Source organism: Hypomesus transpacificus, chromosome 11 (assembly GCF_021917145.1).
Source record: "Hypomesus transpacificus isolate Combined female chromosome 11, fHypTra1, whole genome shotgun sequence".
NCBI classification, from domain to species: Eukaryota; Metazoa; Chordata; class Actinopteri; order Osmeriformes; family Osmeridae; genus Hypomesus; species Hypomesus transpacificus.
In genome coordinates, this window is record NC_061070.1 from 2,874,601 (window position 1) to 2,944,331 (window position 69,731).

A 69,731-nucleotide genomic window follows, 5' to 3' on the forward strand; every position below is an offset into this window, starting at 1 on the left:
CTCTACTTTTCATAGACAGTACATGTAATTGTATATAGCGGGACATCCCTTCTCAGTATGAGAATTATTTTGGAAATGCTTGAGAAATACAAGGTGTTGCGTGACAAATGGTTGACCTGCATGAGTCTCAGGCAGAATGCCCTGCCACTGTATCCAAAATAAACGTATTGGTGCACAAACTGTAACTGTTGACGCAAGTAGGAGTGCCGCCGCGGTGAGCACAGAAGCCTAGGCCACAGGTCCGGGTGGAACCGGGTAGTAGCAAATATACGTCACCACTAGGCCCAGTAGGAGATATTCTGAGGCCAGTTGTAGCTGAATTGAACTCTGAGTGAATTTGAGGAGCCAGCCTATGTCACAAATATTCAAACGATTAACTTAAGGCCAAAGTGGAGAAGGGTTCCTTGTGAACAGCAGCTGAGCATGGGTCAGTTGGTCCCAAGAGATGGGCGAACGGTGTTCTGAAGGGAGGGACGAAGGCCTCCGTTGTAAGTTCACCTACTCACATACTTATCCTGGGGTCATTTAAAATAGTTTTTTTCAAAAGGATTTATTCACAATATCACACAAAAAAAAAGAACACAAAATCAGGCCAACTATTAAGATAAGTGTACATGTGACCTTTTAAATTGAATTTGCCAAAAGGATTTATGCAGAACATATATTTCTTTCTTAAACTAATTTGTAAGAGTAAAAAAAAACATTTACATAAGTGTACATGTATTGTTAGTCCAAGCAGGTACCCCAGTACTGGGATACACACTGGGCCTGTTGATGTTGTAACAACAAGATGTTATGTCCTCTCATCCACATGAGTATTCTACTCATCCAGCCATTTCAAGTCCAGGCCCTCTCCTCGGAAGAACTTCCTCTTGGCACCGTGGTCAAAAGAAAGTTCAGTGTTTGTGTCAATGTCCTTCACAGCCCTGAAGAGGATGGCTTGCTTGTCACCTTCTCCTGTGTTGAAGACGCAGTGAAGTGGCTTCAAGTTGCTCTTTTTTGAAGAATGCTTGATCCTTCTTCCAAAAGTGTCTGCTCCGTGACACTCACATGGACTGTGGCCATCAATGCAGAGTTCCGTCTGCCCAGCTCTGAAGAAAAACAGGCCACGCATGTCTTCTTCTGAGTTGTGGCTCATCATTTCTCTCCCCTCAGCAGCTGTGGTGATGATTCCATGGTAATCGCAGACAATTGCACCTTCAGCAAAAGGCTTGGTTGTAACCACTCCTGTAATAAAAAGAACATGACATTTTGAATTAGATGAAAATAAACAAATAGACATTACATGTTGGCAAACATTTCAATGTTTTTCTTATGGATGGAACGCAACGTGATAAAATGATTTTCAATGTTCATATTTATCCCCTTACAAGAAAAATGAAAGGTTTTCTTACTTAGCCCTTTCTCTCCACCAAAGTCTTGGATGACCAGGCCTTTCCAATTCTGCTTAATTGTTTTCTTGTAGGTGTGAGCATCACCCTCAATGGACAGTTTGGAGGCTGGTTTCCACGCCTGCCGGAACTGTTCTGGAGTTGGATGGTTGGCTGTCCACCCTTGCATCTTAATCTGTCTATCCAATTTACTGGCTGATGGTTTCTGATGGATGTATTTTGCTGAAAAAAATGATCAAATAACCTCAGTCATGTTAGTAATTTATCACACTAAATAAATTGCCATGTGTAAGTGATTTATTGATTTGGTCAATGTTGTATTTGTGGATTATGGATTGGAGTACTTACACAGCAGATGTTCCTGTCTCTGGAGATACTGGGAGAATCGCCACTTGTCATAAAATTGACGGCATTCTGGGAACCCTGCAGTGACCCTCTTCCTTTTGCCTGGTGGCTGGCCTTCTATGGAAACTGGGAATGTGGTGATGAAGGTAGAAAAGTCTTTTTCGGCAGGCTCGGAAGGCTGATTGTCCTTACTTTTCGGAGGGCAGGTCTCTAAAGTGCTTTAAAGATTAAGGAAAATAAGGATTAAAATAGGACAAATGAGGACAACTTGGTAAACAATTGTGATATCGAATTAACATGTTGTTTTGTGTAAAATAAGATGCTTACTCATTCAACGATTCCAGCATTATACCTCTGGCCAATATAACCTCCGGCAATCGCATTTGATAACGCTTGAAGGCCAGAGAACTGTTGTGGGCTATATAATGTGCCATATCTTCCTCCTTTTGGCGCTCCATAAATTTTGCTGATGCCTGTGCCTCAGCAGCCCTTCGGACCTCAATACTACTGGCAGGTTGGAGTTTGTAGCTGCAATATGAACATTTGACATGAAAAGTTAAGTGTGCTGTGTCTGATAATAGGAGAAAATACAAGAAAGTGTTAACATTTACTCATCAGCAAATTGATGTAGGTAGGAACATACCTTTCATGGAGTCGAGAGACGTCGTTTGTGACACTGTGAACAGGTTTGCCATTGGATGAAATGAAAAACTTGTCGCAACTATCCTTGAGGTATCCAGGGCGAATTTCCTCGTAGTACGCCTGTAACCACTGTGGGAACAAGAGAGACAATTAGTTGACTGCAAAACATTGTGAGTAATATATAATTTGTATCATACTAAAATAGCCAAAGGGACTTACAGCTTCCTCCTCCAGTGCCAAGGCAAGTGTAACGATTGGTTGAGTTGTTGTTCTGTTGTGACAGATGCCAATCACAGCCCTGCTACCAACATGCTTTCTACTCTTCCAATCTGTCACCTGGAAAACATTGAAAAAAATATTTGAATGCATGCATTTCTAAATAACCATGCCAGCATATTCTGGGGAAAAACTCCTTCAAGCTGTTACAATAGATGCACTTACAGTCATACCCCCCACAACTCCTGGAAGCTGAAAGTGACGCAACACCATGACCGCTTCACAGTAGTAGCGGAATGACGTCTTTTCACCTTCAGAGACATCGGATTCATCCATTAACTTCTTGAAGATGTTCAGAAAGTCTGCCTTTGCAACCTTCAAAATGTCCTGGCAATCTGCAACGCTGCGCATGCCATCGGATAATCGATTGTTTCTAAATTAAACAAGAAAATAATAGAGAAAACGGGAGACGGGTTATAACACACCACACTCAGGATTGCAGTAGTAAACAACAAAGACATTAGTGGTTATAAGACAATACAGAATGAATAGTACTTACTTCATGGTGACCACTGCATGTGAATGAACCTTGGCAACTGGCTTTCTCAGCGTCTGCAGCAGCTCCTTGTACGCTTGGCACATGGAGTGGAGCTTTGTGCCTTCCTTTCCCAGATCCTGCTTTGTCTTCAGGAATTCTACGAACCGTATCATGTTCTTGATGTAGTTCAGAATGGTGGCTGTGCTCATGTCTGTCAGTCGTAGTCTTTTCAAGTAATCTTGTGTCTCTATGCTCTTCTTGAGGAAGTCCAGATTTGGCTCATCTCCGCAAGGCTGCAAATAGCGCAGGAATCTTGACACGTTGTCAACCTTTGAGAGAGACAATGAGAAATAAATGTTAGCGTTAACATCGTAAGAAGAAAGTATACATATGGAACACTGTTGAAATTGGCTGATAATTAATGTGTAAAGAGATCTTACCTCCTGTTGGCAGTTGGAGACACTGAGACTGTCCGTGAGGTACCTTTTGAAGTCCAAAATGAGACTGGCATCCTCTGGAAACTTTGAATATAGACCCGCCTTTTGCATTTTCACCCGCACGCTGGTGGTGGTGGGGGGAATAATTAAATGATTGGAGAATTAAAAAAACAAAGTCCAGATCCTAAATTCGAATTCAACATAACACACGTAAGTTACTTTACTTACTTTTGCCAGGAAGGGTCTCCTGTCCTCTCATCCGACGTGCCAACGCATTTGTTGGCAGTTACTGAGGTGCCAACACATCTAGTGGCAGTTGCTGAGGTGCCGTCACCTGCAGAGTCTACGACCATGGTCTCAGGGGATAAATTTCTGATGAAGTACTTCCTCACAAGAAGCTCCTTCACCAGGGCTGAACGACATTCCAGGTGGGGCAGCATCTCACAGATACGGTTGTAATCCCAATTCCTGCTCCGGGTCCAATCCTTGGTGGAATCCTTGGCCTTCTGCACCTCAGACGCTCTTTCTTTTGGTGTACTGTTTTTCATACAGACCCTGGCCAGGTGTATAGTCAACTTGTCCTGTGGCTTTTGGCACCGCAGACAGTACACAAATCTGCGATCAATAGACCTTCAAGATGAACACAAAAAGGTACAAAAAATACATTCATAACAGTGAAATAAGAAACTCTTACAATCAAAATGCAGAAAATGCCATTGAAGGAAACACACAGTTTTGATGTAATAAAATCAGTCTTACCTCTTCTCAGTTTGTTCAGCCATAGTGAAAGTAGAGTTGTGAATGATTCTTCAGGTAAGCAGGTAGAAGTTCAGGTCAGAAGGTCAAGATAACTAGATAAGCAGAACTGTACAGTGCTTGACATCTCTTCTATTTATACATAAATATCTGCCAAGCTCACCTATTGTGATGTAATGATAGCTGTACTTAAACTGAACCAATCAGATTCATTAAATATATTCTGGGGGCGGGGCTTACAGCCTATAGTTTAGCGCCTTTTCTAAAGGACTAACCAAGACAAGGACAATGAAAAGTGTGGCAAATAATTTACTTTGTAGAGTAGGCTACATTTTAAACACAAAGAGATGTCCTTCAAATCTCGGCTACTAAAATTGGAATAAAATAACGAAGTAACAAATGTATTCGGTTAAGAGACTTCTGGTCTTTTTTCTAGTCAACTCGATTACTTTTGGGGGGCAGGGTTCACAGCCAAGTTTTTTTTTTAAACAGAGGAGAGCACTGAGCACACCACTGTTTTGAAGAGGCATAACTGAGAAGAGAATTCCAGTGAAATCAGCATGACATGTGAACCTTCGGCTCTGGTTTTTGGGGGAGTGTTCAACGAACAAACACTCTTCAACTTCATCAATGGCATCCTGACACAGGGGCTGGGGTAGATTGTTCACCGGCTTGGAGCGGGTTCTTCTTAGCGTCAGGCTAACCTACACAAAACAGAGCGGTCCTCATTCGCTTTTTAAACTTTCAGGATAAGCTTGTCCAAGGTGAACATGGTTGCCAGGTCCAGCAAAAATCTTCAGACTAACGGTGCACAAAACCAGCCCCAAATTCCTAAACACAGCCCAATGTGTTTGGGAGTAGGCCTACAACAGAGGAGTTCATGCATTTATCCAATAGATGCCTCCACACTTAAAATAGAAAAATATATTTCATTATCATTTTGATAAAATTAAATGTATTATAAATCCTGGAATCTAGTAGTTTTGCTTCTAGTGTTAACCTGAAAGGATATTGTAAACAAGATAGGGAAATATTGTAAGCAATTGTATTTGTATTCTTTCCAATTTCGATGCAAGTTGGTTGTAGGCTATGTGGATGTCTGTGTAGTGTACATGTTTCTGGTTCCACACTGTAAGGCTGGGTGTCACCCTGCCCCCCACCTCTCATATGCTAAAATATTGAGTTGCTGGACAGAGTTGTTCTACTTGATGGGTCTCACACGTCCTATAGGGCTGTATTGGAAGAGACCCGAATGATCAAACCCCTTTGTCACTGGTCACTAGGACATTCATCTGGGACAATCGTTCATTTGCACCAGAGGGACTGTAATGCTAAATAACAATCACACCTTCCTGCACACACCACTGGAGGAGTAGCCTAGTCTCAACAGTTGAAGAGGAAGGTGAACTGAGGATGACTGAAATTATCATTAATAGATTTGTTCATGTAAACACAGTTCTGAACAGCTTTTAATGTCATGTTAGATTTGGTATTGTGTCTTATTTTATGCATCACATTCTAGTAATATGTTTAGTGTTGTGAAACATATTTACAGAGTTTGCGCATGTGTAACGGGGGTGTAAGATACGTGGTCTTGCTCTGCCAGGGCCGTCGTTCGCTGCCATGGGGAGTCAAACCTGCCACCTCTGGACTGCCAAGTGCAACCACTACCAACTACGTCAAAGAAAAGCTAGCTCTTTGTTGACGCGGGTGGCCTGTTACATACCTGAGGAGTGAGTTTCACCGATTCACACCGGTTACACATGTAGAAGTCAAAAATTGTGTTTCCATATTCGTCTTGCAAAAGCGTCACATTTGGTCTACTGCGCCACTGAGTAAACCGTCGATGGTCCAATTTGAATGTGTATGCGTGAGGCAATCTTTCTTTCATATAGTCGGTGTCCCTATTTTAATATGCAGGTTGGGTGTAGGCTTATAGCCCTACAAGACAAAGCTATAGCCTACAAGTCACTTCAACGAGCTCCGGTGCGTTAGGTGCCTAGTCATTGTGATTACCTCTGTTAATGATGTAGTAATCATGTAGTAATGATCTTACTAATAAACTTTAATTTAGCATTTAAAATGATACTGGTTCACCTTAGCCTATCTCTCACACTAACGAGTCCATCTGAGTCAGAGTCCACCATCTACCTAGCCTGGCTGCCAGCCCAACTTCTCCCAGCCCACAAAAAAATTTGGTCGGGAAGTTGGGTCTGGAGGGTCTCGTATAGACCAATTATTTGTTTGTAAACAATCGGGATGCGCGCGCAATGTGGCTGCAGAAAACCGGGAAAGGATATCATTTTAAATGGCAAAAGGACCACACGGATAACACAAATAGTTAAGATTTAAAAAGACCAAAAGCGTCGAGGAGGACATGCCTTTAGGAGAGAAAGCGATTACCCAATGATCTGTCGCATCAGAATTTTGATTTGGGTCACGAAAGTCTTGAAATTTGAGTGAGAATGTCGGCCGGTACAGACCGCATAGTCAAGCGGCAACCATGTCTTCACGTTATGTCACAAAGTTCATAATTTTACACTTTTACAGTCAATTCTACATTTAAAAAGTCGAGCAGGGCAGCTTTCAAGAGATATGGGAATTCTGCTTTTAGTCAGCTGGTCCGATTATTTTTCTGATTTGTTTAAACTGGCAATCTGAGTGAGACTACATCCCAGTTACACTGTTTTGACGTTAGCCTCAGTCAGACTTGCTCACTGGCAGTGTGCACAATGTTGTATTTCACTCCATTCTACACCAGAAACGTCAGTGAGGACTGCCTAAAGTAGATACGAGTCTGGTGAAGATAGCCAGAATCTCGGATTTCTTTAACCTGTCTGTTTCATTCGTCATTTGCCTGAGAAAGCGACCTCCGTTAGCCAGGCTAGTTTTGCCCGATCACTTAGACAGGCTATATAAGGGTATCGGGGTCAAGTGACTTTTGTGCATAGACAAGTGAACGTAAATGTATTTGTCCAAAGGCCAAGAGCCTCAAAAAGTTAATATCAAGCCCTGCAATCCAGTGGCCAGAGATGTATGATGACCTGAACGACACTCCAAGAGTAATAGAACGGGGAGAAGTCTTTTGCAACCCACATGCGCAGTTGAGCCTGCTTGACAGTTGTGTGACGTAGGGTGATAATTGGTCTATTGGCGAACAACTACAGAAAACCTGAATCTGGGCGTACCAATGAAATTGCCAGGGCAGGCTTTATATGATGATGGCCAGATGATCAACAGTAACGTAATCAACAACGTCATGAAAGAGCGCTTGGGTTGAATTCATTTTCAACAAACAACATATTACGTTGCTCTGATTGGTTGTAGGTCTATCCAATTGAGCGAAGAGGCATTTGTTTAACGAGTTCGGTTGAAACACGCCCCGTAGTCTCAGCCCAACGGAGAGTTTTCAGACTCATATTCTGACTAGAAACATGAGTATGACAACGTCAGGCTACCATCTACCGGTAGTTTTCTGTTATTTCATGACAGAACTTGGACACGACGATCCTGCAGTGGGAAGATACGGGGCCCAGGACGGAAAATGAATGATACAAATAAAAAACACTAATCATGGATTATTGTTTTAATAAATCCACAAATTAACAGCGCCCGCACAGATTCTTCAAGTTGCCATTAAAACAAACTGGTAATGGCATTTTCTTTGTTGGCTCCCTATATAGGATAATATATTGATCCATGCTTCTTCGATCTCAGTAGACTTTTTGTTATTATAGTAATCAGGTATTGTTTCAGTTACAGTTTGACTTTTTGGCTTTGTGAGTTTGATAATGCAGATCCCACATTTGTATTGTTCAGATGTTTGATTGCTGTAGCAGGGACCCTGATGTCATCACTGGTCTCCTCTCTATTTGATGCCATCGCCGAAACTCATGTCTGTCTCATTCAGTCCTTGCCTGTGTTCTTCTCCACTAAGACATATTGTCAAAAAAACACGATGTAATAGATTTTCCATATGAGTTTTTCCATATTAATAATATTAAGAAATTAATCTGTTGGTATCAAGTGGCTCCACCTAACCTTCCATCTAATGTTAGACCTACTTGTTGCCCTCCCCTGTCTTTCCTGATCCACCATCCTCACACATAAATGAAATGAACTCACTGTTAAATATAGCAGCCTAAATTCAATTCTTGAATCAGCCTAGTGATGGCATCAGATAAGAGAACTATTATGCAGTAAGGTTGTGCTGCTGTTGAAATTACATTCACATTTTGGATTTTAAAAAGTACAAATACAGAGAGCCACTTAGCACAGACCTTAACAGAGAGACAGAGATATATGACCGTGTAATTACTTCCATGTCACCCAAAATATGTAACTAGCCTATAGCTTGTATGGCTGACAGCACAGCGGTAAATCCGCTTTCTCTGTAAGAGTTTCCCATGTCCCAATCAGATTTGTGAATATAATCCCTAGCTGTGTATTGTCACCTTCCATGTTGTCTGTTGCTTGTGAGGTGTGGAAACACTTTGTTGCTTTAATAGATTATGTCCTTTTGCTTTTTGTTCTATCTGTCTGCTATTTCTTGGTTGTCCTATGTTGCCCTAAGTGTGCTCACTGCTCAATGATTGTCTGTATTGTAATTGTTTTGAATAACCTGCCCAAGGACTGCGGTTGAAAATCAGCCGGCACTCTTACTAAATGTTGATTAATGTGCACTGTTCCTGTAAAAATAAATAAACTCAAACCAAACCATTGATTAGAAATTTCACTGAAAGAAATGCTAGAAAGATCCCATCATGCTGTCCATCTGCAGGTGCACAGGGAGATCTCCCCCCCCCCCCCTGCCACCATCACCACCACCCTGTCTGTAAATTACCCGCTTGTATAAACCATAAACGTAGTATGGAGAACATGGTTTGAAAACGAGTGTAAACTGAAGTCTCTCTCTCCCCCACACAAACCTTTTAGAAGGGTTCTCTTTCAGGGCTCCAGTCCCAGACACCCTTTATCCCAGCTGATAGAGCTGCAGGTAACACACACATACAACATTTTCCATATAGCTAGAACCAAATTACATTAGATTAATAGTAAAGTGTGAAGTAGTAAAATGGAGTTGGAGTCAGAAAGTGTCTCCATCTGTAAGGCTTTATTATATCCGTCTGCATTTCACATGTGCTCTGCGTGAATAAAACATAAGATAAATGCTGAGTCCCATATGGTGTACCATACCAAGGTCAGATATCAATGTGATGACATATCTGTATATAATTTGGCCTACTTCTTATCTCAAAATATATAGACCAATTCTTTGTTTGTAAACATTCGGGATGCACGCGCAAAGTGGTGCAGAAAACCGGTAAAGGATAGCATTTATAACGGTAAAATGACCACATGGATCATAGTTAGATAAAAAAATATTTTAAAAAAAGGTCGAGGAGGACAGACTTTAAGAGAGAAAGCGATTCCCCGTTGATTTGTCACATCAGAAGTCTTGAAATTTGAGTGAGAATGTCGCCCGGTAGACCGCATTGTCGGGCGGCAGCCATGTCTTAAGGTCATGTCACAAAGTTAATAATTTTACAGTTTTACAGTCAATTCTACATGTAAAAAGTCAGAGCAGGCCAGCTTTCAAGGGATATGGGAATTCTGCTTTTAGCCAGCTGATTATTTTTGTGATTTGTTTAAAACTGGCAATCTTAGTGAGACTGCACGTCCCCGTTACACTGTTTTGACGTTAGCCTCAGTCAGAGGGTCGCTCCCTGGCAGTGTGCACAATGTTGTATTCCACTCCATTCTACACCAGAAACGTCAGAGAACTGCCTAATGCATATAGGAGCCTACTGAAGATATCCAAAATCTCCTAAACTCCTCCTAAAACAAGCTCTTCTCCTGTATGGCCCCCCTAATGGTGGAATTGTAACCAATAAACAGAATTTACTCGGGTTGTGATAGCAGTTTACTATCGATCCAGTTTTATTTAACATTTGCTGGACTGAAATGCGTCTTACTTGATCACAATGTAGGTCAGGAACAACATAAAACAGTAAACCTTAAATCACATGGAAATGTGATTATATCAATTCGAATAAAAAAAATATATATATATATATATATTTCCCCTTTTTAGGCAGTTAATCAAATACTTAAATGTCTGAACAACACCCTGTTATTCAGTACAAAAATACCTGAAATAATGTTACTCGTCCTCTTTAATTAAATGTCTCTTTCTCAGTCCATGAAAACAAAGTGGATACCGAACGGTCTTCTTATAGAACAAATCTTGAAGTGTCCTTATATTGTCTTTAGCAACAAAGAAAATAACAAAATAAAGTAACGTGCTGGCCAGCAATAATATTATAGAGCTCTATGTGTGTGTGGTGGTTTAGTAGTTTTGCCTGCAATCCTCAGGATATTCAGAAGATGACGACGGCTCTTCACGAGCTCACAAGCCACAGGTAAGCACTCAGGAAACAGCGGCAGCGTCACGTCAATGTTCATTCACTCGGCGGAGTTCCTTGCAAACGATCTTCTTGTGGATAAACGTTGCCGACAGACTTCCAGATATTATCCAAAGAAAACCGAATACTTTGTACGGTAAATATTTCACTTAAAAAATACTTTTAACAAGTTAAACTCCAAAATTAAACAGCAAGAGAATCACAGCTGAACCACAAGCTGCTTGCAGGCATAGATATATTATATAAACACTAGATGTCTTACGGTGGAGTCTAGAACGTCCGCACATGGCGGCCATCTTGCTTCAGGGAACTCGCTCACCCATAACATTGGGTCGGTGCTACATGTACTTTTTAAATAACCATAACTTGCTCAATTTTTCAACCGATTTTTTTTCAACGGTTTGGTTTGTTATCAACGTCAGAGATGTAGCTATGCCATTGCAAACTTATGAAAAATTATGTAATAAAAAAAATGAATAGAATAGAAGTATGCAGTGGCATAGTGTTTATATATATCTATGCTTGCAGGCATTGAAGAAGAGAGCTACCGGCGAAAACTTCGTCTCCAAGGTAACAATAACACACCGTAAAACAGCAGTCGTAAAGCTGCCGCAACATAAAGTGGTCGTAACCCTTAAAGAGACACACACCAAAAACAGTGATAATACAGAAAAGCATTAGCTGACTGAAAATATATCTGGGTTACAGAATCACCTCCCCATCTCCATCAGGGACATTGAGTGTCTCCCCACCTTCAAGGAAAGGCTCAAGATGCACTTGTTCCGGGAGTACAACGGCACTTAGGAACGATTGGCTGGACCTGATGTTAGTTTCCTCCGGGAACACAATGACTCTTATTGAGAGACTTGTTGCTGTTGTTGGTTGTTGTAAACTGTCTTAAGATTATTGTACCCGCTGTGAAATACATTATTGTTGCTTGCTTTTTCCACAGGTACATTCTTTGGGACTTATTTGGTTTTGACAATGTATGCTTCATGTTTTGGCTACCTGCAATGTTTAGGGCTATCTCGTTGTTATGATCAGTGACCTATGCACTTTTGTAAAACTCTCTCTTGGAAGTCGCTTTGGATAAAAGTGTCTGCTAAATGCATACAAGTAAATGTAATGATGATACTGATTGTAAGTATCCCCCCTAACGGCTGGTGTCTCCCCTAGGATACCCTTGTGGTGATGACAATGATGAGGAAGAGTCTTTTTTCCATGTCTATCTCCAGGGCCTGGACCAATTTTTGCTATTTCTTCATTTCTCTCTGGTACTTTTATAAACCTCCCATAATTGAATCCATGATTGAAATCAGTGTGTATGTAGTGTTAATGTCAAAAGATACCCAAAAGAATGCAACAACTGAATTGCAAGCCAACTCTTGTCTCAAGTGCTGAGGAGGTTAAAACAGCCATTGTATTATATTAATACATTTCAATTCTCTCATTTACTTTACGTGTACTTTAAACTAAGCAAAATTATTTAGTTTCAATTTAGCTTATCTTGGGAATATCACCAAACTTCTGAACAAATCAAGCCTAATGGTATTTCAGAGTTTGTCAAACTTGAAAAAGGGTATTTTGAACTTACATTTAGTCATTTAGCAGACGCTCTTATCCAGAGCGACTTACAGTAAGTACAGGGACATTCCCCCCAAGGCAAGTAGGGTGAAGTGCCTTGCCCAAGGACACAACATCATTAGGCACAGCGGGGATTAGATCCAACAACCTTCTGATTACTACACCGCCTCCCTCACCTCTCAGCCATCTGACTCCAACTAAACAGAAGGGTTAATACTCCAAACATCTGGTTTTACAATAATCAAGTCCTATCACAAACCGATGAAACATATACATGTACTTTATTTGTCATTCTGTATTCTGTACCAAAGGCTTTGAAGGCTACTTTCCACAAGAAAATTCTGAGCTGTTGTCTCTCCCATCCACCCAAATCACAGTGGACTGCAGCGTATGATCCGCACTGCTGAGAAGGTGATCGGCTTCAATCTGCCTACCCTCGAAGACCCTGAGCAGTCGCGGAGCCAGAGGGGTGGCCGGGGTGTCATTCGCCAAAATGTCATTCGATATCCCTGGCAATTGGATGCTGCTTGACATTTAATTTATCTGGTTAAAAGACGCGTTTATTTTAGCACTTGGCAGCATTTTTTTTCAACCGAGGATATTTCCACAATTTACCAGTCAGTCACAAATCACTTCGCCAGCGTCTGATACAGCGCTAGCGACGGAAGACAAGAGCATCATATTACAGTTATCGTTTTTACATTTACATTTTAAATGTATTCATTTTTCATTTAGCAGACGCTTTGATACAAAGCCACTTCCAAGGGAGAGCTTTACAAAGTGCATAAGTCACTGATAATAACAACGAGATAGCCCCAAAGCATTGCGGGTAGCCAAAACAAGAAGCACACATTGTGAACAACCAAAAAATAAGTGCCAAAGGGAAAACCATAAGAGCATGTAGTTAAGCAAGTTACAATTAAACAACATGAATCTATAAGTGCAAGTGTACCTGCATGCAACAGTAAAATAGAATAAAAAAAAGGTTAAATAAAATGGAGTATTTGGCAACGAATAGCCTACAACAGTTTAAATCAGCTACCACTATCCAACACGAGCAACGAGTCTCTAAGCAAGAGTCACTTTGATCCTTGAGGAAACTAGCATTGGGTTCAGCAAACCATGCCTAAGTACCCTTATACTCCCGGAACAAGTGCGTCTTGAGCCTTCCCTTGAAGGTGGAGAGACAGTCTGTGTCTCTGATGGAGGTGGGGAGTTGATTCCACCACTGGGGGGCCAGGCAGGAGAATAGCTTGTGTTGGGACCGGGCGGTCTTGAGCGGTGGGACCACCAGGCGGTTGTCTGAAGAAGACCGTAGGTGGCGGGTGGGGGTGTAAGGCTGCAGGAGAGACTTGATGTAGTCGGGTGCAGTCCCGTTCACTGCTCGGAAGGTCAGTACCAGGGTCTTGAATCTGATGCGGGCCGTGATGGGTAGCCAGTGGAGGGAGATGAGGAGCGGGGTAACGTGGGAGCGTCTGGGTAGATTGTAGACTAGGCGGGCTGTTTTAAGGTTTAACATTGGGGTTGAGGCTTCCTGAACAAAATGTTATGAACGTTGAGCTGCTGGGATGGAGAGCCATAGAAAAAGATGCATATTGGCAATGCATATTGGTTACATAAGATTCAGATAATTAACAGCCTACTGTGGTGTAGTTGATTCAATTTCGTTTTTTTCCTTTTAATTTATATAGCACACTTTTGAAACAACAACAGTATCCTTTAGCTATTCGAAATCTATTGAGATGACCATGACCTGACTAGCTAGGTCAGAAAGGAACAATCGTCCAGGCATAAGATGAAGTTTCCAAATTGACGTTTATTAACCACACGGTACACAGGCTACATTTACATTTAGTCATTTAGCAGACGCTCTTATCCAGAGCGACTTACAGTAAGTGAGGCAAGTAGAGTGAAGTGCCTTGCCCAAGGACACAATGTCATTTGGCACGGCGGGGAATCGATCTGGCGACCTTCTGATTACTAGCCCGACTCCCTCACCGACTCCTCACCGCTCTGCAATCTGACTCCCCAGGCTACCAGTAAGCCAAACAGCTGTTTGGCCATAGCCCATGTTAAATAAAAGAAAGGTAGCCCACCAAACGACAGTGACCGTCTCTTGTGAAACCCAGATGAAACAGAAAGAACAGACGCTAAACCTGGTCTTAACTTCGAATGCTCCATTCCCCCTGCCCAACCCTCCTCCATGCCCCTTCGCCAACCACCAGGATGCCCGGCATCCGAACATTCTCGGCAGGGGCGTCATTAGACCCTTTTTACTGGCGCACGTGCCCCAGTATAAATCTGCTGTGCCCCAGTAAAATCTAAATTTGATATTCCCGGAAAAAAATCTACGCAGTATCACAATCAACGCTTGTAAAAACACAAAACGATGAAGGCAAAATTCCATGTTAGCGCGCTCTTCTGACATTGCAAAATAGCCAATGCAGCACGCACACAGAAGTCCAGGTGTCGAACTCGGTACACAAGTCAGTATTGAAGTAGGCTAAGAAAACATTACACAACTAAAGAACGTTTCTAAATGATAGGCCTACCGATCATCCTATTTTGACTAAAGCATAAAAACATTATTAAATGAAGTTCATGAAAATGGTATTTCCGCTCAAATGAATGCGAAAAAAACGTGTGCGCTCGCAATAACTATTGATGTCCCTGCCAAAGCTGATATCAAACTTGCGCCCCTGAACTGTTGTACAGTGGGTTAAGCAATGGGAGTTTCTATAGCCTAGTAGTGCATTGTGCGCAGCACAAAATATATTAATAGGGGCCTGTGCCCCAGTAGAGTTTCATGTCAAACAACGCCCCTGATTCTCGGCATTCCCGTGATTAGCAGACAGCAGGGTGATTGGCATGTCGGACCGCGCGAAGAGTACTGGTAAACAACCAACTAACAGCCTAACATATGACACCTAGTGATGGGCATTCCGGCTCTTTTGGCCCCCGAACGGCTCTTTAAAAATGTTTTAACTATAAATTTGACTATGATAGGTGTGAAAACAATTTGAATTAAATTATGAAATTAAATCATACTCGACCTTAACCACATATCTTTAAAAATGCATTGATTTGTCATGGCTCTCCCCCGAGTTTGACTACTCGTCTGACTGTGTGTGAGTTGGCTCGGCCCTCCCTCTTGCAGGATTGACAGGAACAGAATGTGAGGATGATCGTGTGCGCCCTTAAGCCTACAATTATTTTTTAGTTGTTCTTTGAATTTGTCAATTATTTTAAATACAATTCAAATTCATTATTTCATAATCATTTAGTTTGTATAGGCTTTATTAATCTATAAAAAATACAGTCGGCTCTTCAGATATGCGATCCAGCTCCCGACGTCCACCTTCAAAAGCCGGCTCTTAGAGCCGGATCGTTTGCGAACGACACATCACTAATAACACCAACCATAGACCCTAGTCCTTGCACCACCCCAAGACCTCAGAGCAGCTCCCTCCCCAAGGCTAGAGGCACCAGGTCAGAGCATACTAGGCAGTAGAGAATTTATAATACATTACAGTACAATTCATGAACTGTCATCACCAGCTGCATCACGGGCACTATCCATAATTCCAGTTATTAATATTTGTGACATCTTAATCACCAAGTGCATCACGGGCACTGTGCATTAGTGAATAAAGTAACGTGAATAATGCTTGTACGACTTTATAAAGGAAGCATGTATTAAAGTTATGTATTGTGCTTATTAAATGTATGTGTTATGAACTTAGACGTGTGCTCAGGCTTAAACATTGTGTCTCACACAGGGTGTGGGAAACAGTCTGTATTTTGTGTCGTTATCTCTCCATTTCAGAAGCAACCTTAAAACCGGGCTGAGACAGCAACCGAGCAGGTGGGACGTGTAGGCAAGAACAACTCCCTACTGCTCAGGAGAACAAGCTCAACCCTCTTTTATCTTTTTTTGTTTTTTGTGAACTTTGTGAACCAGCCCAAACTCACATGCCATGTTAAGCTTGTGTTTGTGGGCAACACGTCATTTACACTGCTTAGACGCCAGGCTAAGGTTACACACATTACACACACATTTTCAGTCTTGGTCTGTGGACCCCCTGAAGTAGCCCTGGCCACCCCATATATAAAAGTCAGGTTCCGCCACTGACCCCGAGGCCAGCGGGAAGATTGTGGCTGACTCCTCCCACCCTGGACACGGTTCCATCTACACCCCTCTGGCAGAGGGCTGCGGCCCATCAGGACCAAAACGCCACGCCAAAAGAACAGTTTCTCCCCGTCCGCTGCTGGCCTCTTCAAAAAGGCCAAGGACTCACACTGACATAACACTTGTATCTATACAAGTTTATCCACCACCTATTTCCATGTCATAATGTACTATTTTATATTTTTTGTAACATTTACATACATTTTGTTTTAAATATTAGCTCTTTATTATACTTCACTTACAAAGTCGACATTTTAAATTAAGATCTCTATGGTCATTGTATGCAACATCCTGCTAGAGAAATTCCCTGTTCGAGTTAACTTACACAGCCAATTTGATTGAAAAACGAGCATTTTACATGTACCCTTTTTTTATTCTGCAATGACGGTAGTTTGCTTTCCGAGTGCCAGTAGTTAATGTTTTGACCTAAGAACATGTCAACACGCATGACCAAGAAGTTTGACAGAGAAGGCGTTTGTCTTTTGGTTTACAGTGAGGTGGCTCTTAAAAGAGCCTTTGTGGGTTGAGGCCAATTGATCTCGGGCAGAGACTAGGCGCGCTCTCCGCGGATGCGGCGGGCCAGCTGGATGTCCTTGGGCATGATGGTGACCCTCTTGGCGTGGATGGCGCACAGGTTGGTGTCCTCGAACAGACCGACCAGGTAAGCCTCGCTAGCCTCCTGCAGAGCCATCACGGCGGAGCTCTGGAAACGCAGGTCTGTCTTGAAGTCCTGAGCGATTTCCCTGACCAGGCGCTGAAAAGGCAGCTTGCGAATAAGCAGCTCGGTGGACTTCTGGTAACGACGGATCTCTCTCAGAGCCACGGTCCCGGGCCTGTAACGATGAGGTTTCTTCACGCCACCAGTGGCTGGTGCACTCTTGCGAGCGGCTTTGGTGGCGAGTTGCTTCCTCGGGGCTTTGCCACCGGTGGATTTACGAGCGGTCTGCTTGGTTCTGGCCATGATGCTTGTCTTCTCGTTTCCGAGTGGATGTTAAATCCTAGAGCATAAGTAAAAGTTTATATGGTCGGTTTGTCGTCCGCTGATTGGACTGCTCTCCCGAGCAGACTGATTGGCAGACCGTCGACGCTTTCTCCTTTGGCAATTGGACGCGGGGACCTAGCGTCCGTTCCCGCCCACACTTGAAACCTTCTGGCTCCGCCCTGATCCTTCGCACCGCTGCCCCAGTGGCGGGCACGTAGTCGATTAGAAAATGTGTACAGAACATGCGGCCTAAATGCATACTTGCATTTCTGATCGACCTAGTTCACACCAGTGACAAGCTAAACAAATGCAGCATTAAATGATGTCAAATGACTTGGCATATTGACCAAAGGTAAACGTTTCCTGACCATTCCTAAGGGATGAGCACCGGCTTCTACAATGTTGGCATGCAGGCTACTTGACATGAAGAATGACCAGCGCTGCAACCCATGTAGGTTTACTGAATGGTGGAACTTAAAGGTGTGATTGAAGTGTAGCGATAGCATTTCCTTTATTTACTATGTCTATAATTGAATAGAGTCCAGTGCAACGCTATCTAGTCAAAAGTTCGAGACAATGCGCTTTTGAAGAGTTAAGTGGGTGGCTCTTAAAAGAGCCTTTGGGGAAAGTGAGACCGAGGTTTAATTTTTACTTGGCTTTAACGGCCTTCTCGGTCTTCTTGGGGAGAAGTACCGCCTGGATGTTGGGCAACACTCCACCCTGAGCGATGGTAACGCCACCGAGCAGTTTGTTGAGCTCCTCGTCGTTGCGGACGGCCAGCTGCAGGTGACGGGGGATGATACGAGTCTTCTTGTTGTCACGAGCCGCGTTGCCGGCCAACTCCAGGATCTCAGCGGTGAGGTACTCGAGCACGGCTGCCAGGTAGACGGGTGCGCCAGCTCCCACACGCTGAGCGTAGTTACCCTTGCGAAGCAGCCTGTGAACACGACCCACGGGGAACTGCAGCCCGGCGCGGGATGACCTGGTCTTGGCCTTAGCCCTTGCTTTGCCTCCGGTTTTGCCTCTTCCGCTCATCTTATTGCTATTTCTGTTTAAACGAGAAGTGAAAAGCCTACGTCGGAGTACAGACTTTATAGTCTAGCTGATGGTAAACGGCTTCCATTGGTCACAATGTCAGTTGGGTTTTGATCCAATCGTAGGTGGCGACAAACTCGGGGGTGGAGCCATGCTCTCTCTCCCGCAGAAGGCGCGTTTAGTCGTCTCGTCTACCCACCCTCCTCAACTCTCTATGTTCATCCAGTCGCTCCTCGTTTAAGGCGCCAATCACATACAGTAATGTGGCATGGATGGATGGATGCAAAGTCCATTATACAATCGTCAATCGTGTAGTGAGAACAGTTTCATACATCCACATACATATTTACCAGAGATATAGGCCTACAATTATGCAGTTGGTGATAGTGGTTTTAAATGGGATTTGCACCCTTCCAAGCAACTACTTGCAAGTTGCTAATAGCAGAAGCACCATTTACATACAGTTCCACGAAGCACTTTCACCAATGAAATTCTCATGCAAGTCTTTTTTCTCAAATTATCTAGCTGTGTCATTGTATGTTCTTCATTTGTCACATGGTTTTCTGGCTAGATTATCCCAAATGGGAAGTGCCATTGCAACTAGTCCATTTGTTTTTTTGTATCTTATTTATCATCGTTTTGTGGCGGGTGCATAACAAGTATCACTTCTACCCCTGGTACTGGCTGGCTACTTGTTTTCATATTGGCCGTCCCGGGGATTTAGCACATGGACATGCACTTTTCAGGACAGGTGGGTGGCTCTTAAAAGAGCCTTTTTTGTAATACGGACACAGACGCGGACCAAGGTTTACTTCTTCTTGGGCGCAGCTTTCTTTGCCTTGGCCGCCTTGGGCTTGGCGGCTTTGGGCTTGGCTGCCTTAACTGTCTTCTTGGGGCTCTTGGCGACTGTTTTCTTGGGTGTTGCGGGCTTCTTCGCCTTCTTGGGGCTCTTGGTTGCCTTCTTGGCTGCCGCAGGCTTCTTAGCCTTCTTGGGTGACTTCTTGGCAGCCGCGGGCTTCTTCGCAGCGACCTTCTTGGGCTTCTTGGCAGTCACGGGTTTCTTGGCGACTGGCTTTTTGACTTTCGGAGTGACGACCTTCTTAACAGGCTTCTTTGCCTTGGCCTCAGCCCCCTTGTTGATCTTAAAAGACCCAGAAGCGCCAGTCCCTTTGGTCTGGACCAAGGTTCCCTTGGTGACAAGGCTCTTCACTGCGACCTTGACGCGCGAGTTGTTCTTCTCGACGTCGTAGCCGCCGGCCGCCAGGGCTTTCTTGACTGCTGCCAGGGACACGCCGCTTCTCTCTTTGGAAGCGGACACGGCCTTGACGATCAACTCGCCGACGCTGGGTCCAGCCTTCTTGGGCTTGGCTGCCGCCTTCTTCTTGGGTGCCTTTGCAGGAGCGGGAGCTGGAGCGACTTCTGCCATGTCTAATCACTCGTGGGACGTGTGCGATTTGAACGTGCGAGGCTGCTGTGGAGCGCTGCGGCGATCAGAGCCCTGGGTTTAAATACGACATGAGAACTGTGTAGACTCAACCGCCGGCCCGGTTTCTCTCAGTTGCTGCCATCCGTTCGCACTTGTGTTTTCTCCCGGTGAACAACGGGATAACAATCCCTGCTGGAATTGCACTACGTTCTAAAAGTAAATCGGGCCGCAAGCAGCCTTTTCAATGTTCAAAATAAGACGTTATGTGGACCGGAGGCACTCTGTGTTTTGTTGCGGTAGGCTCAAATCATCGCCGTTGGCCTCGCTGAGGGAGCAATGCGCACCTTGTTGTCGGTGCCATTTGCCCCCAAAAGTGTCTGAAATGGCAGTCGTTTAAAACGGGAAAACGTTTTCCAGTGAGCCACACAATCTGTCTAGAAAGGTAACTGCTTTAGAATACACAGCTGGGGTGCCATGGGGCTTAAAGCTGGTCAATTTGGGGGGACACAAAACACAGTGCGGGGCCGTGGACCGGGTGGAGGTCGGGGAAATCGTGGTCTCCCTATTGCTCTCCCTTCCCTAGTTTTTCATCTCCAAGGACACAATCCTTACTGTAAGTCTAACAGTTAACCTACTGTAAGACTTGTTACTTGTTGGTGTGAGACATACTGTAGGCTAGCGTGACCGTATTCCATGGTGTGTCATGGTGTTCCTGCTCAGAGTCGGACTCGTCCGATCCAGTATATGTTATTATCCATGTTGTTGGTAATGGGGAATGTTTGGGTCTTAAGGAATTTTCATTTATTTCATGAGGTTGGACTAGTGGTTGTCTTTCGTTCCTAATAGCCTGTTTGTATGAGGGGTCGTTTAGGAAATGATTCAGACTGTCCTCACACAGACACATATGAAATACATACGCGTATGTTCACACACACACACACACATCCATACGACGGAAAACTCACATCCACATTATGTGATTGCATGGGGAAAACACATTTACACACATGAAATGGTCAAGTATTATGGATGAGAAAGAAGCTTAGAGAATGTAAGAGTTCAGTATATCCAGAAGTCATTTCAGTCGTTTTTCAGAATTTTTACAGAAACAGGAGCAAGATAGCTTTGAACTAGAACAAACCTTTCAAAACACTGGGTGACCAAACACACAGGTCAAGAAAGGTAAAGCAAGCAGGATTCTGGAATATGATCTAGGTCAAAGATTTTTTGCTGTTGCTTCATTTCTTGGCAAGACATATAACAGCCCTGCCCTGAAATGCACCCCCAATGTAATTTCTGTTCCGTATATCCCGGTATCAAATTGTTCAAATTATTCTGACTGTACATTGAGGGGACTAGTATGAGTAACCAGCATGTGACACTTTCATAGTCAGCAGAGATGGGAAATAACAACGGACAAATACTTTCTCACTGTACTGAAATAGTTCCAGTTCAAGTCTTTTATTTACAGATGTACAGAACAACAAGGTCACACAGGGCCCTGAAATTCTTAGGACAAGACAACGCAAAGCAACCTGGCATAACATGACATATAATTACTCAGAACATAGATTGCATCGATAATAAGCTAAACATATAATAAACCTCACAAAAATACAACATAATATAGGTACAAAATACTAAACCTTTAATACACATAATAACCTACACTGACCTTATGAAACCTATAGTAACCTAAAGACAAGTGGGGTACAATTAGTGCAATATTGCAAATAGTGCAATCAGTAGCTGAACGTGACAGTGTGTTATAGATTTTTCTTGCATCAGTACTTTAGGTCATTATTTATCCTTAATTTTTTTACACAAATATCTATACTTTCTACTTCTTAAATTTCCAAGCCAGGCATGTTCCTTTAGTTTCAATCTGTATTTGGTTGCATGATCAATATTATTTATGGTTATTGATTCTTTGTGCTGAAAAAAAAAGTTCGCATCTTAGATGCGTACTTGTTGAGGACGCTACCATACTCTACTGTACAATATTGTTCTCTGCTTTCATCTACTCTGTTTTAGGCTTCGCCTCTCCTTTCACTGTGTTTCCACAGTGTTAACTCAGTTCCATTCAACTCAAATCCTAAACTTCATTGTAGTCCTACTTGTTTATAGATATTTCCTTCTCTCTCAATTTTCGCCTTTCAACAGGACGCTGAAGTCGCTCGCCCGATAACATTGCAGCCACGAGATAAACTACAGAGCTGCAACAGTGGTGCCAACGGCTCATGGTTACTAATGAAAATAACAGCCAATGTATGCACTTATTGAATATTGAAAGAATGATATATGATAAGCAAATGTATCGATAATGTATATCTAATTCACTTAGGCTTGTTGTAACCTGGGCTACATCCGTTGTTGGTACACTCTTGCACTTTTTGAGGTTCATGTTGTTTAACTTGTGCAACTACATGCTCTTATGGTTCTTCCCATTGGCACTTATTTGCGGTAATCTCGTTATGATCAGTGACCTATGCAATTTTGTAAAGCTCTCCATTGGAAGCCGCTGTTTAGGGATTGATATGTTAGTATTGCACTGATAGTAGCCGATTTGTGTTCATCATACATTGCTATCGAGATGTTGCACCGCAATCGGTTCCTATTTAGGCGTGGTCCACCATCATGCATCATACAGGGAGAAACGAATAATATCATCCGAGCAATTCAATGGCGTTTAATGAGGTGATGTTAGGGAAGAATATAAACTTTCGTCTGTATAGAAGAGTAGAATAACCTCTCCTTGTTCACGAAGGTTAGTATATAATACAGGAAGACAATCAAGCAAATGTGATGGACTTTCCTCAATTTTAGAGACCAGTGGGTGGCTCTTAAAAGAGCCTTTGGGGTGAATTTGAAAGAGGCAGTTTACTTGGAGCTGGTGTACTTAGTCACGGCCTTGGTTCCCTCGGACACGGCGTGCTTGGCCAGCTCACCGGGGAGTAGCAGGCGGACGGCGGTCTGGATCTCCCTGGAGGTGATGGTTGATCGCTTGTTGTAGTGAGCCAGGCGAGACGACTCTCCGGCGATACGCTCGAAAATATCGTTGACGAAGGAATTCATGATTCCCATAGCCTTGGATGAGATGCCGGTGTCGGGGTGGACCTGTTTCAGTACCTTGTACACGTAGATGGCGTAGCTCTCCTTCCTAGACTTTCTGCGCTTCTTCCCGCCCTTTACGGCGGTCTTAGAAACGGCTTTCTTGGAGCCCTTCTTGGGCGCGGGCTTTGCTGGTTCAGGCATTGTCAGTTGTCGTTGCTTCTCAGAAACGAATGATGAGGGCTGGTTGGCTACCCGGTTTATGTACCGGGAGACATGCACATTTTAAGGCACGCCTCCTGCTAGTCGCAGCACACAGCTGGGAAGTGAATTTTGCAAGATATTCTGAAATCTACTGCGCGTGCGTGGGATTTACCGACCCCTCTTATCCTTCAGTAATCATAAACTGACAGTCAGGATTACTCAAAGGATATATTTGAAACCATTTTACACTTCGAAGTACCTTTTACACTTCAAGGGATCAAGCTCGGAAGTTACGACGAAATCTCTGGGCAGTTTACCGCCTAGTTGAACCCGAAACACGTGGTTATTGACGTCAGAAGCTTTGTTAAGTTGCAGTACAATGCAAACCCCCATGCATCCAGGCTTGAGTCAATGTTTTCTACAACTGTTTTAATAAAGCATTCATTGAGCAGATGCTACTATCTAAAGTGACGGACAGTACCGGGTGATTTGAACCCATTGCATCTCGGTAAAACCTGTCCGGCTAAGATAACCCATTTATAAATTGTATAGCCCAAGTAGCCTCAGTTGAAGCGTGAGTAATGATCCCTTTACAATACCCTTTGCTCAAATGCTTCAGATCCGCAATGACCACCGAAATACAAATCGAACGTTTCAATATAGTTGGTGCTTTATTAGCCTTAGATGGATTCCTAGCCTAGACTGGTATTGCATTGAAGTTAAAAGTGCGCCAAAAACTGGGGGACGAAACCAGGCCAGTCAACTCAGTTGTTCATTTTGAATTATTCACCTCGGATGCGTTCTAGATACACAACTCACTTTAAAAGGGTTGTTCAATTTAGACACCGAACACCTGCATTATGGAAGCATGTCTAATACGTAACATGTGGGTGGCTCTTAAAAGAGCCTTTGTATTGATCCTCGGTGCTTGTACTTGATGTTTTAGCCGCCGAAGCCGTACAGAGTACGTCCCTGGCGCTTCAGAGCGTAGACCACGTCCATGGCGGTCACGGTCTTTCTTTTAGCGTGTTCGGTGTAAGTCACGGCATCACGGATGACATTCTCCAGGAACACCTTCAGTACACCACGGGTCTCTTCGTAGATCAAGCCTGAAATACGCTTCACGCCACCGCGGCGTGCCAGACGGCGGATGGCGGGCTTAGTAATACCCTGGATGTTATCACGGAGAACCTTGCGATGGCGCTTGGCGCCTCCTTTACCGAGTCCCTTACCTCCTTTGCCTCTTCCTGACATGGTACAATACGTTTGACGTTTCCACAGATGAGAATGGTTCAACTTAACGAGAGCCAGGATATTTATATTCTGTAAGCGGACGTGAAGGAGGCCCCAGTCCCTTATTTGGAGGGCGTTGCAAAGGGAGGGAACTTGAGTCAGAGAGGGAAAATATGTATATTTTACGTTTCATTCCTTTAGCAGATTCAAGTTGACATATTTGTACATATAATTATATATTTTACATTCGTTAAAGGGGTGGTTGACTGTTTTTTTGGTGTACTTCACACTGTTCCTTACCAATGTAACGTTGGTTGGGCTGAAAATGGCCCGGGTGCTGTTGTATGCCCCCTGATACATCCAGTGAAAGTTTCCTCGGAAAACAATGCTCTGTTTTCCAATTTGATCGCATGGTCATGACTATACAGATGAGCTGCGCGCTGATTGGTTGGTTTACAACTCAATATATGCGTACATGTCATTGTAGTTTGCTGTTGAGTGTTACTTGTTTCTATTTGTCTGTGATAGGCAGTTAAGTGTTGAAGAAAAAAAATCCCAATGCCTGAAAGCCTTGAAATGTATTGTTTTTCTTGCAGTTTAGTAAACTCATTGTTAAAAAAATAATAAATAAGTAAATAAATAAATACATGTAAAAACTGAATTTTGCCACTTGTGAATCGATATGAATCGGTAGAAAACGGAATCGCGATTTATATGTGAATCGATTTCCCCCCCCACACCTACTAAATAGACATTACATATTGGCAAACATTTCAATGTTTTTCTTATGGGTGGAGCTCAAAGTGATAAAAGGATCATTTAAATATGTTCATATTCATCCAGGCCCGTAACGGAAACACATGAGGCCCTCCGCAGAATGAGTCTGAGAGACCCCCCCCCCCCCCCCCCCCCCCCCCCCCCCCCCTCCCCCCACATATGTAAGGGATAATGTAATACAAATACCGACGGGCCGAACAGGACCCAGACGCGATCAACGGAACAAAACTTTTTGGAACATTCTGAGAGCCTTATAATAAATGCACGATATCAAAACTCAAGCTTGTCTTTCAATGTCTTGTGAGGGAAATTTATTCAATGAGAAAAAAACGCTTGGCGCACGCCTGGCTCTCGCTTATACTCTTTCACAGAATATGATTAAGTGTAAACGGTGAATGGGACTTTTACTTTGACGCCCATTGAGATCGGGAAAGCAAAGGAAGTTTGGAACGCACACAAACTGGGCATCGTTCACATAGCAACTGTCAAATAGCTGTGAAGTTTAATGTATTATCGATCTGTCGTGTGAAACTTGTAGAAAGTACGTTTATGACTGTACGTTTTACACAATCATAATATGTATATAACTGAAATACAATGAGTTATTGTAACTTTGATTATGTTTTTTGTATGTTTACTGTAAATAGTCAAACACAATCGCTGCCACTGCACGATACTGTCAAAGTATAACGTTAGCTAGCTATTTTCCTGATTTGAGCAGTTAGCCAGGGGGTCCCATTATCATCCACCCAACCACTTTAAATGGAGAAATGTCAGTTTGACGCTGCGCAAGGCAGATGCTACATACGGTTTGAGAGCGTATTTAAGACACTCAAATCTCAAAGTAAGAAGATGTAATTTGGTGTGCAGCAAAATAAGATGTGTACATATCGATAAGTTACTTTCTTTCGTTGCTGCTGCATATCTTCTTTAAGAAATTAACGGAAGAAACGGTTGTGGACGATAATGGGGCCCCGAACGTTGGAGATTTAGACTAGAGTGGACGATAATGGGGCCCCTTACATTACGTGGTACAGTAATGCATTCTTGTAGGTGTGAGCATCACCCTCAATGGACAGTTTGGAGGCTGGTTTCCACATGTGCCGGATCTCTTCTGGAGTTGGATGGTTGGCTGTCCACCCCTGCTTCTTAATCTGCCTATTCAATTTCCTGGCTGATGGTTTCTGATGGATGTATTTTGCTGAAGAAAAAAAAGAATTAAATAACCTCTGTCATGCTAGTCATTTATCACACTAAATAAATTGCCATGTGTAAGTAATGTATTGATTTGGTAATCAATGTTATGGATTATGGATTGGAGTACTTACACGGCAGATGTTCCTGTCTCTGGAGATACTGGGAGGATCACAGTGTGGTGACGGGAGCTGCACAGACAGGGACCGCAAGGTCCTACGTAGTGTGGTCAGGTTTGCCGAGTTCATCCTCGACAGGAAGCTCCCAGCCCTACAGGACACCTACCACACACGATGCCTCAGGAAAGCTGGCAGGATTCAAAGAGACTGTTACCACCAGTCCTTCAGTCATTTTACCCCGCTGCTTTCTGGCAGGCAATAGTGAAGCATTCGGTCTTGCACACGCAGACAGGAGAATAGTTTCTTTCCATGGGCCATCAGGCTTCTGAATGGACACTGATACATTCTCATCACTTTCTCACCAACCACTTTACACACTGTCACTTTCAGCTACTGGTTGTACTATCAGCAATATTGCACTAATTGTTACTCCACTTTCTTTAGGTTATTATAGGTTTATACGGTTAGTACAGGTTAATATGTGTATTATTACAGGTTTAGTATACTGTATTGTATATTATTTTGTATATTTAGGAGTTGTTATTTAATGTTCTTAACATAGATGTAATCTATGTTCAGAATACTTATATGTTATGTTATGCCAGGTTGCTTTGCTTTGTCGTGTCCTAAGAATTTCAGCGCCCAGTCTGACCGTGTGTTGTTCTGTGGATCTGACAATAAAATACTGGAACTGGAACTCAACTAACAATCAGACTAAATGGTAGGACAGTGGTGAAAACCAATCCTCCTGTGGACACAAAACAACTTAAAATACATGAAATAGTATTACATTTTCAAACTAGCACATACAACTCATATTCACCTCTTGTTTGTCAGGGACACATAAAAAGTCTCTATCTTGCTAGTGACTTAGGACTCCAGCAAATTATATTGTCCAAACATTGAAAGCAGCCACAAAGAAAAGTGACTTTAAATGCAAAAACATTGTTCATTATCAAAATAGTAAGATAATCAATACATTATGACAATGTAACAAAACCAATATAGGAAAACTGAAAACTGATGCATGTACAGGTAAGACATATTTGGAAAGCATAGGTTAAGCAAGACAACTACAATTTAAACACAAACAAATATGAATTAAAAGTCAACCATAAAACAATGACTAGACAGGCAGGGACATAATTATGATGGAGAATACCATTTTACAAACAAAAGGATTGTGTTCAAAGGTTATCACCAGAACTGCATGTGTGATCTATGTCTGTCCAAAGATGGGGATATTGCATAGTGTTGTTTGTGGTTTATTCACTGCACTGAAGAGCAACCACTGTTTGATAACATGTTGCATTGATGTTATGGTAAGAACATGCAGTTAAATTGCTCAGCTAAGGTGTAATTCATATCCTTGATCCAGTGTCCACGTGCAGTAGGCCATTAAAATCTGTTTTGGTGAGATATTATTATTAAGTTTAGATATAAACTGATAACACATTTAGAATTTAAGTTAAATACATGAAGTATTGTTCGTAACTATATTGCGATACAGTGTTGTTTAAGCTTCCCTTGTGAATGTAAAGATATAACTTTTTTATAGTAGCTTCCACAACACTACCTTTTCGGCGAAAGTTATGGATTTGTAAAATGTATTTACAGTCATGTTTTTAAATGTGTATTTATAAGGACATATGATTAAAATACACTTTGTGATGTGATAGATGGGTATTTGCCAAAGGTTGTAACATTCGGTTTTTACCTTCATCATCATCATAATCATCATCATCATCATTATCGCCTATCATCATTTGAAACTCATCTGTACGATAAATTATGTTTTGATCAAACTGTGGTTAAACTGCCTCACTGTGTTTCCTGTAAGTAACTTGACAGCATTTATTAGAAATCATAAACACTTTCACCACATTTTCCATCTTTAGGGTTTCAAACAACAGTAGTGTGAGCAGCACCTGTGTTTCATCTAATTGTGTGCCAGAGAGAAAAACTTTAAATTTGATCATGCAATTATAATGAGATTATAGATTAGAAATTAGTTTGCCTGTTTTATTTTAGATTGGATTTTGTCATTCCAAAGCCTTTACAACACTGCGAAAACTGACAGGTCTCATAGATAGTAATCTGATAGGCTACAAAAAAAGCTACGTTCTCGTTTTACTCAATACCCGGTGGTGTCTACTGAGGCCTAATGCCTAAGACTCGGACACCCTCTCCCATCTCTTGAAGAACTGTAAAGTTCCCACTGCTTCAAAAAAGGAATAAAAAAATTACAGGACTCATCACACCTTACAGCAAGCAATGGTGTCTTCAAGGGCTGTGTATCCTCAACTATGTGCACTGTTGTCTCTTCTGGCTGCTTTTGTGCCTGGTCTAACCAGCCCCTATTACTGGTCCGGTGTCTACCATAGCCCCCACTACTAGGCTGGTGACTACCACAGCCCCCACTACTGGTCCAGTGACTACCACAGCCCCCAATACCGGTCCTGTGACTACCATAGCCCCCACTACTGATCTGGTGACTACCACAGCCCCCAATACTGGTCATGTGACTACCATAGCCCCCAGTACTGGTCCAGTGACTACCACAGCCACCACTGCTGGTCCGGTGACTACAAAAGCCACCACTGCTGGTCCGGTGACTACAAAAGCCACCACTGCTGCTCCGGTGACTACAAAATCCACCAATATTCGTCCTGTGACTACAAAAGCCACCACTATTTTTCCTGTGAATAACGCCATGCCCTCTACTGGTGCAGTTAGTGTAGTCCTCATGTCAATGTGGGTTACTCTGTTCGTAAAACTTACCTACTAAATAAACATAAAGACACATGCATGCACAATCTCTGACTTTCTTAAGTAACAGAAACATATGGACTTTTGTGATATGACTGACAGAATCATCAGTATGATGTATGTTTTACAGAATGCACTTGTTTACTCCTATTTTATTTTTTTATATTTCTTTCTTTGATTGTACAACATGTTATTTCAATAGTTTACAATTTTTTTTACTAATGATAGCATGAGGATTTAAGAGGAAAACTTTTTAAGAAAGATTCAGTAAAAACAGTATGTTTTTTTTCCGATTGGATGTTTGTTGGGGTTTTGTATCACATATTAATGAATGATGTTAAATATTTTGTGTGCGGCTTGTAGGGGCACAGACAATCGTAGGTGACAGGGCCTCAGTCATCCTTGGGGATTCCAGAGGAACATATCATCCTCTTCCAAAGCCCTCTGAAGAATGCACGGATTCCCTTCTCCTTTTTCTCCTTCTTCTTCTTCACCTGTTTGTCTTCATGTGCTGAATAATAACAGCATCCATCACTGAATTAATTTCAAGCATTTCAAACTAAGGTAATGGAGGCCAAATTATCGTGGAGCTTTGAATAACTCACCAGCACACTTTGCATCCTCTCCACTGCACTGCTCAGGAACAAGATCGGTGAGCTGAACACAGAGACACAGAAATGAACATGTGTCTAAAAACATCGAAAGGTGAAGATGGTGTTTGGTAAAAAAGAGCAAGGTGCACAAACCTTAGAAAATCTTAACCCATAATGTATCTTACCTGAGGAAGCTGAGTGGCCAAGAGGGGGCAGTCAGAGACAGAGATCAGGGCCAGGGATCTCCTCTTCTCAGACTCTTTCACAACCTTCTCCATGAGTTCATTAAGAACATCCTCTGCAGCAATCTCAGACTTCCCATTGATGAGGGCGACCTTCCGTGTCTGAGAGATCTGTAAACAGCAAATCAGTGTGAAGACTTAAATAAGTTATATGTACTGTTGTCTGAACAGCAAAGTAAGCTTTGATAAATGATGCCAGACCTGGGTATCCAGGGGAGTGGTCATGTGAACCTTCTCTACTGCAGCTGCTATAAGGTCCTCCACAACTTTGGAAGCTGCAGTCTTCAGGCTGTCCATCACCAGCCCCTTGGCTTCAGCCTTCATAAAGGCTTTTTCAGCACGGACATCAGCGATGTGTCCAGTTGCCACAAGCTGTATGGCTTCAGGAGGCAGTAAGGCCAGGGAAAGACTTTCAGAGACAGCAGCCTTCTCCTCAGACTTTTTCTCTGTCTTCTCCAGGAGGTCATCAGGAACATTTTCAGTTGTAACCTGAGACTTAGCCTTGCCAGTGATGAGGGCAATCTTCTCGGTCTGAGAGATCTGTAAAAAGTTGAAGGAAACCAGTTAAATATATCTGTTCTTCAAAAAAACACTACAAACCCAACATAAAATGGGAAGGTTGACTGTGCCATGTTGAGGTAATTATTACTCACCTCAGTATCCAGGGGAGCATCCATGCCAACCATCTCATTGGCTGCTGCTATGAGATCCTCCACAACTTTGCAAGCTGCAGTTTTCAGGCCGTCCATAACCAACTCCTTGGCTTCAGCCTTCACCAGAGCTTTTTCGGCACGGACATCAGTGATGTGTCCAGTTGACACAAGCTGTATGGCTTCAGGAGGCAGTAAGGCCAGGGAAAGATGTTCAGAGACAGCAGCCAGGGATCCCTTTTCCACCAACCTCTTCTCTGTCTTCTCCAGGAGTTCATCAGGAACATCATAATAAATGATGTATTCAGCTGCAGCAAGCTCTTCTTTCTTAAAAAAACAACGTAAACATAGAACATGTTGCAATATGAACATTGAACATGACAAGGACGGTAAAATAACTTTAGATATGTCTAGGTGCATACCAGCTGTTTGGCCAGGATAGGCCTGTGACAGTAAGAGAGGTCAGACAGAATTGTTTTCTGCTCTGAGTCCACCACCTTCCCCAGGAGCTCACTGGGGACCTCCTCAACAATGATGGGTGCCTCGATCTTCCCACAAAACTCTTCCTCCTCACGAAGCTCAGAGGAATAATCATCAGCCAGGGGTAGCTGGCACTTGAAGGCAGCAGCCATTTTGCTTTGGTAAATCTTTCCCAGATAGGTCACCACCGCCTGGACCACAGGCTTCAACTGGAAGAAGGTGCTGTTGAAGCCCAGTTGGTTGAAGGTCTTGGTTGTTTCTGTGAAGCACCGAAGCACAGCGGCCATTTTGTCCCGTGCAATTATAACTGTAACTGAGGACAAGATGTGCCAGGAGCAGTTGCCACAATGGGATAGGAAGATGGAAACCACTCTCATGACAAGATTATACATTTCACATGTGGCTGCCACAGCCTTCTTTCCCACAACAGAGACAAGGCCAAGGTTACTGAATTGTATGGTTAGCTTAGCCAGAGACTGCTGGACCATCTCTCCGGGTTTCTCCAGCAGGTGCTTCAGGGAACAGGTCATCATGCCTGGGACCAGGACCTCAGCTCCCATGGTGAAGTCAGGCACGGTCAGGGCTAAAGACTCTGGTTCAGTTCGTCCAGACGATGATAAGATCTGTAAAAAGTTGTAGGAAACCAGTGAAATATATCTGTTGTACAAAAAAACACTACAGACACAACATAAAATGGGAAGGTTGACTGTGCCATGTTGAGGTAATTATTACTCACCTCAGTATCCAGGGGAGCATCCATGCCAACCATTTCATTGGCTGCTGCTATGAGGTCCTCCACAACTTTGCAAGCTGCAGTTTTCAGGCCGTCCATAACCAACTCCTTGGCTTCAGCCTTCACCAGAGCTTTTTCAGCACGGACATCAGCGACGTGTCCAGTTGCCACAAGCTGTATGGCTTCAGGAGGCAGTAAGGCCAGGGAAAGATGTTCAGAGACAGCAGCCTTCTCCTCAGACTTTTTCTCTGTCTTCTCCAGGAGGTCATCAGGAACATTTTTAGTTGTAACCTGAGACTTAGCCTTGCCAGTGATGAGGGCAACCTTCTCGGTCTGAGAGATCTGTAAAAAGTTGAAAGAAACCAGTTAAATATATCTGTTCTTCAAAAAAACACTACAAACCCAACATAAAATGGGAAGGTTGACTGTGTCATGTTGAGGTAATTATTACTCACCTCAGTATCCAGGGGAGCAACCAGGGATTTCTCCCGCAGGTGCTTCAGGGAACAGGTCATCATGCCTGGGACCAGGACCTCAGCTCCCATGGTAAAGTCAGGCATGGTCAGGACTAAAGACTCTGGTTCAGTTTGTCCAGACGATGATGTGGAAGTGCTCTTCATGCTCCCTGTTGCCATAATAGGAAGGCCTTTCAAGGCCGGAGAGAGGCATTTCCTCACATCCTGAGCTGCCGCAGACCGGATCTTTTGGAGGAACGTGTCCAGACCCTCCACTGTGATCTTCACGGAGAGACAAAAAGAGATAAGGAGATCTAATTGAGATATTTTAGTCACCAAACTAAATCTTCTCAGTGTCATGAGAGAGGCTGAAGACAGAAACAAATGCTGTTGTCATTCATACCTTTCCGTCAAACAGCTCCGACAAACGACGTTCGTATGCTTGCATTTCACTGAGAATGTTCTCCAGCTCACAAACTAGCTTGCGCATTTTGGTGTTCTCCTCCTGAATCCAACATTTGAAACTCTTAACACTGAATAATCATCTCCAAATTGTCACTCAAATAATGACTTCTGAGCCTTTTGCTTTTCTTTACACACACACATTACATTTTGAATAAGTATTGGTTACTTAATCTTTAACATATTAAGTATTCAGCAATAGCAGGATTAAATTAATTGCTATTGTGTAATATTACCTCAAACTCATCATATTCATCTTCTCTGTCCATTTTGGTGAAACAGTCATTTACCTAAAGAATGACATAGGCAATCAAATCGTCTATAAAAATATTTAAGCAATAAGCCCCAAAAGGCCGTGGTTTATGCTGATTTTAGAACAGGTAAGGGGAGTTGTTAGGCACCACGCGAAGCGGGAACAGTTCTAAAACTGTTACTACAAATATTTGATATGGTTTCATCAATAAAACCAATTAGAAACAAAATAGTTTAATAATAAACCGTCATTCTTCCACTACTACAAAGTATAGTTCCTACATAAATCGTTGCCACGCAACAGCCAGACGGACTTCTTTGCCGTCTTTTTCAATTTGAAATATTCGATGCGCAGTAATATGTAATATTAAAGAATGTTATGAGGACAACCTGTGAGGTTATGCTGGATTTTACAACGGCATGGAATGCGATATAGCCAATCACAATCAAGGACGGGAACAACCAGTTTTAGAATTAAGCAATAAGCCCCAAGAGGCCGTGGTTTACGCTGATTTTAGAACAGGTAAGGGGAGTAGTTAGGCACGACGCGAAGCGGAGTGCCGAAAACCCCCTTACCTGTTCTAAAATCAGCGTAAACCATGGACTCGCGGGGCTTATTGCTTTTCTAAAACTGTTACTACAAATATTTGATATGGTTTCATCAATAAAAACAATTAGAAACAAAATAGTTTAATAATAAACCGTCATTCTTCCGCTACTACAAAGTATAGTTCCTATATAAATCGTTGCCACGCAACAGCCAGATGGACATCTTTGCCGTCTTTTTCCATTTGAAATATTCGATGCGCAGTAATATGGAGTGTTAAAGAATGTTATGAGGACAACCTGTGAGGTTATGCTGAATTTTACAACGGCATGGAACGCGATATAGCCAATCACAATCAAGGATGGGAACAACCAGTTTTAGAAATCTAAATAACGTCCATTACAGTTTACTGATACTTATTGCAGATACGATTTACTACAATTCTGGTGCTGTTGTGAAGAGGACACAAATAAGCTTTTACTTTAGTACTTCAGAATGTAATGACATAATGGAATATTAAGACATTGTGACATCACAGTTATTGATGCATCATAGTTCTTGTCAAAACCTTAACAACTGTACACAGAAACTGAATATTGATTAGGGTAGCCTACTGTTAATGACATACATTTAGATGTGGAAGTCAATGATAATGCCAACTAAAGAAATATTATGATGCACAGTATGGGTCATTTATATAAGCCATAGCTTATACTGTACATTCATATAAGCTGTATACATGTTTGAAAATTGTAATCATGGGAAACTACCAGCGCCATCAGTCCATCAAACATTTAAACTGCCTCTACCACAAATTGACTTAAATTGATATGGCATACGTTCAAAAGGTGACAGTCACTTCCAGATATCGGCACAGGCCTGTCCGAGATTGCTTTCGAACCACATGAACCCAAATCAACATTTATGGACTGACATAGAAAAGAAGACTTAATCTTTTTAAGCAATAAATAAAATACCACATACCGTAAGCCTTAGCTGAGAATTTGGTTATTTAAATAGGCGAATTCGTTGTGTTTTTCTTCTTCTCTTGCAGTAAATTATTCAACTGAACGCGACATTGGTCGTAACGTGATCGATGTCAAATAACTTCTGGTGACTCAAAGTGTTGTCTTTTCATTTATAATATTAACCTTTGACGTACCCATTATGACGTATTTATTCCAATAACTCAATGTTAACAGATCCGTGCGGTTCTATTGTCAATCACTGATGGTGAAACATAACATAACAGTTCAACAAACAAAACAATAACAACGAAAATAAATACATAGTTTAATCAAAACGATAAGGATACCAATAACTGTAAATATAAACGAGTCAAAAGAAGAATCTAGTGCATTTAGAAAGGAAGTAAGTCAAAACTGGAGAAAAAGTATATGAAAATGATGTTGACAAAGTACATAGTTGTCAATCACTGATGGTGAAAAATAACATTACAGTTCAATAAACAAAACAATAACAACGAAAATAAATAAATAAATTAATCAAAACGATAAGGATACCAATAACTTTAAATATAAATGAGTCAAAAGAAGAATCTAGTGCATTTAGAAAGGAAGTAACTCAAAACTGGGGAAAAAATATGTGAAGATGATGTTGACAAAGTACATAGTTGTTTTCTTTTTACCTGTATGATTAAAATCTCCAGTCAAACCATATAATCACAAACAAAATGACTGTGGATCACAATGGTTTACAAAATGCTAGTTTATCCCTGATAAATTAAATGGATAAATGAAAAGAAGCAGTACTCTTGGGTTTTATTTCCATAGGGAGGCGCCTTTGATCATATCAAAATCAAATCACACCCTTTTATTTTCACTCAACCATACAGGACTGCAACAGAGATGGGAAAGTATTTGGTACAGTTTCTGGCAAATAAGCTTTATATAACAATTATAACAATTGACATGAACTTCTTATTTACACATCCGTTACACAACACAATGTACAATATACACCTAACAAATAAAAATATGTATAGACAATACACAGGTACAATAAAATACACAACACAATACATGCAGTTGAGGGCAGTGTTGTTGCCGTACCAGGCAGCGATGCAGCCAGTCAGGAGGTTCTCCACAGTGTTGCTGTAGAACATCGTGAGGATGTGGTGGTTCATTCTGAATTTCCTCTGCCGTCTCAAGAAGAAGAGGCGCTGCTGTCTCTTCTTCACAACAGGCTCAGTGTGGACAGACCATGTGACCTTCAAGTTCATGTTCAAGTCTTTTATTTGTCAGGTACACAGAACAACACAAGGTTAGACTGGGCACTGAAATTCGTAAGACAAGACAACGCAAGCACCTGGCATAACATATAAGTACAAGGAACATAATTTACATCTTGACAGTGATGTGGACAGACCATGTGACCTTCTCAGTGATGTGGACAGCAAGGGACTTGGAGCTGTTGGCTCTCTCCACCGGTGTGCCATTGATGGTGATGGGTCTGTGTTCTCTGTCTTTTCTCCGGAAGTCCACCGCAAACTCTTTGGCATTACTAGTTTGGCATTACTAGTTTGGCATTATTAGTTTTTTTTATTTATTCAGAAAATATTCCTCATGTAGTATAACCTGTGGTTTACCTCCTTCTCACATTCCACACCACCCATGGGTCCCTTCCAACTTTCAAGCAAAACCTGCACCTTAAAAGCACACACAAACACATGCACACTCAGCCTAGTTTCTGTTCTCTTAGTTATAAAGTAAAAAGATTTCACACTTTGTTTTGCAGTAAATTAATGTCTGTCTACGCAACCACAGAGGCAAAGTAATCAGTAGAATGTGTTCACTTCACACACAGACATGCACTCACAAACACACAGAAGCTGTAACAGGAGCACACAATCATCTTAGAGATGGATGGTTTCTGAATAGTTTACAATGACATGTTAATTGGACATTAGTACTGAAAGCACTGAAAGGTGTTGGCTTCATCTAGAAATAGATCTGTAGCACTGTGTTCGAAACACAGCACAGTATTATATTTATTTGTATTAGTACACTGTACTATGAATATAGTTATGTAACATGGTCATAGGGTTTGTTATGTTTGCTCTCTGGTTCACATGCACACCATTCCTTGGCACTAACCACTCAAACATTGTTAGAACAGCATCTTCTATATGGATCAAATGTAAAGGGGATGTAAATATTGAAGATCTATTATTTATAAGAATAGTGAGAGTCAGAACCTTCCCCTTATCTATCCATTATTCCTCGCAAACACATTCAGTATATGAAAAGTAGCATAATGGAGAGGAGGGACTTGGACGCCATCGTTCAGCCAGACAGGGTAAGGAGCTATGGTAAGGTCTGTAGGGTAAAGTTTGTAAGCCAGCAGCAGATGTACTTGAGGTGTTCTGATAGCTACAGTTTTGAAACTACCAATTTGTCAGACCAAGTTGAACTAACCTTTACAAAACCTTGTTCCAGACAACACTAAAGCTTTGAATCAAAAAGTGAATGTTTGAGTTTGTGTAGGGTGTGATGTCTAGGAGTGTAAAACAGTTTCCTGACTCAGGCCAAGACACCAAGAGATTCAAACTGAAATGTATCTTTTTTAGTGATGAATTTAAACTAGTGATAACTAAAAGCAGTTAGTGTTTTGTCTCTTTCATGTGGTAACAGGCCACCACCTTCACTGGTCAGTCGGAAGCTTGTTATAAAAGCAATCAAAAGGTCATTCAGGAACATCATATTCCAATCAAGCATCTTGTTAAAAAAGAAAAACTATTTTAAAAAGTCAGACAATTATTTTTTAGGAACATTGAGAACGTTGACAACATCGCAGCATTATTTGTCATCTCACATTCTTTTGTCTTGGTCCACATTCCTATAGTGAGTATAGTGTACTTTTTAAAGAGCTGCTCCAAATTTAATGTTCAGATGATCACCTGCAGATCCAAGGTAAAGCTGATCCTGACTCTCTGCTTTACCTGGGCTCTTCTCCTCACAGGTAACGCAACATACTCTACTTAGCTGACCCACAACCAAGGAGGCTCTCAAAAATGTACATGAATGATGGTGGGATGCAGGTGAAAGGAGGTGTTAAGTATGGATTTGATTGAGTCCTTACTATACTGTATATTCTATAGACTTTTTATAATCAGTTTTTTTTTAACAATTGTTCTAAATGTTTATTTGTCTTATTCTGTTTTTCCAGTGGAACCATTGCAGTGTTTTTCATGTGATCCACCATGCACAAATCCAGGATTAACTTCTTGTATATCAGGCTCAGTATGCATGACGACGACCAGGTTAGGTAAAGTTATTTATTTGTCACTGTTTGAGGCCTTGTTTTTCTTTCACTGTTTTCCACCATCCAAACGGTTTACTTATATACGTTTCATTTAGCATTCATTGGATTTAGTATTTTGTTTAGTATCAAAAATGAGAACATTTTAATAAATGCTCTGATTTGATCTGTGTTGGAATTTTCTTTTTGCCAGATGGAAACACAGGTGCAGTAATGAAGAGCTGCAGACCATCCTTGGATTGAACGTTGTTCATCCTTGAACTTTGAACGTTCGGTTTTCTTATTCCTTCAACACTGGTTTCTTCCAGCAGTCTGGATCTGAGCTCTGCTGTGACTCAGACAGATGCAACCAGCAGTCTCAACCTGGTAAGAACTACTTTTAAAATTCATAGTTTATATGTATAAAGTTATATTTTTAGCTCAACCCTGTCAGCAAAAAAATCTGTAAGATTTATATGTATAAATATATCATGTATGTATTTATTGAAATGAAAAGTATTTTTCTCTGAACAATAAATACTGTGGGAGAATGGGAGTTGGACAGGAACAATTTGGAATCTGAAATACAGTAAGTACATAAACAAATTGACTGGGTAGTAAAAACTGCAAAACAACTTTCCTAAAGATGAGGAGACAATAATGAATATAACTGAAACAGGACAGTCTAGTAGATTTGATGTGTTCTGTTTTTCTCTGCAGTCACTAGTTCCTCCAGTGTGATTCCTGCAGTAGCTCCTCAGACACTGTGTGTAACACCCCTGCACTGTGTGTCAGACTGGAGGATACATGTGCTGTGGCCAATGGTGAGTGTCTCAATGATGAAATTATCATTAACATGTGTTGAAGTTGAACTGTAGAACCCTGTATGCACCGAAGAGAAAGTCAGTATGTTTGTTCTTTCTTCTTTTACAGCAAGCAAGGGTGTCTTCCTTCAAGGGCTGTGTATCTTCAAATATGTGCACTGTTGTCTCTTCTGGGCATTATTTTAACTGGTCTAACAAGTGATCAGATTTCCTGCACTTGTGAGATGACTACCACAGCTCCCACAGCTGGTCCGGTGACTACCACAGCCCCCACTACTGGTCCAGTGACTACCAAAGCCCCCACTACTGGTCCGGTGACTACAAAAGCCACCACTAATCGTCCTGTGACTACAAATGCCACCACTATTCGTCCTGTGAATTACACAACCCCTCTACTGATGCAGTTAGTGTAGTCCTCATGTCAATGTGGGTTACCCTGTTGGTAAAACTTACCTACTAAATAAACAAAAGGACACATGCATACACAATCTCTGATTTGTTAACGTAACAGAAACATATCGACTGTGATATGATTGTCAGCACACAGAATCATCAGTATGATGTATGTTTTACAGAATGCACTTGTTTACTCCTATTTTATTTTGAGATATTTCTTTCTTTTATTGTACAACATGTTATTTCAATAGTTCGCCATTGTTGTTACTAACTAGATCATAAGGATTTAAGAGGAGAACTTTTTAGGAAACATTCAGAAAAACGGTATGTTTTTTTTAGTTAAATTGATAATCAAGGGCTAGAAGTAAACATCTTAGGTCTCTGACACCCGGCTCATCAGCACCAGACCTATGGACATCCCTCCCTGTACACCAACAGCTGCAGCTCCAGTCGTCAGTCATCCACCTGATGTTTGCGGATGACACCAGCCACATTAGGCTCATCTTTTGTGGGGAGGAGTCTGATTACAGGTGGGAAGCTGACATTAAATCAATCTGATGGTATCTTTGTTTCTCTGCAGTCCCAAATTCAGTGCCAAATGGCCTACAGTGTGATTCCTGCAGCAATCCCTCAGACACTGTGTTTAACACCCCGGCATACTGTGTCAGACTGGAGGATACGTGTGCTGTGGCGAGGTGGCGAGGTGAGTGTCTCAACGATGAAATTATCATGAACATGTGTTGGAGTACTAACTGTACTACTGAACCGTGTGTGCACTGAAGAGATGGTCTGTATGTTTGTTCTTCTTTTACAGCAAGCAATGGTGTCTTCAAGGGCTGTGTATCCTCAAATATGTGCACCGTGTCTCTCCTGGCTGCTTTTGTGCCTGGTCTAACCAGCCCCTATTACTGGTACGGTGTCTACCACAGCCCCCACTACCAGGCTGGTGACTACCACAGACCCCACTACTGGTCCAGTGACTACCACAGCCCCCACTACTGATCTGGTGACAACCACAGCCCCCACTACTGGTCATGTGACTACCACAGCCCCAATACTGGTCCAGTGACTACCACAGCAACCACTGCTGGTCTGGTGATTTTTCCCTTTGAATCTTGTAAAAAAAAACTTGTATGATTTGTCTGTCTATCTGACCTGAAGAAGATGCGCAAGCAGAATGAGGAAGCTTGGCTTAACCTTGAGACTTCTCCGTAAAGAGCCAAAGTCACCAGGCCCATCCTGAGTGATGACAGACTGCCTCCCATCAACACAGTCTCAGGTAGACAGTTGTTGCACCAGTTGACACATAGCAGACAGCACATCCATTAATGTGAATGTAATACACATGTGCCACTGGATGAATTTGGCAGAAATGACCCTTACATGTTGTATTATATACTGTACACAACTTATCTTATTCAGACTACCCACTCCTGAATAACAGCTGCTCCTATTTATGGGATATAACAGAGGTGCTAAACAATTTCTTCAGTAGATTTTTACGGTGTGGACAATAAACAATTGACTTAAAAGTAGATAAAATGTAAACCAGTGTAACGCATTCTTGTGACTCTGATTAGGATAACTAAGTTGGATTCTCTTCTTGCAACAGCAAAAAGTCCAAGAACGTGGAGCTTATCCATCTTGCAGAGGAGCGAATGGAGAAGAGAAGAAGAAAGAGACGGAGGAGAAGGAGATTGCTGCTGTGAGGCTGCTGCATAATAAAGAGAAACAGGCGCGCTTCAATGAGGTGAGAGGACCACAAAACCTTGAGTTGCATCTGTATTTCATGTGCACTCAAAACATTTGAAGAAATTGTGCCCTCTCTATTTTGTTATGAGGGTTTTTTAAAAATCGGTAGGTATAGGAAGTTTGATTCACATATGGCAGCAGATCCACAAGGTCTGCCATGAGAGGTGACTGTATAGTTCCGTTAAGGAAAAGCACCTTCAGTAAATCCGCTTTCTCTGTAAGAGTTTCCCATGTCTCAATCAGATTTGTGAACATAATCCCTAGCTGTGTATTGTCACCTTCCATGTTGTCTGTTGCTTGTGAGGTGTGGTAACACTTTGTTGCTTTAATAGATTTTTGCCTTTTGCTTTTTGTTTTATCTGTATGCTATGTCTTGGTTGTCCTATGTTGCCCTAAGTGTCCTCACTGCTCAATGATTGTCTGTATTGTAATTGTTTTTAATAACCTGCCCAGGGACTGCGGTTGAAAATTAGCCGGCTGGCTAAAACCGTCAATTTTACTAAACGTTGATTAATGTGCACTGTCCCTGTACAAAGGAATAAACTCAAATCAAATCATTGATTTGAAATGTCACTGCAAGAAATGAATAAAAAGAAATGCAAGAAAGATCCCATCATGCTGTCCATCTGCAGGTGCACAGGGAGATCTCCCCCCCCCCTGCCCCCCACCATCACCACCACCCTGTCTGTAAGTTACCCGCCATAACCATAAACGTAGTATGGAAAACATGGTCTGAAAACGACTGTAAACTGATGTCTCTCTCTCCCCCACACACACCTTTTAGAAGGGTTCTCTTTCAGGGCTCCAGTCCCAGACACCCTTTGTCCCAGCTGATAGGAAGGAACTGAGAGCTGCAGGTAAAACACACATACAAAATGTTCCATGTAGCTAGAACCAAAATACATTAGATTAGTAGTAAGTGTGAAGTAGTAAAATGGAGTTGGAGTCAGAAAGTGTCTCCATCTGTAAGGCTTTATTATATCCGTCTGCATTTCATTTACATTTATTCATTTAGCAGACGCTTTTATCCAAAGCGACTTCCAAGAGAGAGCTTTACAAAGTGCATAGGTCACTGATAACAACAAGAAAGCCCCAAGCATTGCGGGCAGCCAAAACAAGAAGCACATATTTTGAACAACCAAAAAATAAGTGCCAAAGGGAAAAACCATAAGAGCATGTAGTTAAGCAAAAGGAAGCAACAGTAAAAATGAAATAAATAGGATTAACTAAAATAGAACATTTCGCCGCGAGACAGTCTGTGTCTCTGATGGAGGTGGGGAGTTGATTCCACCACTGGGGGGCCAGGCAGGAGAAGAGCTTGTGTTGGGACCGGGCGGTCTTGAGCGGTGGGACCACCAGGCGGTTGTCTGAAGAAGACCGTAGGTGGCGGGTGGGGGTGTAAGGCTGCAGGAGACTTGATGTAGTCGGGTGCAGTCCCGTTCACTGCTCGGAAGGTCAGTACCAATGTCTTGAATCTGATGCGGGCCGTGATGGGTATAGAGTGGAGGGAGATGAGGAGCGGGGTATCGTAGGAGCGTCTGGGTAGATTGTACACCAGGCGGGCCGTTTTAAGGTTTAGTATTGGGGTTGAGGCTTCCTGAACAAAATGTTATGAAAGTTGAGTTGTTGGGAAGCAGAGCCATAGAAGAAGATGCATAATGGCAATTTGGTTACATAAGATTCAGAGAAATGTGTTTTATTAAGCACTTAGCACTATTAGCTAACAGCCTACTGTGGTGTAGTTGATTCAATTTTGTTTTTTTCATTTTAATTTATATAGCACACTTTTGAAACAACAACAGTATCCTTTAGCCATTCGAAATCTATTGAGATGACCATGACCTGACTAGCTAGGTCAGAAAGGAACAATCGTCCAGGCATAAGATAAAGATTAACCACACGGTACACAGGCTACATTTACATTTAGTCATTTAGCAGACGCTCTTATCCAGAGCGACTTACAGTAAGTGAGGCAAGTAGAGTGAAGTGCCTTGCCCAAGGACACAACGTCATTTGGCACGGTGGGGAATCGATCCGGCGACCTTCTGATTACTAGCCCGACTCCCTCACCGACTCCCTCACCGCTCTGCCATCTGACTCCCCAGGCTACCAGTAAGCCAAACAGCTGTTTGGCCATAGCCCATGTTAAATAAAAGAAAGGTAGCCCACCAAACAACAGTGACCGTCTCTTGTGAAACCCAGATGAAACAGAAAGAACAGACGCTAAACCTGGTCTTAACTTCGAATGCTCCATTCCCCCTGCCCAACCCTCCTCCATGCCCCTTCGCCAACCACCAGGATGCCCGGCATCCGAACATTCTCGGCAGGGGCGTCATTAGACCCTTTTTACTGGCGCACATGCCCTAGTATAAATCTGCTGTGCCCCAGTAAAATCTCAATTTGATAATCCCGGAAATAAATCTATGCAGTATCCCAATCAACGCTTGTAAAAACAAAAAACGATGAAGGCAAAATTCCATGTTAGCGCGCTCTTCTGAGATTGCAAAATAGCCACTGCAGCATGCACACAGAAGTCCAGGTGTCGAACTCGGCACACAAGTCAGTATTGAAGTAGGCTAAGAAAACATTACACAACTAAATGAAGTTTCTAAATGATAGGCCTACCTATCATCTTATTTTGACTAAAGCATAAAAACATTATTACATTAAGTTCATGAAAACAGTATTTCCGCTCAAATGAATGCGAAAAAAACGTGTGCGCTCGCAATAACTATTGATGTCCCTGCCAAAGCTGATATCACACTTGCGCCCCTGAACTGTTGTACAGTGGGTTAAGCAATGGGAGTTTCTATAGCCTAGTAGTGCATTGTGCGCAGCACAAAAGATATTAATAGGGGCCTGTGCCCCAGTAGAGTTTCATGTCAAAAAACGCCCCTGATTCTCGGCATTCCGGTGATTAGCAGACAGCAGGGTGATTGGCATGTCGGACCACGCGAACAGTACTGGTAAACAACCAACTAACAGCCTAACATATGACACCTAGTGATGGGCATTCCGGCTCTTTTGGCCCCGAACGGCTCTTTAAAAATGTTTTAACCTGTTTTGCGTGCGGGCCCGCCCGCGGGCCCGAAACACTGCCCCCTCCTCCCCCAGTTATTACGCATTAAAAATCATAAATAATTTTTTTCGACTAGTACACATGTTGTACATCGTTGGAAAGCTACGATTCTTGTGCTTCCATTGAAATAAACCAATTCAAGCTCAACTTGCAACAGAAAGTAGCGTCAACGTCTTTGTCCGGTGACCGTTCATTCAACAATGCCAGAGAAAAAAGTTGTACTTACCTTCGATTACTTAGGAATGTCCAGGTATGCACACAACTCATCAAAACCTCATCTGCTTACATTCCCAAGGGTCCAAAGTATCAAACCATGTCGAGTAGTTGTCCAAACAAAGAATTATATCCACACATAGCCACGATCTTGTTGCTTCATTGTTACTTCGTAAAAAAAAAAAATTCTGTCTCTCAACGCACTTTAGCTCATAGCATGAGATCTGGGTCAAGTAGAAACACGGGGATAGTCTTAAAATGGCCGCTACACTCTGACCTTTTGATAGACACCTTGGTTTAGCCAATAGGAGCTTCCATGCCCCGGTGACAGTCCTCTAAAGCCAACCAGGTCTGTGCGTCCAGCCCGCCCCCCCGCCCACCCCCCCCCGCCCCCTCTACACGATTTTTTCTAACTGGCTTGGACTGATTCTGAAAAGAGCTAGTTATCCTTGTAGCTTAGCGCTAGCTGTAAATGGCGATACCCCATATGCCAGGTTTTGTGGAGCCTTCAAAATAAAAGTCGATTGCGCAATGTAGCGGAGCCAACAGACAAACCACGTACCCTCACACCTTTCCCCTACCCCCGACAAGGAGAAAGGGGGTTTCCCCCCTTTGTCCTTATCTCCAGAGCAGGACCTTCAAAGCTTCTGGCCCAGCATGGGGTCAGAAGGTAGACCAACATGGCCTTACAGTATGCAGACAAAGGAGTTTAAGGAAAGACTAACTTTTCTGGATTTACAAACATATGCTCAAGGACTACATGGCTTATGGACACTATTTCAATGACAGTAGTTGATGTGTTATAATGTATGCTTCCCCTTTTATGCTGTGTTGATATAATTTGATGTTTTAATGTAACTTCCTTTCCTGTTATGATAAATCAGTTAATCTTGATATCAAAATGATTTTAATCTACAAACTAAACCATTTATTAATGTTGTATTGTTATATTTTGAAGTATTAGAAATACATGGACATTTGAAATAGCTGAACTCTGAAAAGTTATCAACTACTTCACACCCATACGTCAATCTCAGGATGGACGCCCAGGGGGGAGTAACTGACCAATCAAAGAGTTCACCTCCAAAAGGATACCCCCCCTTTAGCAAGGATTATAAAACCCTGACGCACAAGCAAACCTTGCTTTTTCGCAAGGATTCACCGGATATGTTCGCGACACATCTGACCTATCCTTCTCAATCAGCAACTCACTGGACCACCAGGAACTTTAACGAAAGATTCCTTTGCTCTGACCGTTTGACAACGACGAACGGAACTTTGATTCTTCTTCTTCAAACTGACAACAGTAACTACGATATTGCTACATTTCTTACTTGTGAACATTGGCATATTGTGATTTAATTTGTTACGTTTGATTTTTAGTTTGCAAATGATTCAACCTAACTTTCGTTAGGATTAGTTAACATAGACTCCCTCCATTGTTCTCCTGAAGCCTATCTCTCTCTCTTCCCCTCCCCACGCGCTCTCAACCCACCATCTAGTATTCCGCTCTCATCATAGTTTAGGACCTACTGTATACTGTTTAACTCAACTCACTCTCAACTAGCCTATAACGTCTTTGGTATTTGTTCATCATAATTACATTTTCTTAAATAAATCATTGTTTATAATACTCGCGTTATCCCTCACGTTATCTGATCTGCTCTACTTTCATGGAATTCGCTACTTAAGATTAGACTGATTATTACGAGTGCTATTATTCAATAAGGTTTCCTCTGTCCCTTAAATAAATCAGAGGTGGCGCCCCCAAGAACTGTATACTTTATTATAAATTGAGTATTGCTAATCTTAACCGTGCAAACCACGCTACAGCAATATGTCAGTGTTCTTTGTGTGCCAATCCTGGAATTCAGATAAATCACTCCAATGTGTTCATGCTTCAGTTTTCGTGTTTCAGTAATACTAATGAGGGATTTAGCTGTTATATATGATAGTTCTAAGGACCACCTTTCATTAGAGATAACAATTATACCTTTTTATCCTAAGAATTTGACCTTGGTTAGAAGGGTCATTCTGGAGTCTCCAAAAGGCCCTTTTAGAAAACGCCTGGATGTACTCTTATAAAAACGTGTCAAATATGAATATATTGTGGTATCATGTTTGACTTTTGATCTGAATTGGGTAAGGCTTCAACCTGTGGTCCAATTCTGTCTTCCAGCTAATACCTACCACCTCTAGGCCTCTTCAGGCCTCTGTTTTCAAAACAAAATCCAGGCGGAAATAGAAACTTTCACTTTCCTTGTGTTCAAGCTTCTATTACTCAACACCAGTAGGACTGACAGGGGTCCTGACAACAAGGAACATAACTTCAGAGTGTCAGCTTTCAAAAGAGTCCATTTACATGCATGTACTCCAAATGGTTCAAGAACAGCTTTCAATTTACTTTGGGCATGCTGTTTAGGCGTTTTTAGGCACATTTAACAGTCTCCAGAACAGGTTAACTGTGAATTTGACTATGATAGGTGTGAAAACAATTTGAATTAAATTATGAAATGAAATCATACTCGACCTTAACCACACCACATATCTTAAAAAATGCATTGATTTGTCATGGCTCTCCTCCAAGTTTTGACTACTCGTCTGACTGTGTGTGAGTTGGCTCGGCCCTCCCTCATGCAGGATTGACAGGAACCTTAACAGACAGGAACGCCCTTAAGCCTACAAGGATTTTTTAGTTGTTCTTTGAATTTGTCAATTGTTTTAAATACAATTCAAAATCATTATTTCATAATCATTTAGTTTTTATAGGCTTTATTAATCAATAAAAAATACAGTCGGCTCTTCAGATATGCGATCCAGCTCCCGACGTCCACTTTCAAAAGCCGGCTCTTAGAGCCGGATCGTTTGCGAACGACACATCACTAATAACACCAACCATAGACCCTAGTCCTTGCACCACCCCAAGACCTCAGAGCAGCTCCCTCCCCAAGGCTACAGGCACCAGGTCAAAGCATACTAGGCAGTAGAGAATTTATAATACATTACAGTACAATTCATGAACTGTCATCACCAGCTGCACTAGCACTAAGTGTTAGTGTCATTATATATTAACTCTGTTTTATTTGTTTACCTCCTGGATTCTGTGCAGGGGTTAGTGGATGGAGTATTATTATGGTGAATTGTTTAACATTGGGCTAAATATAATTAAAAAACAAGACAATTATGGGAATGTGGTCCCAGCTAAGTGTTAGTGTCATTATATATTAACTCTGTTTTATTAGTTTACCTCCTGGATTCTGTGCAGGGGTTAGTGGTAGGAGGCTAGGACCAGCGCTGGATGCAGAGCAGGAGGCTAGGACCAGCGCTGAATGCAGAGCAGGAGGTAGGGCTAGGAGGCTGGTAGGCAGGAAGCACACTCAGGATACCGAGAGAGGAGGGAGGGGAGGAGAGAAGGAGGGGAGAGGAGAAGGAAGGGGATGGGAGAAGGGAGAGTAGAAGAGAGGGGAGGGGAAGGAAGGGGAGGTGAGGAGAAGGGAGGGGAGGGGAAAGAATGGGAGGGGAAGAGAGGAGGGGAGGAAAGGAGGGGAGAGGAGAGAGGGGAGGAGAGTAGAAGAGAGTAGAGAGGGGAGGGGAGGAAGGGAGAGGAGTATAGAAGAGAGGAGAGAGGGGAAGGGAGGACAGGGGAGAGGGAGGACAGGGGAGAGGGAGGACAGGGGAGAGTGTGGAAGGGGAGGTGAGGAGAAAGGAGGGGAGGGGAAAGGAGAGAGTAGGGGACGGGAGAAGAGAGGAGAGAGGGGAGGACAGTAGAGAAGGTAGAAGGGAGGGGATGTGAGGAGAAGGGAGGGGAGGAGGGGGGGAGAGTAGCAGAAAGGAGAGAGGGGAGGGGAAGAGAGACAGGAGATGGGAGTGGAGGTAAGGAGAAGGGAGGGGAGGGAAAAGGACAGGAGGGGAAAGGAGAGGGGAGGAGGGGAAGGGAGGTGAGGAGAGGAGGGGAAGAGGGGGGAGGGGAAGAGAAGAGTAGAAGAGAGGAAAGAGGGGAGGGGAAAGGAGAGGAGGGGAGAAGAGGAGGAGAGGAAAGTAGAGGGGCAGGAGTAGAAGAGAGGGGAGGGAAAAGGAGGGGAGGAGGGAAGGAGAGTAAAAGAGAGGGGAAGGGAAGGGAGGGGAGAGGAGGGGGTTGGAGAGGGGGGTCAGACTTCTCACATTCAGCAGCTTCTCATTCAGCAGCAACAGCAAGATCTGGACCTAAGAAAAACACCATGGGAACACTGATTATTAGTATACTAGTATTAATAAGTATATAAGTTAGTATAGTGTGGTCAGGTCTGCTGAGTTGATCATTGGCAGGAAGCTCCCAGCCTTACAAGACACCTACCACACACGATGCCTCAGGAATGTCATGCTCTGCCAGGTTGCCTTGCGTTGTCTTGTCCCAAGAATTTCCGTGCCCAGTCTTTTGTTGTTCTGAGTACCTGACAATAAAATAACTTGAACTACACACACACAAACACACGTTTCTTATAATCTCCTACAAAGACGCCAAATTGTACCATTATCCATCTCACCAGGGCCAGCCATTGCTATAGGCGAACTAGGCAGGCATTAATTTACCGTCCCGCACCACCACCAGCAGAGGGCGGCAAGTTACATAGGGAGGGAGGACAAGGCCTTGGCAAACACAGAGCACTTGGCTGGTTTGTCATGGAGCTGGGAGCCAGAGACAGGCCCTGTCTGGGTCTGGGACACACCGGTGTTGGGTGCTGTGGGGACAGGAGGTAGAGATTCTATGAGCTTCTGGTCGCGTGTGTGTGTGTGTGTGTGTGAATGTGTGTGTATGTGTGTGTGTGTGTATGTGTGTGTGTGTGAGTGTGAATGTCTATGCAAAGCCTGTGTAACAACACTGGTCCCATCTTAGACCTTGTACAGTCTGTACTTACAGATGAAGTCATGGTGTGGAGACGTCTGTGTGTCAGGTAGGGCTGCCTTGGGCTTCTACTTGGATTTCACATTTTACAGAATTAAAACCAGTTAGCAAAAAAATTGGTTTTCTACACATCAGAAGTACTAAACACGCTCTAATTCATTTACAGACGGTTTAAAAACAATACAACCGACAAATAAACAAACAAAGTGAATGCAGGAAGACTACAAACATCAACAAAGCCACTGACTTATATTTTAAGTGAAACATGAAACATTATTTTGGATGTTAATGAACTACATTCTGTTTTTACCTTGAAACTGAAATGCAGCTTTTTGAAAATTGAAAAGTTGAAAATCTTCTTCTTCTTCTTCTTGTTGTCCACCTGAAGGAGAGCACTCTCTACCTGGTCCTGTCCCACTGTGGAGGACTCAGACTCCTGGACTCCCAGACCTTTGGTGGAGGACTGGGAGCTCCCAGACAGGTTTTCAATCACCTGGTCCACCATGACCGTGGAGAGGAGACTCACGGCCTGCTGGAAGATCTCCGAGGAATCCTGGGAGGAGGAGCAGCTGGAGGGTGTGAAGCTGCAGACGGGCTCCTGCGGGAAGGGGAGGAGCAGGCGTCTCACTGACCGCTCAGCGAAGACGTACACCAACTCAGAGGGGACGGCTGTCACTGGCTGAGGGTCGCCGCGGTTACCGTGGCGCTTAATCAGCACCGTGTCTGACAAGCTCCTCCTCTCCCCAGCCTGGGTTTGCAGCTGCAGCAGCTTGTTGTGTGCGGTCAGGAGGGTGTTTAACTGGTCCAGCAGGTTTCTGGACAAGTCCCGAAGCCTGGCTTGGTCGGGCCGGGGATCTGAGGGCGCTAGCAGACGATGGTCCGACTTCACGCTGCCCAGGAGCGAGTCAACCACCCGGCTTATGGTCTCGCTGCCTCCGTCAACGGACTCGTCCGGAAGGTCGTCGTCGTCCCCGTGTCAATAGTCGTGCGTCTGACGATCGGACAACTGTCGAAAACGACGTTCTCGTCGATCAAACTCAATGACCTTTGACCTCTGACCTTGGGTTTGGCCAGGGCTCGCCTCCCCCTCCGACGTGGTCTGGTCTGGAGACGGCTGAACGTAGAAACGACCGATCTTTCTCTGTAGTTCATCAATCAGCCTGAAGGCGAACAGCAGAGCCTGGGGCTCAGCGCCGGGCCCTCCTGCTGTTTCAGAGAGGGCCTAGATGTCAGAGCAGATAATGCAAAGAAATTAAGAGATGATGACACCATATTAAAGTGGCTTCAAAAATGTAGACAATACATCAGGTATGAGAGGAGTAACCATGACACATTCTTCTTGACTGATGAATTTGAGAATATACACTGGCAACAGCAAGGCGATCCCTAAAAAGGTAACGGTTTTGCAGGTGGTGGCCACAGACAATTGCTCTAATTTATCCTTCCTGAATTTTTGAGCAGTGTAAATTGGCCTTCGTACCTGACGGGTTATGGTTCACCAGCTAAACAATATTAACACCCAGTAGACTAAACAGCAGTGATGGATGTCGCCTTTAAGGTGATGATGTAAAAAGACAATGAAGTTGTTGGCTTTATACCATGTTTTGCTTAGCATGAGAATTCCTTGAGTCTTTCAGCCACTCCTCCAACTCCTCCACTTCAGACATGGTGGCCAGTGGGAAACTCATATTGTCCGGCATCTCAGCCACTGGAGTTTCTGTACCCACTCTTGCAGCAAGACTGTTGACAGCAGCAGCAAGTTGCATTTGTTGCTGCTTGATGTGTTCCAGCAGGGTCAGGATGTGCAGCTGAGCCGCTACAGAAAGAGTTAAGAAACAATTAAAAGTGTTACTTTTAGCTGTTACATGCTATTCCTCTCTTCATCATTTATTTATCTATCATATGAAGTATGATATATATTAGGGGTGTCAAACCCTGGTCCTCGAGGGCCGCTGTCCTGCATGTTTTAGATGTTTCCCTGATCCAGCTCAACTGATTCGAATGAATGGTCGTTATAACAACCCATTTAATTGAATCAGGTGTGTTGGAGCAGGGAAACATCTAAAACATGCAGGACAGCAGCCCTCGAGGACCAGGGTTTGACACCCCATATAGTTTCAAAGAGCACATAATGTAAGTACAAATATTTTTTCATATTGACTTATTTAACCATTTATATGGTCACAGTCTGTTTTAAAATGATTGTACCAGAGCAAGGAACAGGTCCAGTGCCGGTCTTCCCCAGTCTAAAGCTAGGAACGAAAAGGTGGTCTTGGCCATTTTCTGACAGAGGGGTGGCAGAGATCCGCCACACAGGACTTGAGGGCAGACGCGTAGGGGTGTCAACCAGTGACATTGGAGCTGAGGACAGGTAGGTAAATTGAGCACATTAAGAACAAAGACATTTGATAAGACCTGTGATATGAAATTGTTTTTTTGAAGTAGGCCTACCTGTGTCACAAGCACGGTCAGATTGCCTCCTCAAATCTGGACGATGTCCAGCAGAGAAGTGGTGTGGAGGACTTGGAAGCATGTAAGGTGGAGGGCTAGGGACAAGTGGTGCAGGAGCTGTAGTATGCCTCTGGCCTGGCAGAGGTCTAGTAGTGGTCTGGCAAACTACATTGAGAGTGGGTGGAGGAATAGGAGGCAATGGAGTGGAGGTGCGTCTTCTCTTGTTCCTCTCATCTGCCTCACTGTCAGAGTCTGTATCACCAAAAATGATCCTAACAAGCAAAGCAAAACAGCTAACAATCTGGTATGTGCAACATAAAAACTAGTTTAGAATTGAACAACATTGGCTAATTACTTATCCTTATTAAAAACATCATCTGTTTGTAACTCTTAAGTGTTACAGATCCCTCAGATTTTCTCTTACCTTGGCTTACTTTTTCTTTTCTTCATAATTACTTGTTCCTCGTCATCAGTTTGTAACTCTGACGTGTTACAGATCAGTGAAACCCTCAGCTTTTCTTTTGCCTTCATGTAGTCAGTTTTGAAAATCTGAATTATTAGTAAATAATTAAATATAAACTTTCAAATATTTAATGATTTAATAATTTCAATGCCTTATTAAGTTAACTTTCTAAATGGTTCCGTACCAGCTCTAAAGAGGACTCGAACATCATACTGTTTCCAGTCTGGTCCTGGATCCTCCCGTTTTTGGACAGCTCTATTGATGCATTCATCACTTTTGTAGTTTGGCCACCAAGTCACACCATCTTCAAACCACGAGTCTGATATAATGTTTACTGTTTTTGTTTCAGTAAATTCCACAACTATATACATCTGAAAAAGAAAATACTACGGATTAAAATGAGCATTATTTCATAATTTCTTTGGAAACAATAACCCAAAATGTTTTCCATTCATTAATTGTCTTTCTTTGTGGTCGTTTGTATTGTTGTTATAGTCTGACTTTCAACACGTTCTGAGTGCACTTATTGTAGTTAGTTTCTGTATGTCTTACCAACCATTTTCGTTAAAGATACTTACATCATTAAAATTCACAAGTATCCAGAACCCTTTCTGGGCCCTTTTTCATTTGGAGTAAATGTGCTGTTTTTCTGTTAGTCTGGCAGTCATTTGTCTTATTATTAGTCATTGGTCTCCCACTACTCAAACTCCCCACCCTCCCTCCTTATACCCACCACTCCAACTATGCCCTGTCACTATGCATGTGTAAAAAAGGCATGACAACAAACTTACCTTATAAAGATAAGAGGACACACTTAAAGGAAATGTCTGACACTTTAGCTACCTTAAAAGGTCCTATTGGTTGAGACACAATACATGTTCTAAGAAAATCTGAGCCCATAGGATAGTTAAAGAACCTTTCAATTTTTGAGAACACTTTGAATACTACATAAATTCCTTCCACAGATTGAGTGATGTTATGTAAAACACAGATATCTCTGCCTATAGCAAAAACATTATCGCCTGTGGAAACTTTCACTGTCCATTCTTTAGTATGTAGCTCTCTGTACTGTGCTTCAGCTTGAAGGCCATCAGGAACAGGTCCAACATAATGTTGCCTTCTTAGACCCTCACGACAACCAATGCTGCAGATCTTTTGAACCTCTGATAACCTTCGTACTACCTGAGCAAGAGGAAATTCAGGCTTTCTAACACACCTCTTCAGTTTATGAAGGTAATTTTCAAATGGAAAAGCAGAGATAGTGTCCAAACAACCATGCACATCTGTATCTGCAGACAGGTGGACCAAGGAATGGACATTATACACTAAGGCATCTCTGCCATACAGCTCCCCAAAATGACTAACAAATGTGGAGAGCAGTGTGTTTGCATATGTACTGTACATATGGACTAGCTGTGGACTGACAAGGATGGAAATACCTGTAGATAACATAAAGTTGTTATATAAATTACTGTCTAAATATGGTTCCAGAACAACAGGGCCTGTATACAAGAGAAATTGTCTGAACTCTGTAGCTTTCCAAAGATCTAATTCTCGAAGGGATCGTGGTTTCCTTGCAAACTCTGCTGGTATATACCTACGCATCTGAGTTAGACTTTCTGAAATCCTGTCAACAAGACTAGAGGACAAACGAAACATCAGAGGGCCCCTCAGCCAAATGTTTAGCAATCGTCGCATTACACCTAAACATGCAAGGTGCATGTAATCAAGGGGAAACCGAGTTACCATACCAACATCTAAATTAGAAAATCCATGAGGTCCTTCATGGTGATGATCCTCATCAGCTCTCTCTGAAAATGATGAGTCAGTCCGTAACATGTAATTATTTAAAGGGTAAGTCATTCGTCTGTTAATGTAAACACCTGGCTGGGAACATTTATCACATCCGTGATATCCATTGTGAGCCTTTGTGTTTTTTACAAATGCCCTAGCAGGTGTATCACACACAACAGAAACCAGTTCAAGGAACACTTTTTTCCCACTGAAATCAAAACCTCTCTGTAGCTGTTGTAACTCACATGTGAAGTCTCGCAAAAATTCTTCAGCTGGATAAGGTTTTTTACTGCCACAAAAAATGCCTATGACAACAGGTTCCTTCATTGGAACACTTAACAGAAGTCCTAAAATAGGCCAAAACTGAATATTTGTGCTTTTAAACAGTGGTAACCCATCAATATTAATCTGCAGCTAGAATTTAAAGCCATCAGCAACATTGCGTATATGTTGAGATAAGGTGTTACGAAGCGCTGCCAAGATACCTGTATAATGATACAACCCACCACATTTTTCTTGTATTTTGTAATTAATTTCTGTTTTGAGGACAGTCCTAGCATCTTTTGGCAGTTCTGGGTGGTACACCCTCAACATGGTAAGGAGGGCTGTGAGCGCGACCAAAGAAATACTGAACTGTACAGCCCAATTGGCTAAGCTGTCCAAAAGGCTCACATGCTCTTCATCAGTGTCATCATCAGACTCTGAAACCATTTCTTCTCCCCCCCATTCTATGTCTGTGTGATGGTCATCTGAATTGTCATCCTCCACTTGAGGAGTAACGCTAGAGTCACAATCATGGTTGCCATCGCTGTCATTGGTGTTGTCACATGGGTCTGCCCTGTTTTCTACCGCCTGTTCTGTTAAATGAGAGTCGTCTGCAATGTCATGGAGTCGTTTTTCTAATGCAAAGTGTGCCCTCCGCCTGACTCCGGAGTCTGTTAATGGAGGTTGCCTCCTTTTCATCTCCTCTCTAAAATAGATTCTGACAGAAATACATGTTTTAGGGTCCATCTGGGGTTTAACCCCAGCCCTCTACTGATCTTTATTTATTTATTTTCCACTGTATATGTGTGTGTGTCAGACATTTATCTGAATAACAACAAAGTTAATACAAAAAAAAATAAACAAGTTAACACTTTTTACTCCTTATACCCATAAATATTGTAACACATTGTATGTTTGTGTGTTTGACTCACCTTCCTGTTGTGCTGAAGACGTGATGTGTGACTCCTTTCTGTTACAGTATTCCACATAAACCTCAAACTGAAAGAACATTTTTTACATGATTAAGATTATTATTGTTTTAACAAATGAATACGATCAGATATTATTTCTCAGATCAGAATCAACTAATTAAATGCCGTTTCAAATTATATGGTGAAATAATAAAATACAATGGAAAGTGCATGATTTTTGATTGGCCGATTGACTCTGAAAACTAGCTATTCACAAGCGACAACTTGCTTCTGAATGGTCATTTCAAGTAATTGACAGTTGCCGTTGCCAATGCTCATCCATATCCTGTCTGGCTAAAGATCCTACTGTAGGACTGTAGAGCTACAAATGAGCAACGGACAGCGACGTTGAAGAGAACTGTTCAACATCGAGGTAAGCGTGATAATATAATAATATAAATAACATGTGCAACAAGTCATATTTAATTAAAATGATGGAACACAGTGTATTTGTTACGTTTGTGTCGTAGCTCGCTAACTATGGCATATCTGGCTAATGTTCCGTTAGTAGGACCGAGCTACAGTAGACAAAGCTAGAGCTAACAGTACATTAGTAGCTCGAGCTAGCACTATAGCTACTGGTTTATTTTATAGCAGTTCTTCCAGTCGTGGTTTTACAATAGCTTTTAAAATTGTAGAATGGACAAACCAATCGGTAATTACTATGTATATATACATATAACAAGTTGGTAGCTACAGGTCTATCCATAAAGAGGCATGCCCGGCCAGTAGAAATAGCGTTAGCTTAGTCTAACAATTTAACAGAGCACACCACTGGATCGTATTCGATGTAGCTATATTGCTAGCGCCATCTAGCTACAGCAGCTAGTATACGCACTGTATAATGAGATGTACACTTACATTAAGTCATTTTTAGTTACAATAATATTATAAACTTCTATCTACTTACTCAACGTTACTTTTCAAAAGCTGGTACTGTATCGTTAGACCACCTAGTTTGCTGGTGTCCTCTAACTGCCACAAATAACGGCTTGTGTCCGAATGTTTAGCCACAAATTCACGAGACAGCCATCTCGTGCGATCAGCTTGCCCCTTGTTGATTATAACTGGACAAAAACATTTACAGTACTTGTTTGTACCGGTTTAACGTTGTTTTTATATACAGTTTGGGATGTAAAGTAATATACGAGGTCTATCGGTATACTGCAAACGTAAATGCTTAACTGATAGTTGCCATGCACTTCTAAAAGTCTAACAGCAAATGTCAAATTATGTCAAAAATACCTTTAAGTCATGAGTTAGCTCGGCTATTTAACCAACTAAAGACCTCCTTAATTACCAGAGTAGGCCTGTTGGATTACTCCTCCTCTTCTAATGTTATGTTCTGATTGCCAGTGGGTTGTTGTTTATGGTGACTCTTATTTAGCATGTAATGGGCAAATATTTAACATGGTTCTGTAGCAAGATGAGTTTAATTTTCTTGGCTGTTTCTGTAAGAGCATCTGCTAAATGACTAAATGTACTTACTACTTTTATTTTCCAGTGAGCAGAGCGTTGAAGATTCTTCCTGGTGATCTGCTGCCCATCATCAACAGTGTTTGGGACTTCTGTGTGCTTCTTCTCACTTCCTGCTATAACAACCATTCTCCATTCCACAAATATAGCTGTTGTTTCTACTCATTTGTCAATTGTGTACAGCAATCAAGTGCCAAGAGGGTGTGGGTTTTCATTCAAACAACCACTATACCAGCTGATTTTACAATTGAATTGCTGCTCTTTATTAAACGGGAGCCACAAAGTGAAATCAGATGGTGTAGTCGTGCTTGGTTACGTAAATGTTTTTCAAAGTTATGTAAATGTTTTTTTAGCACGGTAGGCAATTTGGTGACAACCTGGCTGGTGTGTCACTGACTATCCAATGTTATCAATCCATATAGCCTCCCTATTATAATTGCACATCCTCATTACAATTTCCAGAGGGCTTCTCTCATAAGCTCCGCTAAGGATATCCCTCCTGGAATATGCACATTCATGTTTGTTAGTTCAGACTGTCAATAAATCTGCCATCTTACAAGTTTAATGCAGTTGACTGGCTTGATATTGCACAGGTTTTGCATCCCTTATGTAAGAGCCATTTTCATTGGTTTATATTTCGCATCAATTTGCACACACCGCAACACTCATGGGAATGTAAAAATGTTTGTTGATGGAGCTTGATGGACACATGTACTTGCATGTTCAATGGAAGAACATTGTGATCAATAAAGGGCCATCAAAACACGGACAACAAGGAGTCTGCAATTTCAACTGCCAGCTACGGAGCGGCGTAAGGTAGAAGAAAGCGCGTCAGGTAGTTATAGGCATAGACAGTTTTAAGTCTGTATAGCAGCCCCTAAGTGGCCTTAAGTTGTAGTCTTGGCCATTATACATAAACTGACTTTTTAATCACACATTGTGGTGCTAATTGTGTGTTATTGTTTGTTTAACCACCTACATGTGGCTGCACCGAGTTTGCCAACCGTGGTTTCTGATGTTGTATTATGGGGTAGAATGGTGTATAATTGGCCTTTTGTATATCAGGGTGAAGGCAATGAATGCAGGTAGGCCTATGAGTGTGACCATTGACATTGTCTTACAATACAGTGTAGCACACAATTCGCCTTAGTCACATGCGTCGCCATTTTGATATCGAGCTGGACGAAAACGAGGCTTGAGGGGACAACAAACCAGACTCCAGACCAGAGTGATGTCCTACTGCTGCGTCCCCGAGTGCAATTCTAACAAAAAAAAACTATCTTGCAAACTAAAAACATTTCACCGCTTCCCTGTAAATTCCGTAATTCGTCGAGAATGGGTTGTTAAAATAAGGAGAGATATTGGTCCGCATTTTAAGGTAAGACAATAATGTACAAAGGCTAGCTACTGCAATAGCAACCCCAGAGCTAACGTACAAATTAGCTCGTGAATGTTTGGTGTAAATAAACAACTTTCGGGATTTATAATAATGTTACTCAAGCAAAACTAGTCAACACAATACTTTAACACAATAAAAGCAAACTATTATTAGATATTGTTAGGTAACGTTATTGACACCAGACAAGCCAGCTAGCAAATGTTATCAACGCTAGCTAGCAGGCATGGCACGAAGGCACCAGTCAAATGCAAGTCGGGCTGGCTAGATTTGTAGCTATCAATTACTAATTTGTTTTGATGCTAGTTATGATCATTGTTTTTACAGATCTCAAATAACACGAGAGTGTGTTCAGATCACTTCCCCGAAGAGTCCTTCACAAAGTCGCTATGTGGCATCAGGAAACTGAAGAAGGGGGTTGTGCCAACTGTTTTTACGTGGTCCTCGATCAAGCCTGGCAGGTGGAAGATTGTTAGAACAGCAAGGTATTTATTTTTGGCAATGTTTAACAACCTTCGTCCAACAGTCAGTATTGATCAGTGACCATCGATTTAACTAAATATTACTGAATTGAATTAATGCGACAGTTTGTTTTTCAGTCATGTTGCCACTACCACAGGTGGAGAGGATGCACTGGGTGAAGAATTGGATGAGTCAAGGTAAAACACCCAAAGCCTATATGAGCTAATTGGTTAAATCTAATGTACATTAATGTGCTGCTATCACTTTCATTTGTTCCTTACACCTAAATAATGGTATATTTGATCGTATCTGCAGTCACTCAGTGGGACAAGACCCCCAAGAGGACATTGCCTGCACATCAAGGTGAGCCTTATCTATGATAATTTTGTTGCAATGTCACACAAGATTCAGTTGAGATCATTTGGATGAAATGCTTGCAATTGAGAAAGGCATACCTCCAGAACAGAAGCATTTAATTCAAATAATTACTGAAAAAAAACATGCGTGGCAGTAAATATTTATGATAGTTGTTTTGTTTGTGGAGGAGGAAGTCATGTTTGTTCTTGTAAAGCATCTTACCATTTATTTTTTAACCTGGCCATTCCAGCGAAGTAGAGACAAGCGTGCCATACGCAGATCATGACTATACTCAGCGGCCCTTGTCCTTGGAGGAGCAGCTTCAAGAAGCCTGCAAGACCATCGCTCGCCAGGAAGAAGAAATATCGACACTTCGTAGCAACCAGTTCCTCCTCAAACGCTTTCAGTGTGACGACAAACAAATCCAGTTCTACACAGGATTCAGAGACTATAGTACACTCAAAGCTGTGTTTACAGCTTTACAACCTACAGCTGAGCACATGGTGAGATGGAGTCAAGCACAGAAGGCAAAGCAAGCCAGTGAGCACATTAGACAGGGATTTAATGTGCAAAGCCTAGCTTTAATTGACCAATTCTTTCTTTATCTTTGCCGTGTGAGACTGGGCTGTCTACAACAGGACCTCTCTAATCGCTTTAACGTATCACAATCAACCGTCAGCAGAATATGTATCACCTGGACAAACTTCCTCTACTTCATGTTGGGATCGCTTCTTATTTGGCCTTCAAGAGAGTCTGTAAATGATCTTATGCCTCAATGCTTCAAAAGTACATTCCCAAAAACCAGAGTTATTTTAGATTGCACAGAGATACATGTACAAAAACCAAGCTCAAAAGTACTGAATTCATAAATGTACTCCCATTATAAAGGAACTACAACCTTAAAGTCCCTAATTGGTATAAGTCCGTCAGGTTTAATTACATTTGTTAGTGACCTATATACAGGATCAATATCGGATAAGGAAATTACCAGGAAGTCAGGCGTTCTCTCTTTACTCGAGGAAGGGGATCAAGTAATGGCAGATAAAGGGTTCCTTATTGGAGACCTTTTGTCTGACATCAATGTTAGTTTAGTTATTCCACCCTTTCTGGGTGCAAATGGACAGTTCAGTGAGGAGGAGGTGCGGCAGACACAGGAAATCGCTCGCCTTAGAATTCATGTCGAACGGGCCATAAGAAGAATAAAAGAATATCACATTTTTGATAGAACATTACACATGACAGTTATGGGGTCTGTCAACCAACTGTGGTCTGTCTGTGCCAGCCTTACAAATCTTCAAGGACCGTTGTTCTGAACCTGAAGAAACAATCAAATTGAGGACTACCTGGACTTATGAAATACATTGCAAAGAAATTTAGATCAGTCCGATCATTTTCCTTAAATGAGTATAAAACTGTGGAAAATACATTGCCCGCCTTAGAATTCATGTCGCCATTGTTCTGAACCTGAAGTAACAATTTAAAAAAAAGTAAACTGAGGAATACCTGGACTTATGAATGATGAAATACATTTATTGCAAAGATGTTTAGAATTAAAACTCAGGTCATTTTCATTAAATGTGTATACAATAAAGTGTGGAAAATACATTGTGTGGTAGTTATTTCATTTATATATATATATTGGATGACAAATGTACTTAGTACTTTATTAAACAGACTATAAAACTATCTAAATAGTGCTGGCAAAAAATGCTGGAAATAAAAGTCTAGTTTAGATTTTACTTCTTCCCACTTTTTGACATCGAAGTGTAGTCGCTCCAAGTGGAAGTCATTGTGAGACATCACAAAGAAGTCACACCACTTTGCTCCACTAACACCCATCTGTCCGAGTATCTGGAATTGATATTCATGGTCAACTTTTAACGCTAAATCACCATCTGCCTGTCGGATAAGATATGGACAATCTGCACATGTGCTTTTGTCTGGGCACTTAATTTCTAAGAGGCCGTAGGGAGAATCTTCGGATTGGTCAATCACTCTTCCGTCTGGGGATGCCCCTAAGTGGGGAGCGTTTGGGTTTACCACAAAACCACATGGTAGAACAACGGTTCCTGTTAATGCAGTGTACTTTGCTGCAGCCACTGGTTCCATTTCAATTCCCCTCCGCATAGCTTTGGTCTGCACTGTTTTTTTATTCCTCGTGAGCTCTGCAGCAAGACTGTCAAAGTCAGCTCGTCTTGAGCACACCCTTTTAAAATTAGACGAAGTAATGCGCTGAGACCGCACGCGATGCCAGACCTTGTTCATGCTTTGGCCTCTTGTCTCATTCTCCAGGAGTTCAGAGTCAGTCTGAGTCATAGATATACCACTGTAGTAGTCCATCTCCTCTTCACCAAGAACAGTGGCATAGTCTCTTGGCTGTGGGGGCAAAGGGAAGGGGGGGGTAGTCATCAGACTGGATAACTGCAGGGCGAGTCTGATAACTCAGGACGGAGCCCAGAGGTACATCACCATATGGTGAGGGCACATACTGTGGCTGATATGAGGGCAAGTTCATTAGTGTGACCGACTGTACTACCTATGTCATTAAGATTTGACTTCAGCCTCTGTGCAAAATTCTTACAAGGAAGTGGGAGTGGCACTGGACAGTACAGATTGCTGACTATTCCTTCACTTCTCATCTGTTTGGCAGGGGGAAAGTCATTTTGCTGGGGTTTTATTTTATTTATTTGTCAGTCAGTCATTTAGCAGACGCTCTTATCCAGAGCGACTTACAGTAAATACAGGGACATTCCCCCCGAGGCAAGTAGGGTGAAGTGCCTTGCCCAAGGACACAACGTCATTTGGCACGGCGGGGAATCGATCCTGCAACCTTCGGATTACTGGGCCGACTCTCTCACCGCTCAGCCATCTGACCCCCATTTGTACCTCAGTAATGGGTTTTGGACTTAACCCCATTGAGCGTCGGGGGATGTGCCAGGTTTGTGGCAAAGAAGTCTTGCTCTCCACAGGAGGGACAGACTTGCAGCCTAATTTTATATAGTGTGCTACAGTGTAGAGCAACCCAATAACATGTGCACAATGTCCTTGGCCTGCTTTGCAGTTGCATTCTGCCTTTTCAATAAAGGGACTTTCCAGTGAAAGGTCCACCTGAAAGGTGTAAAAGGACAAAAATGCATGTTAAGTGACAATCCTTGTGTCTAATATGATTATCTATGCTGTTCTGTGAGTATGATAATTGATCATAATATTATGAAATGCACCATACATACCATGGAATGTGTGTGCCAGAATACTGTAAAAGCTCAGAACGCGAGCAACCTTTGAACAGCCTCGGAACGTGAGGAACTATTTTGCCTTAACATCTAACTTAAATACCTGGACCATGTACGGGGGCTCATTCTTTCTCATAGAGGGAAATGCCCTCGCTCTCACACTTGCCCCGTCGCTCTCTCTCTTTCTGACTGCAAAAGCATTGTTATTCACAAGATCATCCCGGTTAGAGAAGAAAAGATGCTATGAATCACCTGTCATTGTACACATTTTTGACTTATCATGCTACCAATTCTGACTATAACTTTGCTGCCAATTGCAAGCAAGCAAAGTAAATAACCATGATGCTGACGGTGAGTTGCAAAAAACAATTTAACCTTAACGTATATTAACTAGTTACTGTAAACACATTAATAGCAGAGTTGGCCAAAATGTTCTTCCATTTATTTAATAGCTAATGTTAGCTAGCTAACGTAAGACAGTGATTAACTTACCTTCAACGTCATGGACATATCCCTCGATCCAGTTGCTGTACCCTTTGGTCTGGACAAGTTTGGGGATCCGGTGTTTCTCGTCCGCCCATTTATCGATTAATGCCGCAGTTATAGGAGGCAAGAGCAGAAGATTTGTGGTCCATTTTCCGTCCATCATTCGTCTTCGTATAGTGGAGAATCACTTCCGTTCGATCAAGCCTCGTTTTCGTTTTCAATATGGCCGCGACGTGACTAACGAGACATTCTCGGGGTTAAGGAAAATGTTCCGATGACACAGGTTATTACTGGATAAGAGTCGGCTAAATGACAATGTTATTAACTTAGGTAGACTATTAAATATGCAAGCTGTCTTTTAAACACTCGATGTCCAATACTTTTCATGTCTGGGAATGTGTTTGAAACTCGATTAAGACGTCGTCAATGACGAAAATAGACTGAGCAAATTTGAGTGTAAAATTAATGATAGAGAAATGTCCGAATCCGTTCCAAAAACGGTCCAGTTCCGTAAAATGATACTTAGAATGTAGCATTTGTATCAGATCTGGAACGGATCCGCAATCCGAGTGCTTCCCTTAGATCATCCACTCCGCCAAAGTAAATCTACATGTCCATGTCATGTAACAATAAATGCTCAAATCTAATAAGTGATTGTCTTGACTGAACTGGTTATATCAACTGCAGATAGCTTTGCAGTCAACACTGACCTTATTCAAGTAACTAACCTACAAAAAAAGACGAATAACGAACACTTACCACATGCAGAATATAGCTTGCAATCCGTTGAGGACAAACGAGGCACACACTTGCGTTTTATATCCAATGTGGACTGGACCAATTTACAAATACATTTGTAGATATTTCAGCACGACACACTATTCCTTTTTTATTAATTCTAGCCGTTTATTAAAGTCACATATGTTGGCATGTGTTGTACAATTTACACTAGAATCATTACTGTTGATATTTTTAAACATTTCCGACCCCATATTTTAATTTGTACCAGTCCAACTTAGATTTTGGCGGGCTCGAAGGATGTCGACCGCAATACATGACAGGGCCAGGTCAGGGCCAAACCAGCCAGTGTAGGTTTTCCTCAGGGTTTTGGCGCTTTCGGCTTAGGCCCGTCATACGTGTATGGCCCAAAACCGGTAAGACCCAATGGTTGTAGCATCATCCGGTTAAGATCTGGATCGTCAGCCTAAACCATATGTGCATTACAACCGGATCAGGCAGCTTTCAAACGGATGCGGCACAAGTGCAAATGCTATCTGGGAAGTCCTTTCGTTAGTTTTTTCGTTGGTGTGTGTTCAACATTTAATATCAGTTCACCTCTTGAATAGGTGACTGTTGCCTGTTGTAACTTGAAAACAAATTAACTTTTTTTATTACTGAATCCAATAACACACATTTTACTGTTTACAAGCTATATTGGTCAATCTTGAGTAACATTATTTAATTTGAATATGACTGTGTATCATTTTCATTATATAGGTAACATGACTGAGGGTAACATGACTGAGTTTTTAGCATGTAATTAGCATATACATGAAATATAGCCACATGGCATACATCCTAGTAGCATGAGGATACTGAGAAAATTGTATTGATTTATCAAAAATGTATACATTTAAAATAAACAAATAACATCTAACAAATAATTTAGGTAACAGGACAGTACGTTGAGATGGACCTTCTCAGATATAGTTGCAATATCATCAAATTTACAGAAAAGAAAATGAGAGGACTCAGTTTTGGTCTTCCCGTTGACTTCAGAAGATTCAGATGATGCAAACTTCCTGTTGAAAATGGGTCTTGTGGAATGTTCCAAGTTTTCAGGGGGGGGGGGGGGGGATGTGTTAAGGAGCTTACACACTGCCCCAACAAACGCCAACATTCTACAACTAACACCAACAGTCGGGTCAGTGTGGGCCAGCAGTTTGTGTTTGTTGGTCATCAAATCAAATCAAATCAAATCAAATTTATTTGTATAGCCCTTTTTACACGCAAGCATGTCACAGAGGGCTTCACATGCGCCCATAGAACTGCCCCTGGTCATTGTCGGGTACTGTCGGGAGAGTTCAACATTCAGTCGGATCGGGTGAAGTTGTTGAATGTCTGACCAATGTGGAGGGATTTCCAACAAACTCCAACATTCTGACAGCTCGTTACCAAGTTACAACTAGGCGTACTTGCATGCATAACATCCTCGAGCTCTCTCTGATGTCGATTTTAGCTGTTTACTCACTTCGTAATTTTAACTGATTTTAAAATCTGTAAATGGCTGGTTTCTAGACCCAACAACGGGAAGATGTACTCCTGGAGTTATGGGAAGAGAGAAACAATCTATACGACGTTAGGAGTCAGGCATACTCCAACCGAGATAGCAAAAGTGCGGCAATAGGAAACAACGCAGAAAAATTTGAGACTACTGGTGAGTATCTAACTACTGTAGTTCTACCATGTTAGCTAATCTGCTAACAAGATAACCTATTTAACTTTAGTCATTTAGCAGACGCCTTTATAAAAAAAATGTAACTAGTTGCTAACACGGTTGTGTCAGTAGTAGCCTATGGTTCACTGCTCCCTGATCTAGCAGTGCATTGAGAAATGCGAAAGTATCTCTTTGATCTAGTAGGCTACAAGTATCCGTGTATTGAGAAATGCACCAAAAGCATGTATGTGGTTAATCATGATGAAACATATATGTTGTTGTTAATTTAGTCTCAATCTATTGTATGTTACAGAAAATGCAGTCAAAGCAAAAATAGAGTCGATGAGAACACAGTATAGTCGCTACCTAAAGGCCAAGCCATCGGGCAGTGATGGATTTGTCACACCACGCCAGTCCGGGATGCTGCAGAAGATGAAGTTCCTTGAGATGCATATGAGAAAAAGGCCATCAAAATCAAACTTGTCTTTTGATGTAAGAATTTATTCACATTCAAAAGCACAACACATTTAAAGATCATCTTATCATTCATAAGGGTGATGAATGATTACTGTAGTCTACCTGGCCCACAAAGTTTCAAGTAAGATTCAGGGGAGACAACCAAGACGGATGAGAAGGAGACTGGTGTAAAACCTGGATACTGTATCATGCAAAGCAGGGAGCCTATACAAATGTTTGTAGGGAGCTTAGGTCTGAAGGCTTTTACAAACTGTAAATATTATAACACATTTAAAAGACTAGAGACCATTAAACATTTACATTATCAGAATTTAGATATTCTGTTAGGAATTCCCTGATCCTTTTGGCCTGCTGAGTGGGATTTGTAGACCCAGGCAGAGCAGCCTGCCGTAACGAAGGATCCTCTCTCCAGCAGTCAGGGGTGGTATCAGGTACTTCGTTCACACTACTGTGTTCCTCCCGGAGAAAGTTGTGCATTGCACAGCAGGCCAGAACAATACTCTCCACAACCTGTGGCTTTTGATTTATGGTTGTGACCAACACACGCCATCTGTTTGTGAGTATGCCAAAGGCATTCTCCATGACTCTTCGTGCTCTTGACAGCCTAAAGTTGAATAGTCTCTGTTGCTCAGAAAGGCCTCGCCTTGAATAGGGTTTCATTATGTAGGGCTTAAGCGGGAACGCTTCATCGGCCACTACATAATACAGTACCATTTTTTCGGATCCTGGCAGGGGAGAGGGTGGGGGGATGTTGGCTGTTTGCTGTTCCAGCGATTGTTGTTGAGTACACCCCCTGAACACACGTCCATCAGACACCCTGCTATTACATCCTATGTCAACATATAGGAACTTGTCTACAAGGGCCATGAGGACAATTGAAGTGTTTGTAATTATAATACAGTGAACCACTGTTTGGTGGAGGTCTGATGGCAACATGCTTCCCATCCAAAGCACCCAGACAGTTGGGGAACTGCCAGTTCTTCTTGAATCCTTCTCCAATCTCTAACCACTCAGATGTTGTGTTGGGGCACTAAAATGAGATACAAAACATGTCAATATTTTCTGTCAGCAGGATACATTAACTGAAACGGACGATGCACCATCAGAAGGGATTGAGGGTGAAGATAGCTCTATGACCGCTATCACCATCAGCCCAGAAGACTCTGATGTGACGCCAGTTGATAGGGTAGAGGAGGAAACTGCCAGTAGGTCTTATGTCACCCCCCCCACTTTCTACACCTCAACGTAAGAGGAAGTCTCCAGACGCTCAGGCTCAAGACATAGACTTTGAAATGCTTGAGGCAATCAATTGTACTCTGCGCTCTCTCACTGAGAGTACAGCTTTGAAGCAACAACAACAAGACCACATTACATCTTACTGTCAATACCTGGAACATGAGTTAAGAGCAATGGAACAACTACACTGTAAAAAATAGAAATTAGCTCTATCCAGTTAATATAATTTCCTGAATCATTACCATGAACAAATGTAATGACTATACAAGAATGAAGAAAAGAACATAACACAAACAGTTTGACTCACAAATGTAACTGAACATGTATTTTTGAGTAAACTGAACTTGGAATCTTTAGTTCCCAAGCAGCCACGCCTAATGATTGACACCCATGGGGTTTCCCATGGACATTGAAGGGGTTCGTTCTCTCGACGTTGACAATGCACAACGGTCTTAAATCAGCAAGACTCGTTTAAATTGAAGACATTGTGGCGTTTGAACTTGGAAATGTAAGTTACTTCGATTTTTGATATTGCATTGTAGTTATCAGGTGATTTTGAATAACCTCGTTAGGTTTCATGAAATACATCTCAACTGAAGTGTTTTTTTGTTAGAAACTGCTTTTAATAAGTCAGTTAGCTAGACTGGTGCTAGCATCTCAAGGACGGTTGGGCCAGAAAACGTACAGTTATTAATCAAAGTTGTTCAAAAGTTTCAGCCATGCAGCCAACTACATAATTTATTGGTTCACTTAATTTCTTATTATCGTAGTGTCACAACTGTTCAATTGCAAGTTGTTTAATGAAACACAATTTGGTGTTTAGCTAGGCTAGTTGCACACGTGTCTTTTTTTGTTGACTAGCCTGGTCAAGGCTAAATTAGCCTGATGTTCGATTAATACTTTTCTATTAGACGTAGGTGCCCAATGTGTTCTCATTATCCATACAACATGCAATTTTCACGCATTTTAATGGCCCATAGATAGGCTACACACTATCCAGTGGAATTGCCACCGTTCTCGTGTTCACCTTAGCACTAAACAGGTATCATGCACTTAGCACGTGATCAGACCACCAGCTCTGTCCTTTAAGTTGTAGGTCGTAGCACATTGAGTTAAATGTATTTGTATGAATGAGCACACAAGCATCAGCCTAATTAATGCAAACAGACTATTCTCTATTGTGTTGTACAACAATAAATTATTTATGTATATAATATACATACATAATTAAAATGTCATGTTTATGTTTCAGGTGTGAGGATTGAATCTCCATTGAATATCCATGCAGTGCAAGTTCTGTCGTTTTTCTGCTGACCAAGACGGCCTTGTCAGACATCACCAGCTTTGCCACAAGAGACGTCACCATTGGCCATGTGTCTACTCTGACTGTGTGTGTGTCTTCAAAACTCAAGGTGCTCTAAAGTCACATCTTTCCAGAAATCATCGTAAAGCTGCACCTATTGATCAACAGTCTTTTACGTTTAGATGTGAATGTTGCGATTTTCAAGAAATATGTTCTCACAAGGATTTTTTTAAACATCTGGGAAATCACCTTAAAATCCAAGAAACTATTCAATGTCCGTTTCTAGGTTGTGAGTACACAACAAACACATACTCAACATTCAGCTCGCATAAAAGTAGAAAGCACAAACAATATACAGTGAAAGATTTTAGGACAGTCATTCAACCTGTTTGCGCTGAAGCTGTTATCGCTGATGAAAGTGTAGCTTCAACTTCATTTCAAAATGACTCAAGTTTTGTGTTTGAGGAAGATAGAGTAGATCATCTGGATTTTGAACAAGTTGAACACAAAGTTGCATGTCTTTTCCTCTCTATGCAGACAGTTCTACATGTCACACGTAGTGCAATTCAAAACATAGTTGAGGAAATTCGTGATATACTCCTATGCTCAAAATGTCTTGCTTTCCGGTCAGTTGCAAAAGTTCTGGAAAATAACAACATTTCAACAGAAAACAATCTAGTTAAGGATATTGTTGATTCTGTATTTACATCCAGTCCATTAGTGACTGGAACATCTGTAAAAGGCTGTCTTTCTACTGACTACAGAAGGACCTGTTATTTTAAGCAGAACTTTTCTTTGATCGAGCCAGTGGAGTACCTGTATAGGCAACGTAGTACAAACACTTTTGTCTATGTACCATTGCCATTAGGGCTTGAAAGCCTGTTGAGATGTCCTGATTTTTTAAGGGCATTAGTTTTCAGACAAGAACGCTTTGCTGGTGTTTATAGGTCTTTCCAGGATGGCCAGTACTTTAGGCAGAGTAGAGGTAGCACTGATGAAGGTGTAGAAATCAGTATAGCCCTGTACATTGATGAGTTTGAGGTCGCCAATCCTTTGGGAACTTCGCGGAATATCCATAAGGTAGTCGCAGTGTATTGGGTCATCCTAAATTTACCTGCAACATTTAGGGGTGGTCTGACAGTCATTCAGTTGGCTGCATTAGGAAATAGTCATGATGTGAAAGAATTTGGTTATGAGAGGTTCTTAGAGCCACTCATTAAAGATCTAACGCTTGTTGAGGAAAATGGAATTCATGTTGATGCTTTAAAGACCTCTGTTGGAGTAAAACTATTCTGTGTCTGTGCAGATAATCTTGGAGCGCACAGTCTAGCGGGGTTCCAAGAAAGTTTCATTGTAGACAAATTTTGTCGTTTCTGTTTGATTAGTCGTGGCGAAATAGGGACTCCCAGACCAAGAGAATTTCTTTTGAGAACTGTCAATCAGCATGATAAGTTAGTGGATGAGCTCAAACAAAACCCAACTCTGAAGAGTGTAAATGGGGTGAAACGTGATTGTGTTCTAAGTAAGCACCTGACTCAATTCCATCCTGTGACAGGATTCCCCCCGGATATGTTGCACAATTCTTTTGAAGGGGTTATTGCAGTAGAATTGGCATTGTGCCTTTCAGATCGAGTCGTTTCCGTACAAGCACTCAGATAAAGTCAACAGGCCCAAGGTTGTGAGGAAAGCAGCCATTAAAAAGGGTTCCATTGGGGGAAATGGCCACGAGAATTGGGCATTGTTGAGACTGCTTCCCCTCATGGTGGGTGGTTGTGTTGCAGAGAATGATCCA

At 42.1% G+C, this 69,731-nt stretch overlaps 9 protein-coding genes and 2 long non-coding RNA genes across 11 annotated transcripts; 3 read left to right on the forward strand and 8 right to left on the reverse strand.

The window, feature by feature from the left end:
• Positions 1-702: 702 nt before the first annotated feature.
• si:dkey-23a23.2 lies at positions 703-2,916 on the reverse strand. Its single transcript, XM_047029320.1, has 7 exons — positions 2,820-2,916; positions 2,598-2,714; positions 2,380-2,507; positions 2,064-2,264; positions 1,740-1,954; positions 1,395-1,613; positions 703-1,227 (listed from the first exon to the last, which is right to left on the reverse strand). Exons 1-7 carry the CDS (start codon positions 2,865-2,867, stop codon positions 821-823), a joined length of 1,335 nt encoding a protein of 444 aa, XP_046885276.1. The 5' UTR covers positions 2,868-2,916; the 3' UTR covers positions 703-820.
• Positions 2,917-16,663: 13,747 nt separating this feature from the next.
• On the reverse strand, positions 16,664-17,570 carry LOC124474264 (histone H3). The gene has a single exon (XM_047030241.1). It carries the CDS (start codon positions 17,482-17,484, stop codon positions 17,074-17,076), a length of 411 nt encoding a protein of 136 aa, XP_046886197.1. The 5' UTR covers positions 17,485-17,570; the 3' UTR covers positions 16,664-17,073.
• A 500-nt stretch (positions 17,571-18,070) lies between these two features.
• On the reverse strand, positions 18,071-18,769 carry LOC124474266 (histone H2A). Its single transcript, XM_047030243.1, has one exon. It carries the CDS (start codon positions 18,538-18,540, stop codon positions 18,154-18,156), a length of 387 nt encoding a protein of 128 aa, XP_046886199.1. The 5' UTR covers positions 18,541-18,769; the 3' UTR covers positions 18,071-18,153.
• A 460-nt stretch (positions 18,770-19,229) lies between these two features.
• Positions 19,230-20,009, reverse strand: LOC124474256 (histone H1-like). The gene has a single exon (XM_047030233.1). The coding sequence runs from the start codon at positions 19,964-19,966 to the stop codon at positions 19,349-19,351; it is 618 nt and encodes a 205-aa protein (XP_046886189.1). The 5' UTR covers positions 19,967-20,009; the 3' UTR covers positions 19,230-19,348.
• Positions 20,010-21,408: 1,399 nt separating this feature from the next.
• On the reverse strand, positions 21,409-23,683 carry LOC124474271 (histone H2B-like). The gene has a single exon (XM_047030247.1). The coding sequence runs from the start codon at positions 23,219-23,221 to the stop codon at positions 22,847-22,849; it is 375 nt and encodes a 124-aa protein (XP_046886203.1). The 5' UTR covers positions 23,222-23,683; the 3' UTR covers positions 21,409-22,846.
• A 456-nt stretch (positions 23,684-24,139) lies between these two features.
• LOC124474276 (histone H4) lies at positions 24,140-24,507 on the reverse strand. Its single transcript, XM_047030255.1, has one exon. It carries the CDS (start codon positions 24,473-24,475, stop codon positions 24,164-24,166), a length of 312 nt encoding a protein of 103 aa, XP_046886211.1. The 5' UTR covers positions 24,476-24,507; the 3' UTR covers positions 24,140-24,163.
• Positions 24,508-29,624: 5,117 nt separating this feature from the next.
• On the reverse strand, positions 29,625-30,928 carry LOC124474254. The gene is made up of 5 exons (XM_047030231.1): positions 30,802-30,928; positions 30,350-30,688; positions 30,092-30,259; positions 29,919-29,970; positions 29,625-29,824 (listed from the first exon to the last, which is right to left on the reverse strand). Exons 1-5 carry the CDS (start codon positions 30,895-30,897, stop codon positions 29,706-29,708), a joined length of 774 nt encoding a protein of 257 aa, XP_046886187.1. The 5' UTR covers positions 30,898-30,928; the 3' UTR covers positions 29,625-29,705.
• LOC124473688 lies at positions 30,914-32,571 on the reverse strand. Its single transcript, XM_047029321.1, has 5 exons — positions 32,467-32,571; positions 32,015-32,353; positions 31,221-31,901; positions 31,049-31,125; positions 30,914-30,929 (listed from the first exon to the last, which is right to left on the reverse strand). Exons 1-5 carry the CDS (start codon positions 32,569-32,571, stop codon positions 30,914-30,916), a joined length of 1,218 nt encoding a protein of 405 aa, XP_046885277.1.
• A 5,122-nt stretch (positions 32,572-37,693) lies between these two features.
• On the forward strand, positions 37,694-38,238 carry LOC124474281. Its single transcript, XR_006956800.1, has 3 exons — positions 37,694-37,804; positions 37,916-38,014; positions 38,202-38,238. It is a non-coding gene; the product is annotated as an uncharacterized LOC124474281 (long non-coding RNA).
• A 16,870-nt stretch (positions 38,239-55,108) lies between these two features.
• LOC124474280 lies at positions 55,109-57,321 on the forward strand. The gene is made up of 2 exons (XR_006956799.1): positions 55,109-55,449; positions 56,581-57,321. It is a non-coding gene; the product is annotated as an uncharacterized LOC124474280 (long non-coding RNA).
• A 414-nt stretch (positions 57,322-57,735) lies between these two features.
• LOC124474252 lies at positions 57,736-60,332 on the forward strand. Its single transcript, XM_047030229.1, has 5 exons — positions 57,736-57,930; positions 58,276-58,433; positions 58,548-58,607; positions 58,726-58,773; positions 59,018-60,332. The coding sequence occupies exons 1-5, from the start codon at positions 57,784-57,786 to the stop codon at positions 59,634-59,636; spliced, it is 1,032 nt and encodes a 343-aa protein (XP_046886185.1). The 5' UTR covers positions 57,736-57,783; the 3' UTR covers positions 59,637-60,332.
• Positions 60,333-69,731: the final 9,399 nt, after the last annotated feature.

Coding starts and splice junctions, on each gene's coding strand:
- LOC124474271 (XM_047030247.1), bottom strand. CDS start 23,221: ATGCCTGAACCAGCAAAGCCCGCGCCCAAGAAGGGCTCCAAGAAAGCC.
- si:dkey-23a23.2 (XM_047029320.1), bottom strand. CDS start 2,867: ATGGTGTTGCGTCACTTTCAGCTTCCAGGAGTTGTGGGGGGTATGACT. Junction 2,265..2,379: donor GTCTCTCGACTCCATGAAAG/GTATGTTCCTAC, acceptor TTCATATTGCAG/CTACAAACTCCAACCTGCCA. Junction 1,614..1,739: donor GAGACAGGAACATCTGCTGT/GTAAGTACTCCA, acceptor CATTTTTTTCAG/CAAAATACATCCATCAGAAA.
- LOC124474252 (XM_047030229.1), top strand. CDS start 57,784: ATGTCCTACTGCTGCGTCCCCGAGTGCAATTCTAACAAAAAAAAACTA. Junction 58,608..58,725: donor GAAGAATTGGATGAGTCAAG/GTAAAACACCCA, acceptor TCGTATCTGCAG/TCACTCAGTGGGACAAGACC. Junction 58,774..59,017: donor GACATTGCCTGCACATCAAG/GTGAGCCTTATC, acceptor TGGCCATTCCAG/CGAAGTAGAGACAAGCGTGC.
- LOC124473688 (XM_047029321.1), bottom strand. CDS start 32,571: ATGCCTGACTTTACCATGGGAGCTGAGGTCCTGGTCCCAGGCATGATG. Junction 31,902..32,014: donor ATGCTCCCCTGGATACTGAG/GTGAGTAATAAT, acceptor AACTTTTTACAG/ATCTTATCATCGTCTGGACG. Junction 31,126..31,220: donor CTATCCTGGCCAAACAGCTG/GTATGCACCTAG, acceptor TGTTTTTTTAAG/AAAGAAGAGCTTGCTGCAGC.
- LOC124474256 (XM_047030233.1), bottom strand. CDS start 19,966: ATGGCAGAAGTCGCTCCAGCTCCCGCTCCTGCAAAGGCACCCAAGAAG.
- LOC124474254 (XM_047030231.1), bottom strand. CDS start 30,897: ATGGACGGCCTGAAAACTGCAGCTTGCAAAGTTGTGGAGGATCTCATA. Junction 30,260..30,349: donor CCACTCCCCTGGATACCCAG/GTCTGGCATCAT, acceptor TGCTGTTTACAG/ATCTCTCAGACACGGAAGGT. Junction 29,971..30,091: donor TGGCCACTCAGCTTCCTCAG/GTAAGATACATT, acceptor CTCTGTGTTCAG/CTCACCGATCTTGTTCCTGA.
- LOC124474264 (XM_047030241.1), bottom strand. CDS start 17,484: ATGGCCAGAACCAAGCAGACCGCTCGTAAATCCACCGGTGGCAAAGCC.
- LOC124474266 (XM_047030243.1), bottom strand. CDS start 18,540: ATGAGCGGAAGAGGCAAAACCGGAGGCAAAGCAAGGGCTAAGGCCAAG.
- LOC124474276 (XM_047030255.1), bottom strand. CDS start 24,475: ATGTCAGGAAGAGGCAAAGGAGGTAAGGGACTCGGTAAAGGAGGCGCC.